Source organism: Lactuca serriola, chromosome 4, assembly GCF_051521515.1.
Source record: "Lactuca serriola cultivar US96UC23 chromosome 4, Lser_US96UC23_V15, whole genome shotgun sequence".
Taxonomy (NCBI): domain Eukaryota; kingdom Viridiplantae; phylum Streptophyta; class Magnoliopsida; order Asterales; family Asteraceae; genus Lactuca; species Lactuca serriola.
The window spans coordinates 71,657,675-71,729,763 of NC_136411.1; the positions used below are offsets into that span (position 1 = coordinate 71,657,675).

General features: G+C 32.9%; 2 protein-coding genes across 8 annotated transcripts; one reads left to right on the plus strand and one right to left on the minus strand.

Annotated features, from left to right (window-relative positions):
- Positions 1-22,340: 22,340 nt before the first annotated feature.
- On the minus strand, positions 22,341-29,352 carry LOC145101851 (P53/DNA damage-regulated protein). Of its 5 annotated transcripts, none has more exons than XM_079039138.1 (6): positions 28,933-29,352; positions 24,429-24,495; positions 24,112-24,202; positions 23,769-24,030; positions 22,888-23,032; positions 22,341-22,621 (listed from the first exon to the last, which is right to left on the minus strand). In XM_079039138.1, the coding sequence occupies exons 3-6, from the start codon at positions 24,193-24,195 to the stop codon at positions 22,618-22,620; spliced, it is 495 nt and encodes a 164-aa protein (XP_078895264.1). In that variant the 5' UTR covers positions 24,196-24,202; positions 24,429-24,495; positions 28,933-29,352; the 3' UTR covers positions 22,341-22,617. The 5 variants fall into 5 exon arrangements, with proteins under 5 accessions (XP_078895264.1, XP_078895263.1, XP_078895262.1 ...); XM_079039137.1 differs by lacking the exon at positions 24,429-24,495 and adding an exon at positions 25,191-25,269; XM_079039136.1 differs by lacking the exon at positions 24,429-24,495 and adding an exon at positions 25,191-25,338.
- A 15,710-nt stretch (positions 29,353-45,062) lies between these two features.
- Positions 45,063-47,947, plus strand: LOC145101852 (malate dehydrogenase, cytoplasmic-like). Of its 3 annotated transcripts, none has more exons than XM_079039140.1 (7): positions 45,063-45,269; positions 45,935-46,093; positions 46,175-46,350; positions 46,524-46,801; positions 47,012-47,147; positions 47,256-47,367; positions 47,710-47,947. In XM_079039140.1, the coding sequence occupies exons 2-7, from the start codon at positions 45,961-45,963 to the stop codon at positions 47,802-47,804; spliced, it is 930 nt and encodes a 309-aa protein (XP_078895266.1). In that variant the 5' UTR covers positions 45,063-45,269; positions 45,935-45,960; the 3' UTR covers positions 47,805-47,947. The 3 variants fall into 3 exon arrangements, with proteins under 3 accessions (XP_078895266.1, XP_078895267.1, XP_078895265.1); XM_079039141.1 differs by having other exon boundaries at positions 45,063-45,249; XM_079039139.1 differs by lacking the exon at positions 45,063-45,269 and adding an exon at positions 45,447-45,700.
- Positions 47,948-72,089: the final 24,142 nt, after the last annotated feature.

The following is a 72,089-nucleotide window of genomic DNA, read 5'->3' on the forward strand; positions in this document are numbered from 1 at the left end:
CTATGTGGTAAGATTGGGCACTTCAAAAGGGACTGCCCAACCGAAGGAAACAGCAAAGACACAGGAGGATTCTAACTCTAATGCTTAAGGAGAAGCATCAAGGAACCCGGTAGATTTTTGGTATGTCTCTCAATCTCAGATAACTAACTGAAAACATTAAAAGACTAATTCTAAATGTAATTACTTCCCCGTTAAGGCGAAAGTCGCAGCACTGTTATAAAATTTAAAATTTCATCAGGTAAAACTATAATGGCTAGATATATACGTTACGGCCATGTATAATTGAGATGGATAGACCTAGAGTGAGTGAATGCCGCCTCATTTCCTGTTCCTTGTTTGGTTGTGGATTTAGGGCGGATTCGCTCAGTCAACAGTCCTCCCCACCTTAATTATACATGACTAGTATACGTTAGGCGATTATAGAAATGCCTCGTGAGAATCCATTCATGAAAAGGTACTCTACTCAGAAACACTTTGGACCCTCTACAGTTCCGCGTCGACTCTATCGGTCCAAGTATCCGCGACAGTGATACACGGGACGAAACCCGAGACGCCTAGAACTTGTGTGCCTGTTCGGCACATGACCCTATCGACCCTCATTCTATGTCATGTCGGAGTATGCCAACTTCGACGCCTCTATCAATCATGGTTCGACATCGTGCAACCATGTGTAAATCCTTAGTGCTGTGTAAAAAGAACTTTCTCCATAGCCATTTCGGCAAATAAAGGTTCTTCCGAACCTAAACAAAATAAAAATAATAAAGACTAATACGATCCGTCAGTTGTCACTCTTATTTCAAAACTTTCGAAGTACCCAGGAGAAGGGTATCACGCGCTTTTAACCAACCCCTCTTAGACAGATAGAAACCGAAGCGAAAGGCACTGCAGGCATTCCAGAAGACGATAACCACCCGAAGCAGACACCGTAGAAACCCAGAAGGACCCTTCGCACCTCGCAATCAGGTTCGTGAATCAAGAGGATAGAACTCATGGGACTGACCACTATAACTGAGTATATGCATAAGGGTGGTATATAATTGAGATCAAAAAGATTTAAGATGTGTGCTTCCTCCCTACTCCCTGTTCCTCGTTGGGTTGTGGGTCGAGGGTGGAGTCGCACAACTAAACGTCCTGCCGACCTCAATTATATACAGCTTGCATACACCAAGTATTAGTGGTTAAGCCGAGTATGAGCTCTACCACGAACCTCATAGTAAAACCCTTCATCCTATCCCACGGAATGGGAGCTAGAGTCTAGAAAACCACGGTGGGTTGAGCTACTATAATGACCACAAATCCGAAGTGTGTTGTCGTCCCGATTAAGCCAACATATTAGCTAACACCCTCAATTGGTAAAGAAATCTGAGTCGTAAGAGTCAAGGAAATTGACCACGACCATCCATTCTCGCTTAATTTCCCCGAATTAAGCATCTCAGCGGATATCCCGGAAATCCAGAAGCTGCGATACGTTAACCCTTGAGAAGAGTGGATGAAGAGATTAAAAGTTCTGAATGATGGAACCCTATACTCACTAGATTTGACCTAGACCGAGAAAACTCAGAACCTTCGGGAGAGTAGTCGCAGATGATGTTCGCACTACTCAGGCACTTCGTCCACCCTGTTACCGACGAGTAGTGCCTAGGACCCTCCGACCTCTCGCATGGAGGAAATTACCGTTGCCCTGTAGACGATAGACTACATTCTCCGAAGTGAACACTAGAATACCAAGAACCACAGGATAACCTCCGCAGCCATGAATACTTGAATAAAGTGCGAGAGTAGGTTGCATTAAGCCTTATAACCCAGATCCCGAAGAGATTATAGACTTGACAACAGTCTAGGTGTTAGTCAATGGGTTATACAAGAGAATGCGCTTTCCGCAACAAAAATAAACCAACGCATTGGAGAATAGAACCTGTCTTAGAGATTCATTGGACTACTAGGTGTTCCACGAATACTATCTCGCACAGAAATAGTAGAACCACCTCCCGAGATAGTCCAACACTCGTCTGGTGAACCCCTATCTCCCCGACCCTAAGGGTTTCCGTTAGAAATATCTCAAGATTCATTAGTGCAGGTTCATTTTGCACAAGATTCAGATAGCCACTCTACAGCAAACAGATGCCCGTAGGCATGTAATCCATCCGATGATCTAGAAAACCTCTGAAAGCCAATTGACAGGAAACATGAATCCAAGGACAACCCGAGCTTTCTAAGAACCAACCAGAAGGACTACACTACCAGTATGAGAGAATGGTTGGAACTTCGGAATGGCGATCACGCCAGTGATGATCTCGCCATAGAAGTACACTATGTCCTAAGTACTGAAAAGCTCTACCCTTCCAGGAGCTTAGGACCATTCGAGATTCTTTACGGAGATTGGTCCAACCCTCGTCAGACCACTACTACTTTCGGATATTCCACAAGTTTCACCACAGATCAACCCACTTCTTAGAATTGATAAGTGTTTGCCCAATGTCACTATTTATATCCCACTCGTCTTGATAGAAACCATTGGGAACCCTAACTTTGTAGACGAACCAGTAGTAATCGCTAACTGCACGAGACGGAATCCGCATTCCGAAAGTGAAGGTTTGTTAGAACGCCAAGCAAAGGCCAGAGTTCACTTGGGAGCGCGATGAACAACCAAATAGGAAGGGCCCTCATACCTCTACCCGATTGTTCATGATTACTTCCTTGCTTAAACCTAAATTTCGGGACGAAATTCCCTCTAACGGGGGGATGATGTGACAACCCGAAATTTATTCCTTCATATTTAACCCCTCCTTCCGTTAATAAGCCTCGCTTTATTAATTGTCCGTTAACCTTTTGGAAGAGGTTAATTAATTTGGGACTTTTTAAATGACTTAGTAAGGGTTGAAACAAATTAGAAACACCAAAATATTCCCTTGAAAAAGTTTTAGTTGCTACCAAGTCAAAATACGACAAATTAATCGGGTGCGACCAAAAGCCCCGTTTAACGTCAGTATTGGGTAGATTTCCACTGAGCCACAAGCTCAACCCCTATATAAGGGGGAGTGGACTCCATTCACACTCTTTCCACTCTCTCTCTACACTCTCTCTCTACAACTTGTTTTCGAGCCAAAAACGCCCGTTTCGAGCCCTAAACTAGTAAGTAATCTATCCTAACTTGTTGTATAGCTTAGTTAACATGCAAATTCATGTTTAAGACATCAAATAGGGGCAAGATTATGTGTTTACGGCCCAAGAACACTCTTGGACCGTGAACACCCTTAAGTGGGGTTTTTAAGCCCCAAAACCCCTCTAAACTACCCCTAGGGCTTAGATATGACTTGTGGACTTACACCTTCGAGCTTAGAACACTAAAACCTTGCATTTTGGAGAGTAAACATGAGTTTACGACCCAAGAACACTCTTGGACCGTAAACCCCTCTTCATAGGATGGGCCCTCATACCTCTACCCGATTGTTCATGATTACTTCCTTGCTTAAACCTAAATTTCGGGACGAAATTCCCTCTAACGGGGGGATGATGTGACAACCCGAAATTTATTCCTTCATATTTAACCCCTCCTTCCGTTAATAAGCCTCCCTTTATTAATTGTTCGTTAACCTTTTGGAAGAGGTTAATTAATTTGGGACTTTTTAAATGACTTAGTAAGGGTTGAAACAAATTAGAAACACCAAAATATTCCCTTGAAAAAGTTTTAGTTGCTACCAAGTCAAAATACGACAAATTAATCGGGTGCGACCAAAAGCCCCGTTTAACGTCAGTATTGGGTAGATTTCCACTGAGCCACAAGCTCAACCCCTATATAAGGGGGAGTGGACTCCATTCACACTCTTTCCACTCTCTCTCTCTCTCTCTCTACACTCTCTCTCTACAACTTGTTTTCGAGCCAAAAACGCCCGTTTCGAGCCCCAAACTAGTAAGTAATCTATCCTAACTTGTTGTATAGCTTAGTTAACATGAAAATTCATGTTTAAGACATCAAATAGGGGCAAGATTATGTGTTTACGGCCCAAGAACACTCTTGGACCTTGAACACCCTTAAGTGGGGTTTTTAAGCCCCAAAACCCCTCTAAACTACCCCTAGGGATTAGATATGACTTATGGACTTACACCTTCGAGCTTAGAACACTAAAACCTTGCATTTTGGAGAGTAAACATGAGTTTACGGCCCAAGAACACTCTTGGACCGTAAACCCCTCTTCATAGGCCGTGAACACCTTTTAAGGTGTTAGAAATGCCCTCAAACACCTCCTATGGACTTGGAAAATGTCTAGAAGCAACCCCCATTGTAGTAAAGGCATTAAACATCAATTAAACCAAGGAAATAGGAGTTTATGGCCGTAAACCCCCCTAGAATATGTCCATGGGCCGTAAACTCCCAAAAGGTGGCCAAATGATGCCCTAACACCCCCATTTGGCTTGGAATAATGCTTAGAACTTTATACTCCATCATTTAAGGATTAGATTTATGAAGGAAATGACCAAGTGAGAGTTTACGGCCGTAAACTCCTTTTTTAGGGTCGTGAACTCCTTAAATGGTCCATTTGTTGCTTTAAACCCATTTGTATGCCTTATATTGGGACCTAGCCTAATTCTATGAGTGAGATAAGACCATTTAGCATCCTAGAACACCCCCACCATGAGTTTACGGCCGTAAACTCATGGGGAGTTGGTCTTAGGGCCGTGAACTCTATAAAGAGTTTACTCTTGAAGAGTAAACTCCCTATCTAGGCCATACATACCCATAGATGTTACCCAGGACACCCCTAACACTTAATCAAAGTGTTTTCCGCACTTTAGGATGCGTATACGTGTTTAATTAGTATTATATTTACTAATTTTATGTAAACATATGTCATCATATGTTAATAGGTCACTAAGTGTGTTCAAGTCTTTACTTGACACCGAGCACCCAACCGGCACCTTCGTTCGATCCACTTACAACAGGTGAGTTCATATCCCTGAATTAACCTTTTAAATGTTTTTACATGTTTTTATGGGGGGGATACAAGTTAAAACATGCCAGTTATCATATCAATCACATGTGATTGATAACCCGCATGCACAAGGAATTATTACACTGTTAACTGTTTTACCAAGTATGATACTGTAAATGGTTTTCTAAAATGTCTTTACTTGTTCAAAGCTTTTCTCAAATTGACTCTCGCACTGTATGTTTTATTTCAAATTTAGTTACAGCAGTATTTTAAACAAAGGATTTCTTTACCTATAATGTTTTATCAAAGTTTCATTTAAAACTTGTTTATGAAAGGTTTTCAAAGGATTTCTAAAGGTTTCAAACTTATTTTACAAAAGAATACCAAGTCGTGATTTTCTTAAGTATAAAGGTTTTTCAAAGTTTTCATCAAAGTTTTCTTCCATGTTTTTATACTCCTACTTGGTTAGATACTACTGCTTCGTTATACTTCTACTTAGTTAATGCTCCTACTTAGTTAAATGCTTCTACTTTGTTAACGCTTTTACTTGTGATACGCTTTTACTTCGTGATACGCTTCTACTTCGCGATACGCTTCTACTTGTTAACGCTTCTACTTAGTGATACGCTTCTACTTGTGAAACGCTTCTACTTTGTTAAACACTTCAACTTCGTTAAATGTTTCTACTTAGTTAAACGTATGCCTGTACTTGTATAGTTATATAAATAACGTTTAAAGGACTTAGGAAGGCTAGTTCGCCCTATTTCCTTTTCCTCGTTTGGATGTGGTCTGGTGGGATCGGATATCCGTCCGAAGGTTGTTTAATCATTAATTATATACCATGTATACATGTATAGACATGAAGGTTTACATCGGTCAGTTTATTTGTGAGTCTCTATCATTAGCCCAGTATTTACATCAGAATTCACTACACGAGATGCATCTTCAGGACACGGCCTTCTCCGTTGTCAAGTTGGTAACCAGAGTCTCATGTAGGGAGAGAGGGCATTGTGTGTATAGATCTATACGAGATTGATACCCCCACACCCTGACTGCTAGCTACAGTCCACGGCCTACCAAGCCAAGGGGTGACAAATGTCACATTCTTTCCGACGCTTGCAGGGCATCAAGTTCTCTAGTGTCTATCAGTATGGTTACGAGTATCTCGGGGTTACCTTATAATTCATGGCCTTAAGGTAACGGGAATTAACACTGTATTTCTGAAACAACACTCTTAAGATCACCCTTTGTTTTAGACCTTGCTAGACGTATCATTGAATTGATACTGTCTGGGGTCTGTGTTCACTGTTTTTAGACCTTGCTAGACGTATCATTCATTTGATACTGTCTGGGGTCTGTGCTCACTGTTTTAGACCTTGCTAGACGTATCATTCATTTGATACCGTCTGGGGTCTATGTTCACTGTTTTTAGACCTTGCTAGACGTATCATTCATTTGATACTGTCTGGGGTCTGTGCTCACTATTTTAGGCCTTGCTAGCTGTATCTTTCATTTGATACCGTCTGGGGTTTGTGTCTCCTTTTGTTAGACTGAGCCAGGCGTGTCGTTCACTCGATACTCTCCTGGGGTCTATGATTTCTTTGCCTTCGTCAGCAGTATCTTCTGCTGAGGCATATGTTATTTTCCCTTGTATTTTACTAGTGATATTCTTCTACTTCCTTTAAAATCAAATACCGTATTTTGGTAATGATAGTATTTCAGGGAAAATTACTCTTTAAAACATAACTCGGTCGGGTCTTGGTAGAAGACTGTTTTGTTTACAAAATATAGGATTTTCTGGAAAAGACTCTAATACACCGTTGATTCTAAACTACTACTTGTATAAAGTTATTTGAATAAATGACACTAAATACTTATGAGCTCACCAGCATTTATAAAAATGCTGATACTCGCTTTCAAATAACTTGTATTCTCATGTCAACAATAGACAGGTACATTCCAGGAGCTTTTGGTGAAGACAGTTTAGTACCAAACTGCACCTATATTATTACTTGTATTACTTTGATGTTTCTATGTAATGTAAGCTATGTAAAACTATTACTATTAATGCAATGATTGTTGTACTTTGATTACTATACTGCATATGTTGTGATACTTGACATGATGTCATCCACCCCAGAACGTTTCCGCCGTTCCGGTTTTGGGGTGTGACATAAATTTTGTGACTTTACGTGTAATATGGACCCTAGGAGGTTAGATCTATCTACTGGATGCATTAAGGCCAACTGAAATCGATTGAATAGTTTTGTACATGGAGGGACTCAGCGAGTCAGTCATACGACTTGGCGAGTCGGGTCGTAGTTTCCCCCAAACCTCTTCTAATAATAGGCAATGCGTTGAGTTGGAAGAACACTCAGCCAGTTGGGTTCATTGTGGACCTGAAGATCATGGAACTCGGCGAGTTCAAGACTAAACCCCAACTGAATGAAGAAGAACTCGATGAGTTCATGGAGAACTCGCCGAGTCTAGGACTAGATGTGCCATCTTGCACAATGCAGGACTCGACGAGTTCAAGGATGAACTCGACGAGTCAGTTGTAGAAGGTCCCGACTTTGTTTGAAGGAGAACTCTGTGAGCTTTTAAAGGACTCGGCGAGTAGGGTCGAAGTTTTTAGCATTCTAAGGATTATGGAACTCAGTGAGTTTTTGGGTCAACTCGGCAAGTTGAGTCAACCAGATGTTGAATTTGACCTAGAGTTGACTTTGACCAAGGTGTTGACCTTGACTTTGACTTTTACCTGAGTTGACCCTTGATATGGTTTAAGAGTATGAAATGGTAATTAAGGAAGATTATTATGTATAGGAATTAAGAGGAGTTGATCCTGGCAGTGAGGACAGTTCAGACACGTCACAACACTGAGGTGAGTTACCTTTTAGTAGAAGTGGGTCTAAGGCACCAACGTCGGCCCACTAGTAAGAGTTGTAATATAGGTAATTGTCTTCGTGATAATTATCTGGTATGTTGCTATCTGTTGTGATTATGTGCTAGCCTGATATGATGTTATGTGATAGTATGTAGTAAAGGGAATAGTCCCCGTGTTACAGTCGTAAGGACCAAAGGGTAGGTCGGGCACCCCAGATATGCTCGACGGTATGTTTATGTTATGTGATTATGTGGTAGTAGTAGGGGTGAAATAGTCCCCGTAGTCGGTTGGGATGAACCGGAGGATAGGTTGGCACCCCAGAAATGCCAGACAGGGTAGGTCGGCACCCCAGAAATGCCAGGATAGGTCGGCACCCCAGAATTGCCAGACAGGGTAGGTCGGGCACCCCAGAATCGTCCGGCAATATGCTAGTTATGCGGTATGTGGTATAATGGGGGAACTTACTAAGCTTTGTGCTTATAGTTTTCAGTTTTGTTCCAGGTACATCTTCAGCGAAGGGGAAGGAGTTAGCGCAGTAGCTACGCATCACACACACACACACACAGGATTTCCGCACTATGATATTCATGGGATTGTACTTTGATTATACTACTGTTTGTATGATATAGTTTTGAGACATGTGATTGTGTTTTTACGAAAGGATGTTAATTGGTGATATTTTTATTTTAAAAGTTTTATAAATAGCCATATATATATATATATATATATATATATATATATATATATATATATATATATATATATATATATATATGTGTGTGTGTGTGTGTGTGTGTGTATATATATATAGGGTTAGGCTCATATGAGACGGCCTAATTTTGTGAGACCGTGAGACGCATTTTTTTATTTTTTTTATTTTTTTAGTTAATTCAAGTTCCAAAAATAATATTTAAAAAATTTTTGGATTTTTTCATTTATTTCGCATTTTAAAATTATTTTTTAGATTATGTACATTGTAATATTCTATTAGAATATTTCACGTATTTTTCAAAAAAAAAAAAAACGGGATTTTTTTTATTTATTTTTTTAGTTAATTCAAGTTCCGAAAATAATATTCAAAAAAGAATTTTTAGACTTTTCCATTTATTTTGCATTTTAAAATTATTTTTTAGACTATGTACAGTTAATATTCTATTAGAGTATTTCACGTATTTTTCAAAAAAAACGGGATTTTTTTTTAATTTTTTTAATTTTGTTTAGTTAATTCAAGTTCCGAAAATAATATTTAAAAAAAGAATTTTTGGATTTTTCCATTTATTTTGCATTCTAAAATTATTTTTTAGAATATGTACAGTGTAATATTCTATTAGAATATTTCACATATTTTTCAAAAAAAATGGAATTTTTTTTATTTATTTTTAGTTAATTCAAGTTCCGAAAATAATATTTAAAAAAAGAATTCTTAGATTTTTTCCATTTATTTTGCATTTTAAAATTATTTTTTAGAATATGTCAGTATAATATTCTATTAGAATATTTCACGTATTTTTCAAAAAAAAAAACGAGATTTTTTTTTAATTTTTTAATTTTTATATTTTTTAGTTAATTCAAGTTCCAAAAATAATATTTTAAATTTTTTTTTTTTTTGGATTTTTCCATTTATTTTGCGTTTTAAAATTATTTTTAGATTTGGTCTTACGGTCTCACAAAATTAGAATGGTCTCAAATGAACCTGAACCCATATATATATATATATATATATATATATATATATATATATATATATATATATATATATATATATATATATATATATATATATATATATGTTCAAGTTCATTTGAGACCATTCTAATTTTGTGAGACCGTGAGACCAAATCTAAAAATAATTTTAAAATGCAAAATAAATAGAAAAATCAAAAAATTCTTTTTTTAAATATCATTTTCGAAACTTGAAATAACTAAAAAAAATTTAAAAAAAAATCTGTTTGTTTTAATACGTGAAATATTCTAATAGAATATTACACTGACATATTCTAAAAAATAATTTTAAAATGCAGAATAAATGAAAAAATATAAAAATTCTTTTTTTAAATATTATTTTCGGAACTTGAATTAACTAGAAAAATAAAAATAAATAAAAATAAATTCCATTTTTTTGAAAAATACATGAAATATTCTAATAGAATATTACACTGTACATATTCTAAAAAATAATTTTAAAATTCAAAATAAATGGAAAAATCCAAAAAAAAATTTTAATATTATTTTCGGAACTTGAATTAAGTAAAAATAAAAAATAAATAAAAAATGCGTCTCACGGTATCATAAAATTAGGCCGTCTCACATGAACCTAACCTCACACACACATATATATATATATATATATATATATATATATATATATATATATATATATATATATATATATATATACCTATACTAATAAAAGAGTAGTTTTTTTGCCATGTGTACCATATTAAACCTCTTAATTAATGTGTTGTCACATGTCAATCAATTAGTTCTTCATTTTAAATTTATTAGACTCCTCATTAATGTGATGCTATTTATCAATGTATTTATTCTCTATTTTAAATTTTATATTATTGTTTTCATTAATTCACAAATAAAAATATAAAATATATATTAAAAATTAATTTTACATATTTATTTGAATCAACGATTACAATTTGACATAACTAATAAAAATATATCTTAAATTATTAATTTATTTAAAATAACTAATTAATAATTTTGAGTTTTTACTATAAAAGTTTAATTAATTTTATAACCGTGGTTCTCACGGGTTATAAACTACTATATATATATATATATATATATATATATATATATATATATATATATATATATATATATATATATATATATATATATATATAACATACTAAACCGAGTTTTTATAAATAGCTATAAAACCGTTAGTTTTTCTAAAAACTAAAATTGAAGACATTGGTTTTAAAATGAAGTATGTCTTTGGTTTTCACTACTTTTTTCGGTTATTGATTTAGTTTCGGTTTTTGTGCACACTCCCATTTACCACTAATATTGTATTTCCTTCGATCACATAAATTATATCGAAGCTGAAGCACTATGATGAGAGTCTATCCCGATAGTATATGACGCTTTGGAAACAATGTGACCATTAATCAAACGTTAAAGTTTTGGTTACAAAACAATATAAGAATACTTGTTTTGTATCGTTATGTTGTAACGGTTATTATGCTAGTTCTTGCATTTGCTAAAATCTTCTCAACTATTTTGAAAATACCTAGAATGAAAAAGTATTATAATTACCTTAGCTAGATTACTCAACAATACTATGGGAGTGTTAAAAGAACTTATGTTTTTTCTTGTAAATTTTTTTATTAGTTTCTCCTTAAAAAATAATAGTATTAAAACATAATAAATTGATAAGTTATTTTTTATTGTGTGTCTTGTACTTGTAATTGTAAATGATCAAAAGGACATCTTTCATATTATTGTTTCTTTAAACTAAAGGTAAAAATGTAATTTAGTTTCCATTCTTAATAGGGAGTTTCTAATAAGTTAAACAACTTATCAAAAATATGTACAACGCCGGAATAAGAAAAAAAAAACCTCAATATTTAAAAATACGGATTATCGTGTCAAACCAAAATTAATTAATACATATTTTAAATAAGAAATCATAAACATGAATTATCATATCAATATTAAAATATCGGTTAATCTTTTTCAAAAAAGTGGGTAAAGTTTAGCCTTACCTAAGTGGTAAAAACGAGTTTGTAATAAGATAAAAGTTTTATTTTAATGCAAATGTATAGAGATTGTCAAAGTGAATTCTTGGTTATACATTAATCCACATCTAATAAAAATTCATAACTCACATTTGTTGAGTTCATTCAAATGATAAAAGTAAATCGGTTGAGCAAGCATGGATCAACAACTGTGTAGATCACATCCCATTCCTATGACATTTTTCTTGGTAATATTTGCAATGAATGGCGTAAGGGGAGCATATGCAATGTCTTTTACAAGTCGAACAAACCCATAAAGTATCTATGTATCACATGCTAGTATTTCTTTTGCATTGTCAACATCCCCCATCTCCATAAGATTGACAAAAGTGACACTAAGGTTTACTTCAATGGTCCATCTTTGATGATTCATTGTACTCATCACACATTCTCAACCCGTAAATTCCCCATCCTTAAACAATAAAGTAATATCGTTGTCAAGATAATATAACTGAATAAGATACTAGGACTTTGATGAGACAATGCGGGCCAATAGGTGTCAAACAAGTTGATCGAATACGTCCTTATATCATGGAGACATCTAGAAACCGTAATAATCCTTGAAAAGGACTTGTGGAAAAATGATTTGACATCTCAAATTTGAAGAAAATAACAACCTAATTTTTTTTACGTAAGTACATGAAATAGTTAGGGATGTGTATGAAGCGGTTGGTTCGGTTATTGATCAAAACCGAACCATAACCATTATGATTTGTTAATGCATTTTGGTAACCATTGGATATGGTTAATATTAGTTATAGTTAATGGTTTTTTCGGTTAACGTTTTGGTTAATGGTTAAAATTGGTTAAACAGAATGTTCATAACAATATAAATGGCGAAAGTATATTAACATAAAAATGAAAAGAGAATACAAAAAATTTCTCGGCACCAATGTTTGTAACCTAGCTTATAGTAATAGAATAAAATGTGTACATTTGATACTCAGAGTGAGATAACATATAATCACATTCAAAATATAAAACATTCAATAAAAATATAAAACATTAAAAAAAATTAACATTAATAATTTCATATATTGATAATTGATATTAACATTAAAATAAAGTCAAACATTCATAGACACTTAATGTGATTAAATTAAAAACTATTAAATAAAATAATCAGACATTGACATATGTGTTATCTGGATTTAAAAAAAATATATATATCACAAAGTAAAGAAGAACTAAAAACTAAACTTACCTAGAAATCTTGTTTATAAAGTCAAAAAAATCCTTCAAAAATGACTATAAAGTCAAAACAATATTTGGTTATGATTAACGGTGTAAGAAGTCTCCAGTTAAGATTATGAGTGTGAAGATTAAACTATTTGTGTATAATGTTTACAAATTATAGAATTATCCTATTAGGAATTACAACATTAATTAATAATCTAACTCAATGTATGATTGGAAGATTGTATGTGTACGTGATCAGCATTTGATGGTTTCATTGCACGTACGTCTCCTGATAAGTGATGATTAATGAATTATATTTTGAAAATTTAATGGATCTTAAATAAGTTTGACTATATTATTTTATATATAATCTATAATTTTTATATATTAAAATATAAAGTTAGTGGTTCGGTTAACCTATAAAATCATAACTGAACCATTAGTTATTGGTTAACAAAAATTAAAAACTGAACCAATGGTTTTTAAAATGATTCGGTTATATTGGTTAATTTGGTTTTGGTTCGGGTTATTATGCTCGAAATACTTAAATTACAAGCATTAAGAACCAATAAATATCTAATATCACATTGAAAAATATAACAGTCAATAAGCTAAATTTACATTTATTCTAATTACATACTTCATCATTTATAATATTAAATCGCTATATTTCCGTATATGTTGCTATCTTAGATTACGTACTTGGAAGTAATGAATATCAATATCATCTCGAACAATCTAACCGACACCTACACCATATGCTAGCAAAACTTCATCTAAACATTGAACGAGTTTATGAGAGTTGTAATATTAATATATAGTTATGTTGTCAATGTCTTTCCAGCCTAATTGGGAAGAGACATAAGTTTTATATTCATATGAGGTTGAAGGTTGAGAGTTCAACTCCTTCAAGTCCTCTTTAAAGTTATATATATATATATATATATATATATATATATATATATATATATATATATTGTGAACTTCAGAAATCATAATAGTTAATGGTCAAACGAAAGGTTGTAGATTTATACATTGGACACACATGCATTAAACTATATCAAAAAACGTATCTCCTTTTTTCGTTTAAATTTTTTATATGTCATGTTTTTTATAGAAAAAGAAAACAAATATACAAAAATTAATAAATTTTTATTATCTTTCCATAGACATCCATATTGATATATAAAAAATAATTTTTTTCCGAAAAAAAAATAAATAAAAAAACACTTTGTTTTGTTTTTTTCAATATTTAGGTTTATTTTTTATACCAAAAATCTAAAAATAACAAAAATCTTAATTTTTTCTTCTCTGTTAATAGAGATCAGCGTCGATAAAAAAATTATTAAAAAAAAAAAACCACCTTTATCTATTAAGATTCACAGTTTGAATTTAAACTGTAAATATTTCAGTTTTAACATCAACAATTTGAATCTACTTAATATTTCAACTATTTGATCATTCATAAATTAAATTAGTGAAATTTACATATGAATTGAAATATATTTCCATTTTATTTTATAATATTTTAACATTTTGATTATTCGTAAATTAGTTTTATAAAATCAACAAATTAATTTATTCAAATTTTAAATCTCAACTTTATATAATTCAACTTTTAGAATTCACAATGTGAATCTAGTTTACTATTATTCAAACTGTGGATCTAAGCTGACTATAATTCAGTTTTCAACAGATTATATTCACAATGTGAATATGAGCAAAATTTTCAAAAAAAAATTCTTTTTTACATCGGTATGAATTTATATTTAAATAGTACCAAAAAAATATGAATTTTGATATATTTGTTATTTTTTCGAGAAAAAAATACACCTTAACTTTTCAAAAACAAATAAAACAAAGTGGTTTTTGGAAACAAAAAATTGTTTTTAATATATCAATATGAATCTCTATTTAAAAATGACAAAAAAAATAATGAACAATAGTATATTCGGGTTTTTTCTGGGAAAAAAGCATGACCTAAAAAATAAAACTAAAAAAGAAATGAGTTTTTGGTATAATCTGTTTCATGCACGTCCAATGTACATATCTACAACTCTTTATTTGGTCGTTGAACACTTATATATATATATATATATATATATATATATATATATATATATATATATATATATATATATATATATATACACACACACACACTAGAGTGTGTGCAAATAAGCGGCGATAAATAATTCTTTTGATGAATATTTTTCATATGGGGAAATAAGTATTAGATTTTATTATTAATTATAAGTAATAAAAACATTTACCACAATTAAATAAAATGTTTATGTTTAGACTTATACCATATTGTCATTTTATATTATTTATGTAAATTAATTAGTGTTGGTGTCTAGTTTAAAATTTTTAATTAGTTTATATACATGATTCAGTATTTCAAAATTGTCATTGCTCAAACTTGAATTTCTTAATAACCATCATTTATTCGTGTTTTTAAATTTTTGGAAAATATTAATGATTTATTTATTCCTGATTGATTTGTACAAAAGGAAAATTTGTAACTAATACCTCTTAAAATTCAATATATATATATATATATATATATATATATATATATATATATATATATATATATATAGGTTCAGGTGTTTAAAATAATTATTGTGTTATTGTATGCATAAATGTGGGCCAATCAAAATTTAAAAAATAAATAATCAAACAAATAAATAAGGGTAATTTAGTAATTTGATTAATAATTTCTACAAATACAATCCTATAATTATAGTAATTGCTTTGACTTACCCTCATCCCTTTTTAAAACAATCAAACAATAATGTATTTTATCCCCTTCGATCCTCCTTAACCCTAGCTCCAAAACAGAAGAAATTCTGTCAATTCGAATTTTTGAAAACCCTAATTCCCAAAATTCAATTGAATCCCCAACGAAAAGCAGTGCATTAGACATAAATGTAATACAGACAAACGGGAACGACATCTGGAAACCACTTAATCTCTTAGCGAGTTTCTTATTGGCAGAGTGACGGTGGTTTTAGTTTGGTTGCTGGGGAAGTATGCCTCGTGTAGTGGCGGAGAATGAAGTGGATAGCATGGAGGCGTTTTACCAAAGAGGACAGGTGGTTGCCTCTCCGTCTCTCGGAGAGTTTCTTAAGTTCGTCGGAGACATAAGGAAGGAGGCCAACGGTGATGAGACTCAGGCGCATCGTGTTTTGGAGATGAGCGAAACCAGGAACGAGCCTAGATCGTTGCCGTTTGTTTTGAAGTTCAATAATATGACTTACAGTGTGAAAGTTCGGAGAAAGATGGCGGTTCCTTCTCTGTTTGATCGTCGGGAGAGGCTTGGTGATTCTTCTATTGGAAACGAGCATCTGTTTTCCAGAAGCAAGGTTCTATCGAATGATATCTACGATGAAGCGAGGGACGGCGAGTTAGTGGCGGTTTTAGGTGTGATTGGATCTGGAAAATCAACTTGGAGACGAACTATGTCTGAAGAAGTAGAAGAATATAAAGAAACCTGAACCTTCAGGCAGAATAGACAAAGCCGTTTGTCAGAGAGCTTCAACGGCGTATGGTGGAGGCGGCCAGAGGTAACCAGAGAGGTTTTCTTGGGTAAAATAAAAAATAAAAAACGAAAAGAAAAAGAAATATATATTTTTCAAACAAAGTCACCAATTTTGTTGTTTTTTATTTGCATACCAACTGTTTGTTTCAATTCATCTTCCAAAATTTCGATAATCATTTCATGTTTAAGAAAAGTGAAGCAGGTATATGTTTCAATTTCACTAATTTGGTAACTGAAAAGCTTCATGCTATATGATCATAGGCAGCTTCTGTGAGAGGGAACCCCCTGCAATCAAGAAAACCAAAACAGGTAAAAAAAAATCTCAACATACTTTTTTTTCGATACAATCAAAGTCATGAAGTTAAACAATTTTGTTGGAATGGAATCATGAATTCTAATTCTATTGGAATGGAATCACGAATTCCAATTCTGTTGGAATGGAATCATGAATTCTAATTATGTGGAATGGAGAGTGGATATTTTCTCACTAATTTATGCATATTCTATAATTCTTGGTTATTGGTTTTGGTGCAATTCACAAGTCCACATATTATTATTACATGATTTGATTCATGGCAGTTAATTTCGTAAAATGTCTAATTTCATTGATGATCAAGGGCTTGAAGATTAGATGATGATTGAACAATTGTCACTGGTCTTCACAAAGGAAAGAATTATTCTTCTGATAGAATAATCTACAATAGAATGATAGGAGTATATGTAATAATATATTCTGCTAGAATATTCAGGTCGAATAATATACATGGTTTTGTTTGTTATTAGTGAGTATTTCATTGTCAAAGATTATTATATAAAGTTTTTACATTTTTAAGAATGTAATGAAAATTTTGAAGTTGTATCCAAAAATTTGTTATTAGTCGGTGTTGGCATTCTAATAGAAATATATATCCTGAAATTCCTAGAGAATATGATTTAACAGAATGGCATTCTAACAGAATAAACTCGGGTTTAATTATAAAAATTACGTTATAATTAAAATTAAAGTAATTAAAAAAAAATTAGAATTTTAAAATCAAGAGAGTTAATTATCCCAAAAAAAATATGGAATTTTCCTTTTTTAAATTTATCTTAATTGTCTAAAATACCCTTAGAATGAAATTAGATGGTATCTTTCAATTATCTTTAATTTAATAATATGTATTAATCACTTTTTTTAAAATAAGTAAAACGATTGGCCCACATTTATGCATACAATAACACAATAATTAGTTTAAATAGAATAACCTAAGCCTATATATATATATATATATATATATATATATATATATATATATATATATATATATATATATCAAAACCCATTTATAAATGTAACACAAGTACAAAGGATGATGATGAAAAATCATTGTCATCAAGCAAGTCTCAATCGTGTAGACAATATACCCTTTGAGTTTTCTGCCTTAACGGTGCTTTATAATACATGTATGTGTTATAGAATAGATTGAATGATTAATATTCAGGGTTAAACTCATATAAATAGGAATACATAAAGGGCCTTTGTCTTAACCTAAACCTTAAGGGCCTTGGGCCTAAATCCTAAATGCTAACATACTAACATCCACCTGTAATTTGATCGGGAGGTGTCGATTAAAATGGAAAAATAAACATAAGAAAAAATTTAAATGAAGACCGGGGCAACGACAGTGTCAAAGCTCTGAGGATGGTGGCTAATAACGACTGCTCATCAGAGAAGGAGAGAAAAGTGACGGCCAATGGTGGTTCCTTTTTATAAAAAGATAGGAAAGCCAACGGCAGAGTAGTCCGAAGAAAAGCATCAAGAAAGAAAGAGGGATTGATTTGTGGAGAACAGAGCCTATTCTGAATGACTTGGAATAAAGAACCGAAGAAGTGGCGCTAAGCAGAAAGCAGAAGGCTCGGAGGCAGGGGACATCCAAGGAGGAGGCATAAGCAAATGAGGCAGTAGAAGAAGTCGAGGAAAGAGCCCTGGTTTGGTGTCGACGAATGTTTTATTATTTAGGAGGATAAAAAGAGGGGAAATATGGAGCATAATGAATGCACCTCCGACGACTATGAGAGAATGTCGTCGGAGGTGGTGGGCGGGGGCTACGGGTTGTGTTCAACAGTAGGTTTTAAACCTAGAGCTCTGATACCATGTAAATATAATGATTGATTGATTATAGTAAGGGTTAAACCTCATATAAATAGGGATACATAAAGGTTCTTTGTCCTAACCTAAAACCCTAAATGCTAACAACAATCAACTCACCAAAGAGTAGCCAATTTACCAAATGGCCCATCATTAAACCCCATCACACGTTAGACCATGAATCTCATGCATGGTCACTCTTATCATAATTAAGTAGGTAGACTACGAGTCATTCAACAGTAGAATATATCTTATATACATCGAACGATGGGGATTTTACAAAGTAAACCACCGTTGAAGAAATGGACCACTTTCCACATCAAACAAATGGCTTACCACATTTTAAAACCCACATTACAATTGAACACATACTCCAACATGATTATAAAACCTATATAATTATTAAATAATCAATTAGCATGTTGAATCATGCCTAAGCTTATGCACGCACTATTGGAATAAGTGTCCAATATCATAACTAAATTGGTCAAAGTCAAAACTTAATTGATATAAATTTACAAAATAAAAGTAAAGTCCTTTTTGGGTTGCCCTCAAAAGCTAGAAATAGCTAGAAATGAATTTAAAAAAGATAAAATGATTTTGATAATATATTATATGATTAATATATTAATTAGAAATAGTTAATAATTAATTTTGAATTTGAATTGATTAGAAATAGTTTGAATTAATTAATTATTAATCAGAATTAATCTATGATTAATTTGGGATTAACTAGAAATACTTAAATGTGCAAGGGGTGAACTGTAATTGTCAAATAGTTGAACAAAAGAATAAATTCTAGAATAGTCCAAGGCATGAACGGTTTTGGAGTGTTATGGAAGGTCTCCAGAAGCCTCATTGTTGTTGATATGGTAAGGATTTGATTAAGATAAAATCCAATTAACTTATTATTAATCAAATCAAGGCTTATCTTAGATGTTCACCAACTATAAATAGGACCCCTTGGCATGCAATTTTCGTTCATATGCCTTCAAGAAAGATGAAATCTGATTTTTCATCTTGTACCCTCTCTCTCTCTCTCTCTCTTCAAATTTTGTATGTGTTTGTATGAACAACTTCTTCAGATAGGAAGATAGATAGAAAGAATGGTAGGGTATGTTTGGTATGGGTGGATATGAATATACAGGTGTATGTGTTTGTGTATTAACGTACAAAAATGGTGGAGGTGGGATGCGTTAGGTATTGCCAGAGGTGGGGCTAGAAGAAGAAGGATGAAGAGGTGATACACACTAGAGAGAGAGAGAGAGAAGTGGGTAATTGGGGGAGGGTGCAGTGGGATGGGTGTGGGTTTGAGTTGGGTGGGACCCATTTCTATTTCTAATTAATTAAAACCCTTTAAAGTATTTAAACAAATAGAAGAAAAATAAATAAATAAAAAGGGCAAACCGATCTTTTTCATGCTTAACAGGGATCATAACCACACAAAAAAAAAAAAAAAAAAAAAAAAAAAAAAAAAAAAAAAAAATCTGATTTTGAACCATCCGTGCAAATTCAAAAGATTTTGGACCTTATCCATATTTTTTTGCTAACCACATAGACCAATTTTGCAGCTTAGTCAATTCCATATGTTGTGATTCTAAAAGATAAAAAATAGATGATAAAGAAAATATGTGTAACACATAAGAGCGTCTCCAATAAGGACTTATTTTAAAACTTTTTATTATTTATTGATAGCTTATTTTCATTTAATATCATTGGAGTGGATTGTTTTTTGTGTATTTATATTGACTACTAAATATATAATGAGTGGTAAATTTACTATAAAGCTTTAGACATCTAACCATTTCAACTTTTATTATATTTTATATTTACCCCCTTGATTATATTCTAATTTTAAATAGTTTCTATTTATTTAACTATTTAATTCTTATCATAGTTTTTAATTTATAAAATGTTTACTAAATTCTAATGATAATGTAATTTAAAATATTCCATGTTAACTTATTTTATGTTTGAAAAAAAAAACTAATTAAATATAGAAATTTTATAAAACATTTTAAATAGATGAGGGTAAATTAGTTATATTTATATGAAAAAAAGTATTTAAATAAGCTTAACAATTGAAGTGATAACTTATTTAGAAGTCAAGATTAATTATATGATTATGCGACATTTATTTTAAGAGATAATATAATACAACCATTACAGATGACGTGTTGTTCATGTCATCCATATCAAAAATTAATTTATTTTATTATTTATTTATTGATATTTATTATTTTATTATTTATCCATTAGTATTTATTTATTTAATTATAAATCCTGGTTTCATTAGAAATTTTATTTAACCTTCATGAAGACAACTTTTGTTATAATTTTGAAAAACAAACATACAAATATAGTTGCTATAAAAATAAGATATAATAACAAGTTTTGAGGTATACATTGGTGTTTGATACCACTTATAGCATCACAGAAACACATATCATGGTGTTGTTCTTTCTCGCATGAATATTTTTTATTCTAATATTTACAAGTTTAGTGACCTAAGAATAAAAAAGTAACCACTACTTGCCATTTATTGGCATGAACCATGATAAAATTCATGTTTTTGTATCCTACATCCACATTAAGATCTAGCACACTAGATAAACACCTTATATTAAGTCCATTACCCCACCATTTATTTCTACGTATCATGGCATATTTCAATATATCTACATACATATATTTCCTTCAAAATATGTTCTAAAAGTAATTTTACAAACGAACTCACAAATAACCACACTTGTTTTTTCTAGATTAAATATACCAAAACCTAAAATCAATAATAACTCATTATAAATGAGTTCTAACATACTACATATATATTTCCTATTCGTTTGTTATGTCAAATAACTACCCATCTACCATAAAATGCAACATTAATACTTAAAATGGGCAAACCCTATAAATAGGATGTTACACTTGATGCCTCGTATCACCTTATAAGGTATATACATAAAGCAAAGCAACTAGTGAGCAAAGATACGTGGCTTTAATACAACAATACTTGCTCTCAAGAAAGACGTTGATCCAACATTCAATTCAATAACCATTTTAAGAATCTACAGTGTCGTAGGTCAACATATCTTGACAAAAGGGCAATACTAATAAACATGAGATGTATCTTTTTGAAGTATCTTGTTAATAGATAACAAATATACGAATAGTATATGAGTATATGAATCCACTTTAAAGGTCTTGTGATTAAAGTTCTTTTGTACAACGAATACATACTATTTTCCCTATCATATGTTATTGTTACAATTCACACCACTCTACAAGAGATTTTTTGTACAAAGAATACATGAAAAAATGTTTGCCATGTAAATGTTCTGGTCAATTTTCCAATTGATATGGAACCTCAAAAAGTTACATGTTTTGTCAACATATGACACTTTAATTATGGAGCCACAAAGATTCCAAGATGTGACATTTCATATGTCTGAGAATTATATGAACCGTTGTCATATGGCTCGTAAGTACATTTAACTGAAACTCATGATCTTAGAACATTATCATGATAACATGTTTATACATAAGTACATCTATGACCCAATATTAGCATACAAACTCTTGCCTTTGGTCTCATTTCATGTCCTTATGTGGAACCAAATGTCTTACTCATTAATAGTACACATATGCCAAGCAATGTGCTTAATTATTAAAGGTATGTTTAGCAAAAATAACTGAATGCTAAAAGCTAGTTATTTACTCTAAATTAGCATTTGCAACACTGGAATAGACTTAGGATAGTAAATCACTAAGCCAATAAATGGTAACAAATAGTAATAACCTCAAATGTATTTGGCTACAGACTTTTTAAATTCTTAAATATCTAGTTATTTTTGTGTGTCTAAAAATAACAATTATTCAAGATGTTTCTAAAAATAGAATATAAACCCAAAAACCATAACAAGAAACATCAATGTTATACTAATTAATGAGTTATACTCGATGGATTATTTGACCCATAACAAGAACCGATTGAATTCAGTTAGCATAGAAATAAACATCACAAATCTTCAATTCTTTTTTCAAGCATGAGCAAAAAAAGTGTTTTTTCATTAATTCATACATAATTCCAATATGTAGAAAAGTATCATAACCATTCTGTTTTGTTACTTCTTTTCACTTGTTTGTTTGTGGTCATTTTCTTTCTTCTGCAAAAGGTTGTTGAATCAACAAATTCACCTGAAAAGTACAAACAACATGAAATTTCATATAAATTTATCACATGTTTGAACCATTTGAATCATAAAAAACATTAATAAAAGTATTTAAAAGAAAAAAGAAAATGAATGTGAAAATCTGAAAACATCTTAAAAGAATTTGTAAAACCATTTGGCAAACTTTTAACCTATGCAAAGAATTCGATAACTACATTAACACCAAAATATAGCAGAAAATCCAAATATAAGGTTTCAAGAAAAGAAATAGAAAACAATTTGAGAACTTACCTTGGTTTATCTTGTAATGTGACTAATGACTTTAATACCCCTGGTCCAATCTTGTCAGCAAGAACACCTTGTTCTGATATGAAGAGCGACTTCTCCTTTACATAACTTTGTAGTTTTTTAACATCAAAATCTAGCTTTGTTTGATCTACATTAACAATTATATTAATTATGAATAACAATAATAATAATCAAATAAATATTGAATACATAAAAACATCTCGGATACCATAAAATTGTACTATAGACAGAAAGCATCGATAAGACTAGTCTTAAATGAATCCAAATTATATTATTGATGATACCTACTAGTCTTGGTGATGTAATTTTTTTTTTGTGGGCCATTTTTCTATATTTGGTAAAGAAAGCGATACATCTAAAATTTAAATTGATGAGGGTAAAAACTAAAAAGAATATAAGTTAAATAAATGGGCCATGACACTCTTCAAGGTGTGTACTAAAGGGAGCACATCTTCTACAAGAACATGCATGCCACTTGTTAAACGATACCTCAAGTCAATATATCTATATTTTTTTTTTTTTAAAAAAAATCATGATGCCACTTAGTATCTATAAACTATCTAATTTATATTACAACATTTCAAACTATAGATGTCACCACATGTTTGTTTATAAAACAAGATACCATGTTTTTCTCAACAATTATTTGAAATCTTTATAACAAAATATATTAAGGATGACAGTTGCAAGGTGAAGATATTAAGAGGAGATTGGGTTGTTAGTTTTAATCTTTATTAAATGATGCAATTTTTACAAATAAGCATAAGTTGTTTTAGAAAAGCAATCCCAAACACCCCCTAATCAAAGAGTAAGGGCAAAATAGGAAAACATTATTTGAAGAAATGCAGTGAAAACCAAATTACCTTTCTCCAAGATAGTATGAGCTGCATGAAATGGGACCCGAGCAAATATATCAGTTCCTGGGAACATCATCCATGTTTTGTCATTAGAGTCATGATTCCCACAAGTTGCACACATCTCTTTAACCAGAGGCTTTGACTGGTCAACTTCCTTCATCAGCAGCTCAAACGGTGAAGGGACACTTGTTTTTGTTGTTCGGGCTCTTTTCCTTAGTGCAGTCAATGCTTCCCTGTTCCCATTTCTCAATCTGTCATTCTCGACTAACTGTCATCGGGAAGGGGTAAAATAGTCATTTTACATAGGGACCAAATTTGTAATTTACCCCAACCAAGATAGTCATTTTACCTGGTGCCTTGCAAGTAAAAGTTCCTCTGCTTCAGTCTCGATCTCAATCAGCTTTCCTTGAAATTTCTTCATTGTATCATCCATTTTTAATCTGTTAAACATAAACCTGATTTTATTGAGGCAATGATAATAATATTGTAATCAAAATGATATCTTAGTGAATAAACCTATTGATTTTCATTTTGGATATTGATTAGATAAAACATATATTACAGAGAACGATTAAATTTGGCGTTTAAAAAGTACTTGAAATAAAACAATGACATTGTAAATTAATTTAAGGAATAAAACTAAAAACTTGTAACATCCACCCATACCATAAACCCTACTTCCTGCAAGAATGCAAGTTCCAGCAGAAAAGAGTGTGTTTTGACGAAAATACCCCTGGCCATTACAAACTAAAAATGATCATTACATGTTTTTGACCAAACGGAAATATCACAAACTGCCAATGAACCAAACAAAGTGCTTCCTCAAGATTGATCAAATTTGTGATTCCTTAAAAGTTTATATATTATTTGCAATGGTGGTTGGAGGTGGCAGACAGGTAGGTTTATGATATTTGCAATTGCCTAAATGAGAAGTGACTTTTTAGTTCTAATGGTCAGGGGTATTTCAGTCAAAACAAGCATTTGGCATGCATACCAAATACCAATTATGTTTCAAGATGTACACATAGAGCCATCTTCATCTTATAACTTTGCACACATAGTTTAGCCTTGTGGCACAAATTCTTAAGAACAACATAAGATTAGAAACTGATTAATTTTATAATGTTTCTTTCATTGCCACACAGTTGTGTATCAATAAACACATTTTCATCATCAGAAACACCAAAAATATAGCACCAATTACGTACATTTATAAGGATGACCAGATTTCCATCAAGTCAAACCTTCGATTCTTAACAATCCAGCAACATGCATTGAAATCCTTACATTTTTATATTCATAACATGAATCCCTTATTCATTACCTCAAGAGAAATACAACATGTATTCACTCGTGTTCCACATACCCAAATCACATAAACCCTAACACCTATATCATCAAAATAAAAAATAAAAAAGGTGTTATTACCTTTGATTGATGTATTTCTCTCAAAGGGTTGTTGAACTTGTTAGATAATTAGCTTGAATCACCAAAACACGCACATTATCTTCAAAATGTGAACTCTCTTCATTAAAACTCAATGGTCAACCAAGTCAACAGGAGCATACAACTTTACCTTCCATGTTTTTAAATTCATGCATTTAGATTTAAATGCATTTCCATTTGTAAAGTCGTCATACAATTACAAACATACTTCAAACTTTTTCACTTGTAGTTTGCACTCGTTTCATAAACCTTAAACACATATAACATTATTCCCAACTGCTAACTCATTATTTACACTTTGAAATAAATAACCACAAACACATTGACAACACTTCTACAACACATCCATGTTTTCACTACTTTAGTATTCCTCAAGATCTAAACATTTCCAATGCATCAAACTACTTTAGTTTAGAAATTAGAAGTACCTCATCATAATACCTCACTTAAATCATCAATTCCATTCATGACTTACTGCTTTCCTATTACCTATTAAGGCATCGTACTTTTGTATCATGTTATATTTACAACATAACCCATCTGCTAATTCCTCTTTAATCCATGAAGCATTACACAATACTTTTATTCATCATGTCACTTTCTAAGGACTTTATATGCCTTGAATCCATTTGATGCACAAGCTACAACCCATCAATGCACAAGGTACAACCCATCAATCCATCATATAACATAGATTATTAGAAATTTTAGCAATCTACATGATTACTATACATAATGGGTGCCACCACAAAATTTTACGACCAATCTTCTTATTTATGTATCTTATTACTATTAGATATATTCACTGTATTGGTGATTAAATCATATACCCTTTTTATTCATGCGTCTAACATCCACTTACCCCATGTCCTTACAGAATTTGGATATTGTTTGTAGTGGTGTTCGTATCTTCAATGGGGATGATAGCTTCTCTCATCATCACTGTTAAGAACCTGATTCGTTTTGTCCTAAATCTACCAATATATATACAAGACTAAATGGTTCAATTGTTATATAAGAACATCCCTTAGAAGAGAACCAACTGAAGTGTGATTATGTGCCCCAAAACTTTAATGCTTCAATTGTTATATGAATATTCATTACCTACAGCTACTATAGCAATTATAATCAATAGATAACGAAACAAACCATGATGATAGGTCAAATACTTGATCATTTTAATTGTAAAGTACAAAATAAAACAGAAATCAAATACAAAATCACAAATCAAAGTCAAAGTCAGAACTAAGAAATCAAATACAAAGCCTGAAATCAGATACAAGGTCCGAAATTCAGAATTCTCATAAACTGAAATACAAAGTCAGAAATCAGAAATTTTCATAAAATTCAACATTTCAACTGCAAAGTCAGAAAGTCAAAACACATTTACAAAATTGGAAATTCATACTCATTTACAGAATCAAAAATTCAGTTATTAAAAAAAAATACTCAAGACTCGGTCACTCAAACAGTTTAATGATCAATTTGGTAAAATAAGGAGTGAATCTGTGTGCCCATACATTCTTACAAAACTAGAAATTCATAATTGTCACACTCATAGATTCTTACAAGTTATAAAGAGTCATGAGTCGACAATTACATGATCAATTTGATAAATGAAAGGAACTATGAATCTAAGATTATGTGAAACTGTGAAAAAATAACAGAAACCAAAAACATGAATACGTAATGAATTTTTTTTAATAATCTTAAACAATGATACCTAGGCTAAATTTCATACTTCACTGGATTTTTTAGTTATCAAGTTTAGATTTTAGAAGCATGTATGTGCAATAACAAATAATTTTTTGAAACTATTCGTTACAGAGATGTTTTGTATCATAGATAAATAGAGACTTATGTGGAAATTTTCATAATCTTCTACTCAAGCACTGAACGAAAACAAACACAGTTAGTTTGAATTATGGGAACTAGACCTACTTCAGATAAACCCATGATTGAACTATTTTCATAAAGATGTCTGTCAATTATAAATCCAACAAACTCCAAATCAAAAAATTTCAAACAAAACCCAAATCCTCTAAACCAGATAAAACTAACAACAAATTGAGTAGCACTGGTAGTCTAGAGCAACAAAAGCCTAAAGCAAGATGGTATAGCATTTTATAACCAAAACAAAATTACAAGCTACCTAGGATTTATCAGCTATAGTTATTTATTAATCCACATATAGAAAGACATTTATAAAAATCACTTAGGTGATGTTTGTTTTTGAAGAGGTAAAATGCATGCAGTCGTGTTCCACATCAGCAGAAGAAGATGTGAACCATAAAATGTTTGTTTTTTAAAGTCTGCAGTCTGCAAAAAGAAAACTGATAAAAAAAACATAAAAAGCGATGGATACATCATACAACCAACAACCCTTTGTATAATCAATTTATCCGTTTGTTCCAATAACCCTTAACTATTATTATGGTTTAAGAATACATACACACAATCAATATTTTATGTTCTCATGTGCTTACAATACATACAGACAGTCAATAATGTATGTTTTGTCAATGCATTGAGGTAGGATCTTGAATGGAATCTGGATAAAAGCTTAGGGTGCGTTTGGTTGTGGAAAATTTTCCAATTTTCTAGAAAAATTTTCCAAGAAAATCGGAAATTTCAAAAACGCGTTTGGTTCGTTCAGTTTTCCAAAGTTTTCTAAGAAAATGAAAATTTTCAGTTTTCCAAATTGTATGTAATTTAGAAAAGTGATTTTTATAGTTTTCCAAATTTCTAAGATGGAAAATGAAAACTCCACCCTTTCCAACCAAACGCGTTTTCATTGAAAATTGAAAATGAAAACTCAACCCTATTTTCTGAAAACATTTTCATAGAAAATGAAAACAGTTTTCCACAACCAAACGCACCCTTAAATTTTGCCAATGCATTATAGGGTGTTACTGTTCATCTTTTCGAATTTTAACATAAGTGTCTATCAGGTGTTTCTCAAACACATAAAATAGAACAACAATTAAAAAGTCAAACATATGACTTGTGAGGTACTGAATTCAAGAGTGGCTCGTTTTTTTTTTCTTCAAGAAACTATAACCATGCTTAATAAGTGAAGTTAAGACCAAAACCTTGGTATAAAAATAAGACTTATATTCTACCCCCACCTTCTTTAAAAGATGTGTAGATGATAAGAATTTCACCAATTGTATGTAAAAGCCTAAAAGGTAAGACTTATATCTATTATTTTACACTAAAGAACACTTGTTTGTAGTGAAGCTTTACCACAGCAGTAGCTTCTGGCTGCAAAAAGTAAAACTAGAAAGGTGTATGACCAAAGGTTGTGATGCCCTTTTTATGAAAAGGGTAACAGAGTAGTCAAAACACCAATTAGAATTCATTAGGATTCATATGAGCTACCAAACAGAATTGATTAGGATTCATGTGTACATGTACATTGAATAACTGTTAGCATAAGTAAACACATTAAACTGAACTGAAGTATAAGTATAACTATGGGATTTATCTAGTGCTTTAAGATTCTCTTGGGCAATTTACCAAACACTTGGCGTGCTCAATGTTGTTGTATAGGAACCCACAACAAATAGTTAATCCCAAGATTTCATTAACAACAAGCCATTTTAAAATTTACTTGCAAAAGCAATCAAGGAAAATCTGAGATTTTTAGATGTTAATCAGTTCAAAAGAGGCACCACTTTTGGAAACAACAAGCAGATATGGGATTTTTGTAGCAATTTCGTACCTGAAGTATGGAGGAGATCGGAGGTCGCAAGGGTGGAGACCGGCGTTGTCGAGGGCGGAAATCAGCGCTGGCGGAGCTTGGCGTCGGATGTCTGCCCTTGGTGGTGGGAGTCGATTTCAGGGAGGTGGGAGTGATATCAGAAAGCGTGGGAAACTTGTGGGTGTGCGAGGTAGACGGTAGGGGCGGCGGTACTGTGCAAAGCCGACGATGGGAGGAGGTGGTCGGCGCTGGAGTTGGTCGGAGGTCGGAGGAGACGGGAGGGATGATGTAGTGAAGGAGGGTGGTGTTTGATGGAGGCGTACGTGTGAGGGGGAAGGACGGAACGGCGCGACTTTTTTTCTTGACCGATAACAAACCAGAGTTTTTGACAAAAAAAAAAGGTGTATTTTAAAAAAATATTTCCCAAATCAATAGCCGATAGCCCTATATTATCTTCCGACGGATCTAATAATGTTGCCTCCTCCTCCTTTTCTTCTTCACGCCTCCTAACACCTTGTTTTGAAGTTCGACTTAAATTATGTGGTATGGGCCAAAATAACGATCTTATTACCGATGTGGATCTACCGAAACGGCGTTATAACGGAAGAACATCCCTCTCCCCTTCTCGTTATATCTCGTTATTGTTGCATCTCGTTGCCGTTATCACCAGATGAAAGTATGAAACGCCCAAAATTTTGAACGTTAGGCCCTCGACCGTTGACAATGATTACTTGATTAAATATTAAAAAAAAATCTAATTATAAATACATTTCATTCTCATACATTTTATACATATATTCATTCTTTCTTTCTATATTTTATAAAATCTACTTCTACTTCAACAACAAAAAATAGAGCAAAATCCAAACACCTCTCTACCTAACCAAACCTCAAACACACAACCACCATCTCCAACACAACCATCCGTTAAAACGCAAACAGGAGGGAGAGGGAAACCTATAGCGGTTGAAATGGAAAATAAGGAAGCTCTACATTGGTGGACACCGGATGAAGGAAATGTTTTGGCACAAGCTTGGTGTGATACTACTTCAAAAGACGAATGTCGTGAAAATAAGATGAAGAAAGGTATTTATTGGGAGGCGGTGTACAAAGAATTTCACACTATATTGAAGAAAAAAACATATCGCAATACGAACATGCCTAGTAGCAAATAGATTCAAATTAGCAAGCGGTGCACAAAATTCAATGATATTTACAATCAGTTTAAGGCGCAACTACAAAGCGGAACCAACGACTTTAATTTGTTCAAAGCTGCAAAAGAACAATATCGGGTCGAGATGGGATATATATTTGAGCTCAAGAAAGTGTGGGAGTTGGTGCGATTTGATCCAATGTGGAATAAAACTCCCACATCGTAGTAAAATGCTATGTATTACGTTTAATAATGTTGTCTTTTACAATTGATGTTGTTTTTATTGTAATCTTAATTTTACTTTTTAAAAATTATTTCTTTTTTTGTTTTTTTAATATTATGTTTTGTAAAAATATATTTTATTTAGATATTATGTTTTATTTAAAATATATTTTTTTAAACAACAAAAATAAATTCGGAAAAGAAATAAAAAATAAATAATAAAATGGAAAAAAGTTGGTGTTATAACATGCTCTTAACATGGTGATCATTTCCCCACTTGGTGTTATAATACTATTGGTGATGTGGCATGTGAGGTGACACCAAAATGTTGTTATAACTAGTTGCACATAAAAAGAAAAGAAAATTGGTGGATGTAGGGAGAAAGTAAAAAAAAAAAAAAATTGGTGTTCCCGAGTTTCATTAAATAAATAAAAATAGAAAGAAGTGGAAGGAAGAAAGCAAGTCCTCTGCTCGGTAAAGGAGCATTCAGGCATCGGGGGAAGAGCTCAAAGCCGAGGAGAGCCCTGTGTCCCGCTGATAGAATGGAAAGGGAAGGGCCAGCATCGATAAACGCTCGAAAACCATCGGCGGAGGGGGTCCCCCTTTTCACCAAGGAAGGGACGAGTCGCATTGACGATGAAGAAAAGGTAACACGAAAATAGAACAACGGGTCTTTCTTTTCGGTCTTTACTGAAACAGATACACGAGCTTCATCTCATGCATGATCTTTTCAGAGCACGGGTCGGGAGGACATTGCAAAAACGCCAGTGGAGGTCTGGTCCCAAAGTCTAGTCTTTCTTCTCCTATCACTGCCTTTGGGAGAACAGCCGGGGTAAAAAGGTCCTACTTCCTTACTCAAGTCATTACTTTGACCGAACCATAGGCCGAAAAGAAAAGATTTTTTAGATACTTGTTACAGCCTGACCAAGAGCGCAAAAGAGCTTTATTTAGAATTAGAGTAAGGGCACGCCATTTGCAATGCCTTTTCTTGATTTCGACAGGACCCCCTTCCAACAGGAGAAAAAAGATTACGCCAATGCCAATTGCTAGGATATAGAGTTTCTAGCGATTACGATTATAAAGGGCAGGAGATGAATTAAAGAATCGTACTACAACTGCTAAAGAGAGATCAGAGCTAGCACTAGAGGAAGCGATAACGGACAAAAGAGCTCGGAGAGTAGTGCAGCTAAGCGGGAAGATTTGTGGTCTATCTGAAAGAGCATATCGCAAAGACAGGTATATTGCACATACTGATTGATTGATTGTATAAATTGAGTCTCAATTAGAGAGTTATGATATATCTATAGTACCCCCGCCGATGAGACTTTCCAGTTCGAGGCTAGAAGCTACCAACAAACGGAAGGATCATTTCCCCTCTAACTTTCCTTCCGATTTGGAAATATTTGATAGAAAGAACAAAATGATTCATTTTCATCTCAATTCTCTCAAACTCAGGAACACAAAATGCATATTTCTTTTCCTTTCTTTTATCTTCTTTTCTCTCCTTACTTTCTTTGTTTTGCTTTTGATAAAACTCGGAAACTAGGCATAAAAGAGCCTTCTTTTTTCTTTCTTCCCTTCGGGTAGGGTTTTTGACTGTAGACACGTATTAATGAATTTAGATTAGGTAAGTATTTTTGTTCTTGTTGTGTTTTTTGTTCATGATTTCCAAGTTATGGGTTTTTAATTTTGATTTTCTTTTTTCATTCAATAGCGCAGATGACCTGATTTAAGGGTTGAAGTTAGATTAGGGTTTTTTTTTTGTTTCTGGTTTTGTTATTGCCCTGTGATTTGCAGGTTTTGTGTGTGGATTGGTGGTGTATGTTTTTCTTTTTATTTGGTTATTGCACTTTAACATGTAACCATATGATTTGATCTAGTAAAACTAACAAAAAAATATTTTTTTGATATATAAAATGTGTTTCATCTTCATCATTTGCAGGTTTTATGTGTTTTATATGTGTGGACTTAAGCATAAACAAATGATCTACATTAATAGCAAAAATATTTATAAAACCGTAATATATATATATATATATATATATATATATATATATATATATATATATATATATATATAGGGAAGGGTTATATGGAAAATAAACAATTAGGGCAACACATGTTGAAACCAATGAAAGCATGACAACACATCATTTTGGAATAACTACATAAATAACTTCCATAGTAGATTGCTTATGAATAAAGAAATGCACATGTGTCACTTGATCATTGGTTCCAGCATATGTTGCCCTAATTGGTCATTTTCCATTGAACCTAACCTTATATATATATATATATATATATATATATATATATATATATATATATATATGTGTGTGTGTGTGTGTGTGTGTGTGTGTATGTTTCAAACTATACCTATCTGAGTATTTGGTAAATGTTTTTAAAACTACGTCTATTTAGTAAATAAAATTTTAAAATATACTTATTTGGTCAAAAACTTATACAACCACTAGAGATGATAAATTTGGACACCTTTTAAATAAAAATAAAAAATATGACTTATCCTGTTTTAATAATCCTCAGGTTTTGAATAATTGAATTTATATATGTATTCACCGAATCAATGAAGATCTAACCCTTTTACAATACTAAAATTTCACAATTTGATGTGTATTGCAACGTAATATTTCTCAAAAAAGATAAAATGTCTATTTAAACAAGATATACATTACTTAATACTCAAAATCCTATACAATAAGAATTATATTTTACTAAGACATCGTGTTGCATCCTTTGATATTATATATATATATATATATATATATATATATATATATATATATATATATATATATATATATATATATATATATATATATATATGGGGGGAGGGGGAGAGGGGGGAAGACCAAGATCAAATCAAAAGAAAAAGTTTGGTAAAAATGTAAGGAATATTTTATATACAACAAACAAACAAAATAAATCATTCAAAAGTAAGATGATTCAAAAAAAAAATCCATAAAAAACCACCTTCATCATTCATTTATAAGGAAATCAATAAATATTCACTATTATGTCAATTTTAATGAATATCAACAAAATCATCGAAAAAACAATCATCAAGATGTTTTTTTCGAATTTTTTTTTATGAATCATGTTATTTTTATTCATTTATTGATTCAATTGTTTTGTTCGCCAAAAATAATTGTGGAGTAAATCGTCAATGATCCATACTCAACCCATTAATAAAAGGGTAAGCAAGTAAACGAATTAAAAATCAAAAGCCAAACCCTTAAAATTATTATGGTTTTGGAGCAAAATATAGTCAAAACCCGCTCCATTGACAAGTCTAAAACCACATCATTTTGACATGTAACGTCATAACAAAACTAATAGGAAATGAAACCATCCCGACTATATTTTTTTAATTAAATAAAACGTAATTATATGAAATAAATAAATAAAAGGAAACTACTTCATTAATTATAAAAAAATACAAAATATAAAGACATAAAAAAAAACATAATCAAAACATAGTAGAATATTACGAGACGCCTAATCATCATTGTTCATAACATCATCATAATCTTCGTCTAAATCATCTATAAACATATCCAATTTTGTCATTTGTATCGTTGAACTACTCGTCGACAACGGAATTCATTTGAGCATTGAAGACATGTGCCACTAAATCATCGAATGTTTGTGGTGTCCAACTCGATCGTATAATTCCTTTTTGTTCGTGATGTGCCCCGACATACCAATACCTACTCCTTTAACGTTTGGTAAATTCTCATTTTCATTGTACCGACAAAACCGTCTTTCTCTCGTCTTTTATAATCATATTATGTAATATGATGCATGAGTATATTTGGATACTTATTCTTTTTCGCTCGAAAGATCGTGCTCGTACTGAGAGTATCTTTCAACATCTCTTTAGAACACCAAATGTCCGTTCGATATCCTTCCTAGCAGATTATTAGGTCGGCTTAAACTTTATTCACTTTTCATCATAAACATGAGAATGATGTCACAAAAGTACCTAACTTAGTATACCGACTTAGTATACCCCATCAGTACGGTAATACTCACGCTTATATGATGTTTCATTTGCTTAAAACGACACATCATACAATTTTTCAAGGTAGATGTAGTTGAATATCGACGATTGGTCTAAAACATTGATGTCGTTGTTGGAACCTAGTGCACTAAAAATGCATTTCATATCCAACGATTAGGGATGAACATATGGACCGGGGAACCGGCCGGAACCGGCACCGGAACCGGAACCCGATGGAACCGGTCGGGCCGGGACCGGGACGTTATTTTTGTGGATTTTTAGAACCGGGAACCGGTAGGAACCGGAACCGATTTAACCGGAACCGGTAGAACCGGCAAAAACCGGAACCGTATAATGCTATTTTTCAAGGAGCGGTTCCAACATTTGAAGACACGACAAGAACCGGTAGGAACCGGTAGAACCGTCGGGCCGGTTCGGTTCTTGATTTTGGCCGAAGCCGGTTCCCCGGTCCGGTCCGGTTCCGGCCGGTTCGGTCCTTTTGCTCATCCCTACCAACGATCGCTTCTAAAATAATTGTCGAATGCGTTTTATCACCTCGTTGTTGGAACCTGGTGCACTAAAAAACTTTTGTTTTTATAAGATCGTGGACATAAAAATATCTACATAACCTATATTTTCAAAAGACAATAAAAATAATTTTTGATTTAAGAAGACATCTTCTATGTTCGAATCTTAATAAACTATTTTAACTTATTTTTCAAATTATGTTTAATTTAAGTTAATAATCATACTATTTAAAAAAAATTAAAGTTTTTTAATGTGATAAGATACAATTTTAGTTTGTAACGATTATTAAATAAATGGTAATTTTTTGTTTGTCAAATTTACATAGGAAGATAATTTAATTAATTGTTTGAATCCTGACAATATATTCAACCTAAAAATAAACGATATTTATTTCAACAACATTTTGCAACATGTGATGTGAAAAAAATAAATTTTCATGTTCTTCGTACTTTGAAATTAGACCCCATTATTTTAAAATCAACTTCTTCTCCTATGACTATTACATCTCTTTTTAATTGGTCATGCATCCTCCCTAATCTAGTGTTTCCTTATAGGTGGAAGCATTGTTCAATATATATATTGTAAAACAATATTTGTCGAATATTACCTAGAAATTGGACAATGTTTACAGGTTCAATTGAGAAAATAAAAAAGGTTGAGAATTGGGGAATTATTTTCAGCCACTCATTTAATCTAAACATAAAAAGACACGGTGGCAAACTTGTAAATATGTTAATAACCTTCAATCTCAAATACGTAACTATAGATAACTCGATAACAGTTCATTCATCATCAAAATTTTTCCTCCAACCTTCAATAATCATCCAGATTTCTTCAACTAAACCGGAATTTCTTTGCTGTTCATGAAATTGGAATCGGAGTTTTGGACTCGCAGTCACAGTCGGCATTGAAGGACTCAGAATCGGTACTCACAGGTTCCCAATCGGATTTTTGGAAATCAAAATCAAAATGAGAAATCGATCAGACATAGGATATCGCATCTGAAGTCGAAATCGGAAGTATATGATGATTTGGAATTGATAACTTGATGTTTTTAACATTTTTAAAATAGTTAACTTGTATGCACTCCAACTGTTTGATGAAATGCATAAACTAAATTACCACGTTATATTCACATATGAATATGTTTTCTCACCTGAATCAGTATATGATTATTAACAAATATGCAAGTCTGTATGTTATTCATATGTGAATAAAATATAAAAATTATATATGTTTGTCAAAATACCTTCAAATATTCATAAGTGAATATATTCACAAGTGAATATATCTTGTAATATTTATATGTGAATATACCGTGTAATATTCATAAGTGAATATATCATCTAATATTCACAAATAAATATAGTATGTAATATTCACATATGATATACCATATAATACTATATAATACTCACATATCAAATATCATTTAATATTCATAAGTGAATATACCATCTAATATTCACAAGTGAATATACTATGTTAATATTCACAAGTGAATGCATCGTCCAATATTAAAATATGAATATAATATGTTTATTATATGCTATATTTATATATGAATGATACTTAAATTGTAAAAAAAAAATCATATTTTTTATTCATAAGTGAATAACGAATGTACTGTAATAAAATCTGATGCATTTTTATTCACTTATGAATAACGATAGCTGAAAATATAAAAAAAAAAGTAAATTTTTTATTTTATCTTAAAACTATATCAATATGGATGTCTATTTGTAGAAAAATAAAAAATCATGAATTTTGGTATATTTAAAATCATTTTTTGATAAAAATAGCTTCTAAAAATTAAAAATAAAAAAATAAAAAAAATAAAAAAATAAAAAAAACTATGTTTTTGTATATATTAAGGTAATGATTAGCATAGTTTAACGAAATATGTTTTGTTGGAAAACACATGTGCATTCCTTTCCCATTTCCGCCGGTGCGTTGGAGGCTTTCGCGGCAAAAATAAATGATTAGCTGAGAATGATTCCCCCATTCTCAACCTTTTTTTTCTCAATTGAACCCTCCTATATATATATATATATATATATATATATATATATATATATATATATATATATATATATATATATATATATATAAAATTCGAGCCAATTTAAAACTTTTTGAATCATTTAAAATCATTCAATTTTTACAATTAGTTTTCATAAGAGTTTATACATCAGAGTTCCCAGAAATCATATTCATCAATCGAGGAAGTGTACGGTCACGCCTTCGCCTTCCCGCGGTCATCTGCTGAACCTGAAACAGTAAACTGAAACTGTAAGCCTGAAAGCTTAGTGAGTTACCCCCAAAATACCAACCTCATAACCATAATCATATCATATCAACAAAACAGAACAACCATGCATCTCGTGTCTATAGTGTGACTGGTCCGCCCGCACCGGGCCTTCAGTCCACCTGGTCCACTCTCTTAGTCTACAGTATGACTGGCCCGCCCGCACCAGGCCTTCAGTCTATCTGGCCCACTCTCCGAGCCTCGGCACGTCTGGACCGCCCTCTCGGGGACTTCAACTTATCCGGACCGCTCGTTGGGCCTTCGGCCTGACTAGATTTGCCCAACCCGAGCCTGCAATCTACCCGGTCCGCCCAGGGTGTCTTGGCCTACTGCACACAGCAGGACCTGCCTCAACCCTTTCCCCAAACCAATAAACATGTGCACATAAATATCATACGCTAGCATGCAATAACAGATAGTCATACAGATCTAACCGATCTCTAACATAACATTATCCTATATACCAGGATACCGACCTAAACCAGGTCACTAACATAGCATCATCCTATATACCAGGATACCGACCTAAACCAGGTTACTAAACATAGCACCATCCTATATACCAGGATACCGATCTAACAGATCAATAAGCATATCAAACAAATACAAGTATACAATCCGAGAAAGGGTCGGCCTTGGTGCCTTAGACCATGTTGATATAGTGAGGATAACTCACCTTGCAATTCCGGACTGAACCACGAAATCACGCTCCCGAAACACTGCCCCAAACTCCAACACCTAACCATCAATGATCCAATTTATAAATACCCGCTTACCAATTATCCTCAAAAGTCAAAACGGTCAACCCTTAGTCAAAGTCAAAGTCAACTATGATAGCGACGATGACGATAAAGGTCAACAGTCCATGTTGACCTCAACTCGTCGAGTACCCTCAACTACTCGCCGAGTTCCTTGCATTACCTGCCAACTCGCCGAGTCACCATGCCACTCGCCGAGCCCAAGGCAATCTTCATCGGACTCGCCGAGTTGTTCAATCAACCCGTCGAGTTCATGACCATCTTCATATGATTCGCCGAGTCTACCATTCGACTCGCCGAGTCCCTTCAGTCCTTCATCCATACAGATGCTTTCTAAGCCATGCTAAGCCTCCATACTGCATATCCAACTTCCCAAGGCATGCTTGTCACGTAAAGTTGCAACCTTTACGTGCATGCAAGGCTCTAATGACCCAAAATGCCAAAACCAAACTTGAAATGGGGTTTTACACTTAAGGAGGGGTTCATACTTGCCAATGCAGATAGCTTTATGGACTTACAAATCAAGGAGAGTTCAGATATGAAGTTACAACATCAGATCTGAGCTCATACCCAATAATAGCTTCATAACCAAGCCAAGAAGCCCTAATTTCATCCAAAGAGATCTAGAAAGCAATGAGGCCAAGATCATGAACTGATACCTCAAATGAAGCTAACTGAGATAGATTTTGCAGATCCACATGAGTCCTTTGCTGCTAACTACTTGACATTTCAAGCTCCCTTCACAAGTTTCACATTCCAAAGCTCAAAAACACACTCAAATGAAGCTCTCCCACGAAATAGGGTTTTCTGGACTCTATAAAGGATGTAAGGGACTAATGGAGGCTAATGGTTCCTTAAATAGGGTGCAAAACCCTGGAATTTAGGGTTTCATTTGTCAGTTCCTACTCGTTGAGTCCCTCCTTGGACTCGGCGAGTAGGTCACTTAAACACGCGGATCTGCCCGCTGCTACTCGGTGAGTCAGGCAACCGACTCGTCGAGTAGACCTTGAAATCATGAGAAATTATCACCACAAATTGATACACGGGAATCGGGGCGTTACAATATATATATATATATATATATATATATATATATATATATATATATATTGTGACAACCCAAGTTGTTCCGTTACATTTCCCCGTTACCGTTAACGGAATATTCCAGTTTATAAAAGTTCCGTTAATTGGAGGTCGTCAATTTAATAAACGTTCCATTTGTTTACATTTAATATGTTAAGTCGTGATATAAGGAAATAAAAACACATGACACATATTTCCACTAAATTGGAAAATGTTAGTTTTTATTATTACGACCACTAAATCGGGTGCGACCAAAAGCCCTGTCTAACGACAGTATCGGGTAGAATATCACTGAGCTCCAACTCCCACCCATATATAAGGGGGAGTAAACTCCATTTGGAGCTTTTCCACCCTCTCTCTCTAACCTCTCTCCTCACCCAAGTTTAAGGTCCAAAAACATAGATTTAAGGCTCCAAATCAAAGAGGTAACATTCCTAACTTGTTATCTAACCTCTTTAGCCTTCAAATTAATGTTTAAATTAAGAATTAGGACCTGGAACAAGTATTTACGGCCAAGGCACATGCATAGGCCGTAAACACATAAAAATGGGGGTTTAGAGCCATTTAACCCTTCCAAATCATTGTTGGGACTTAGATACGACTTTGAGGCTTACAAATCGGGACTTGAAACATTTAAATCATGAATTTTGAGGAGTAAAAAGGAGTTTACGGCCAAGGATCATTCTTGGGCCGTAAACCCCTCAAACATGGGGAGTAAACACCTTTTAACATGTCAAAATGCCTTGAAACTCAACCAATAGCCTTGTGGTAAATCCTAGAACCATCTAAAAATAGTCAGGAGGCCTTAAACATATCAAAATGTATCATACAAGAGTTTACGGCCATGGCACATACCCTTAGGCCGTAAACTCATAAAAGTATGTTAAATGATGCCCTTAAATCATCCCAAGGCTTGGAAAAATTACTAGAATCACATGTGATTGCTTTAAGTGCCTCAAATCAACTATCCTTAACCATAGGAGAGTTTACGGCCGTAAACTCCAAGTTTACAGTCGTGAACTCCCTTTTAAATTGTATAAATTCATTTAGTCAATTCCAAGGCATTTTAGAAATTCATACCAACAATCCCCAAGTCCAAACAAGCCATTAAACACTCAAAATCGCACCAACATGAGTTCACGGCTGTGAACTCATGTATGTATGTTTTATGTGGCTGTAAACTCCCTTGAATGTTTACTCTTGGGGAGTAAACTCAAATCCCAAGTCCCTAGTGCCATTTCACGTCCGTAGATGTCACCCGGGTCACTCCAAACGCTAGTTTTGAGGTGTTTAACCTCGTTGGAGTGTAATGTTCAATATAATTAGTGAATGTATATCTAGTTAATTATATATGGACATTATTACATTTTGCATAGGGACATCACGAGTAATCAAGCCCCAAACACCCAACCGGCACCCTCGTCGGACCTACTCACACCAGGTGAGTTCATACCCCTGAATGAACCTTTTAAATGTTTTTCATGTTTTATAGGGGGGAATACAAGTTAAACATGCCAGTTATCATATCAATCACATGTGATTGATAACCCGCATGCATAAGATTTTACCACACTGTATACTATTTTACCGAGTAGGACACTATAATGGTTTTCAAAAAGGTTTTTCGTTTGTTTCAAGACTCTTATTTATACTGCTTTATTTAAAACTCACTTTAAACTGGTTTATAAAGGTTTTACAAGATTTTAATCAAAGTTCTCTTTCACAATGTATACTTTTACTTGTTAGTTACTGCTGCTTCGCTTATACTTATTTTATACTCCTACTTGGTAATGCTTTCACTTCCTGATACGCTTATACCTGTTATTGTCTCTAATTCACTTATACTTGTAGTCGCTTATACCTGATAGACGCTCTTACTTCACTTATTGTCGTCTCTACTTCATGATACGCTTATACTTGTTCGACATTCCTACTTCACTTGCGACCGCTCCTACTTCACTTGTTCGACACTCCTACTTCACTTGCGACCGCTCCTACTTCACTTGTTAGACACTCCTACTTCACAAGAATCACTTCTACTTGATACAAACTCAGTCGTAGTTAGATGTATGTTTGTGCTTATATAGGTGCATATAAGTAATGATTGAAAGACTTAGGAATGCTCGTCCGCCCTATTTCCTTTTCTTCGTTGAGATGTGGTCTGGTGGGATCGGATGGCTGTCCGAAGGTCGTTTGATTCATTAGTTATATATTATGTATATGAGTATGGACATACAGGAATTCTCTAGTCAGTTCAGTTAAGGGTCTTTACCTCTAGTCTACACTTACATTAGAAACACACTACCCACTATTTGGAAGTCTCTACCTCTAGTTTAACACTTACACACTACCCACTATTTGGAAGTCTCTACCCATTATTTGGGATGCATCTTCAGGACACGACCTTCTCCGTCGTCTAGATGGTAACCAGAATCTCCTGTAGGGAGAGCGGACATTGTGTGTATAGATCTATACGAGATTGACAACCCCGCACCCAGACTGCTAGCTACAGTCCCGGCCTACCAAGTCAACGGGTGACAAATGTCATATTTTAGACGCTTGTAGGGCGTCTGGTACTCTAGTCAGTATGGTTACGAGTATCCCGGGTTACCTTATAATTCATTGGCTTTAAGGTAACGGTATTTCACCGGCAATTTACACTGTATGCTGGTAATTCATTTTCAAAGTCACACTGTTTCGACCTTACAAGACGTATCTTTCATTTGATACTGTCTGGGGTCTGTTTTCTCTGTTTTGACCTTACAAGACGTATCTTTCATTTGATATTGTCTGGGGTCTGTTTTTCACTGTTTTAGACCTTACCAGCTGTACCTTTCATTTGGTACCTTCTGGGGTCCGAGTCTCTATTTGTTAGATTATACCAGGCGTGTCGTTGTTCGATACTCTCCTGGAGTCTATGATTCCTTGCCTTAGTCAGCAGTTCTCGTTGCTGAGGCATATGTTATTCCCGGATGTCGTTTGCTTTCCTCAATAATCAAATTCAGTATTTTAATAATGATAGCAAGTTAGGGAAAATGACTTTTTACCACATAACACTGACCAGTCTTGGTAGAAGGCTGCTTTATTAAAGAAAATGTAGGATTTTTTAGAAAGAACTCTAATACACAGTAAACACTTAAACTACTACTTTATAAAGTTATTTGGATAAATGTCACTAAATACTTATGAACTCACCAGCATTTGTAAAAATGTTGATACTCGCTTTTCAAATAACTTGTATTCTCAGGTCAGAAATTAGACAGGTACATCCCAGGAGCTGTTGATGAAGATAGCTTAGTACCACGCTGTATTTATTCTATTACTTGTATTACTTTAATGTATTGTAAAGTAACCATGTAAAATTATTACTATTAATGCAATGTCTTGTTGTACTTTGATTACTATAATGCATGTGTTGTTATACTTGACATGACGTAATACACCCCAGAACGTTTCCGCCGTTCCGGTTTTGGGGTGTGAAATTGTTAAAGTGTTTACATTTTTATGTAGAGGTTTGATTTTGTGGTAAGTAAGTTGTAGTTGGGTATTAGTGGATCTCTTATAAATATTATTGAACTAGATGTGAAACTCGTGTATTACACGGGTTGATTAAAAAAATTATATACGAAAATATAAACTTTAAATATTTTTTTTTAAAACATTAAATATCAAAGTGTAAACATTAAGTATTTTTTAAAATAAAATTTTAAAATATATATACAAACAAAATGATGAATAAATAAATAATTCAATTTATATTAATAAAACAAACTACAGAAAAATAATTATATTTTGACCATATAATATTATTTTAGTTTGTCAATAAAAAGAAATAAAGTTTGATTATTTTTTTATATAGACGATTTTGTCTAAAATGACAATAAACTTTAAAAGAAATATGTCAATTTTGAATTATATATATTGAAAGAAACATATTAAAATTTGAAAATATAAGGAAACAAATTAATGACACATTAATTACTTTCTATAACCTAAAAATTAGATAGTTAGTTAAGAAAATAAAAAATTACCATAAAATGACAAGTGGAAATTAATTTCTAAAAATTAACCACAAAGTTACATGTGTCCAAATGCATAAGAAAATTGACAAGTGGCAAAAAGTTATTTATTTATTAGGAAGGATATATATATATATATATATATATATATATATATATATATATATATATATATTATATTTTATCAAATAACAACTTACATCTTAACCTAATAAATGAAAATCAATTTTGTCAAATGTCATGTTCTCATTGAATTTGACACATGTCATTTTCTAAGTGTTTTTGAATTATTTCTTTACCACTTGTCATTTTCTTAAATTTTTCATTTTTCTTAAATTTAAAATCCACATTTTAATGAGATTTATATATGTAAAGTAAATCATTCTATTAAATTGCATAATAAATGTTCTACAACCTTTATTACTTGCTTTATTTATTATATTCTTTGTATTTATGTAAAATTATTATTTTAAAAAATATATAATGTTTACAATTTTATATTAAACGTTTTTTATAAACCCGTGTAATACACGGGTCTCACACCTAGTAAATATATAAAAACAAACAACTTAGAGTTTCTATATAGATATTTTCTTACATTTTTACAAAGAGAAGCTATATTACTAGTGAAAAACTACATACCATTTCTTAGTCGACAACAACCCACATAAAAGATTGACTTATAACACATTTCCACGCAAGTTGTTACCAAACTAAGAAATACTTGGTTACTTATTTCAAGATTCGTACACAAATTGCATTTTAATTTAAAAATTAAACATATATACTCAATTTGTTAACACGGCTTATCTACTCTCGTGTCATATATGACAAAGGTTGAAAGAACATATTAGCTTCATATTTATTGAGGGGTTCCAATAATGCATTTGATGTGTATAATATCGGAACTACCTCACGTTTTTGTCTCATTCTTAATTATGCAACTATCGTTTAGAGGCTAAATTTTCTTAATTTGGCAACACAAATGTCCTAAATTTTGGAAAATACGATATTTTATTAGAAAATCCATAGATGCCATTTATTTATTTTTGCTAAAAAGTGTTATTTTCACACAAATGGCATCTACGAAAAATTATATATATATATATATATATATATATATATATATATATATATATATATATATATATATATATATATATATATATATATATATATATATATATATATATATCATTTTCACATGTCATTTGTAAAAATGTTTTTGTTAGACTTTTTTTGGTGAATAATTATATTTTTCATAGACATTATTTATGAAAATAGTTTTCTCACACATTCTATTTCTTTTTAAGAAATGTCTTGTGGCATATGATATTTGCGAAAAATGACTTTTTCTCATAAAAAACGAGCTTAAACTCTAAAAGAAACAAAAAACTAAGGAAAAATTAAATATCCTCCTACTATTTTTTTTACAAATCCTTATACCCAATTAAATAGTGACATGTGGATATCTAATGCTCATTTAATGATATTTTAATACATTAATATGACACATGTTATTATTTAATTGGATAGAAGGATGTGTAGGAACAAAAATAAAAAGATATTTAATATCTTTTAAGATAAACTTCCACTGTCTTAAAACATTGATCTTTGAAACGACCTTACTGTTTAGACATAATGTTTCCGAGGATGTGATTGAGATTGATTTTAAGAAAATTTCAAGTTTATATTTTTTTATAAAATGAAGGAAATTTACGTAAATAAATATTTTAATAATCTACAATAGAAAGCTTATTTTTTTCGCAAATGACATCTAGCGAAAATGACATCTATATATAAAAAGATGTGACATCTAAAAAAAAAGGTCTGTCAGCTAAAAATCACATGGTGATTTTGTAGATGCAGTTGTGATATGTGAGAAAGATCACTATTTAGGTGTGATTTTGATTAAAAAAAATATATTATTACTGTGTTATTTAGAAATTAGTAAATGGATAGACATATCTGTTTTTTTTTTTCTCAATTTTTTTTTCGTCTTCTGATCACAATCAAAATTTAAAGTACCAGTCGATTAAGTTGGCTCCTAAAGGTGAGGATGATGCCGACAGATCTTTTAACGGAGTCCGTTTTCGTTCTTGATAGTTGAAACCCGTGTTATCAACCAACTTTCTCACAACACGTAACCAGCCATCAGTTTCGTGTTTCGAAATTATTATCATCACCATTCAGAAAGTTTATCAGTTTTTTCCAGTTTCAGAATCATGGCCATGAATCCAATTCGGGTAGTGTCACGGGAGCTAAGGTAACTTGCCCATCATCCTACACATACACATATACACTAAATGCACATTATCACATAATGCTTTCCTCTATCTTCAAGTCATCTTTCTCAAGACTCCATTAATCACGTTGCATTGCTTATGGGCTTTGTATTGGTATTCCTCAATTAGGGTTTCTTTGCCTTGCCCACCAGGTGTTTGATAAATTCCTTCTGTCAGAGTTGGGTTGGCCTGTCAATGATTTTTGTATAAATAAATGTTGTTCTCGTAGAAGAACTCTCATTGTATCTTGTTTGTTTTGATTTATTAAACCAAATGGAGAATTTGGAGATTGTTCAGAAAGTTGGAGTTGTTTTGGTTTGTGTGTATTTGTCATGGAGGATCATTAGATACATATGGAGCTTTTTGGATGTTGAAAAAGATCCTCTTATTGTGCTTGTTACTGGAGCTGCAGGCATGTCTTTTGGTCAACTTTTCATTCTTATGAAAAGAAAACTATTCATTTTATAAAACAGTTTTCAAGATTAGAAATTGTCAATTCAAGTTCAGGAATTCATCAATTACTTATACATTGTGCAAACAAATCTGTACATTATCCTGATTTCATCCATTTCTAAAAAGAAGTCCTGGATTTTATTATTATCTAATATTTCTTGATTTATTAATTTCCAATGAACTTATGTCACAGGCCAAATAGCCTATGCCCTATTTCCAATGATCGCAAAAGGGGCAATGTTGGGTCCAGATCAACCAGTAATTCTACACATGCTTGATATTGAGCCTGCTGGTGACATCTTGAAAGGGGTAAAATTGGAACTAATGGATGGAGCATTCCCTCTTCTCAAAGGTTAACTTTCTAAACATATTGATTGTCATGTATAAATTCTTATCTAAAGTTAACTTTTGTTATTTGTTATATATCTTTTAGGTGTTATTACCACGACCGATGTTATTGAAGCTTGTAAAGGTGTCGATATTGCAATCATGCTTGGTGGATTCCCTCGTAGAAAAGGAATGAGTAATAAAGATTTAATATCCAAGAATATTGGCATTTACAAAGCTCAAGCTTCAGCCTTGGAACAACATGCAGATACAAATTGCAAGGTTTGTTTGTCAGACAGACCCTCTGTACCTGATTTATATCTCACATGATACACTATCTGGGATGGGGTGGGCCAGCTCAGCTCAAGGGTTGCTGAAAGAATAAAGATACCTATCTGATTATGGGTTTTGTTTATTAGACCTAAAAATTTTAAGATTGATATTCAATTATGCAGGTTCTTGTGGTTGCTAATCCTGCAAATACGAACGCACTTATCTTGAAAGAATACGCGCCTTCAATCCCCGAAGAGAATATCACATCCCTCACAAGACTTGATCATAATCGCGCATTAAACCAATTATCTGAGAATCTAAATGTACATGTTGGTGATGTAAAAAATGTTATTATGTGGGGAAATCACTCCTCAAATCAATATCCGGACGCTAATCATGCTATGGTCAACATTGGTGTTGGACATAAATCCGTGAAAGAACTTGTTGCCGATGATAATTGGTAGCTCTTCACTTTTTTTTTCTCAAATTTATGTTTAAAGTATTAGCAGTCGCAGTGTGAAAGTTTTAATTCCAATGTGGATTGGCTTCTGGTGGGCCCCTGTGTACCTGATTTACATCCAGGGTTGCTAGAAGAATAATTTTTTTTTTTGCAGAATGACTTTTTATTTTGAAATTTTGATTACTTTTAATGATATTGATTATGATTTAGGTTGAACACGGAGTTCATAACAAATGTGCAACGAAGAGGTGAAGTTATAATAAAATCTAGAAGGTTGTCTAGTGCGTTATCTGCCGCAAGTGCTACGTGTGATCATATGCGCGATTGGATTCTTGGTACTCCTAAGGTTTGATTGCTTCTTCTTTGTTTTCTTGTTTTGCTTTCTTTTATTATTTATCGAATATTTTATTATTATATTATTATTATTATTTGATTTTGCAATTTTGGGATGTAGGGAACATGGGTGTCGATGGGAGTTTATTCTGACGGGTCGTATGGTATCCAACCGGGGCTAATTTACTCGTTCCCTGTCACTTGTGAGAAAGGCGAATGGTCAATTGTTCAAGGTATGTTTCCAATAAACATTATTTTAGCATAAAAAAACTTACACTGTATGCAAAAGATAGCAATGTATTTTTAATATTTGTTAATTATAGCATCCTACTTTCATTTCTTTTTCTATTATGACATTGTACTTGCTTTTTTTTTCTCATAATAAGCATTAAGCAATAAAAATTTACTTAATTATAAAATATCCTTATTGTTTTTAGAGTTCAATTGAGGTTATATTGATATGTGCAAAAAGACCCATGTATGACATTTAGATGGAATTGTGAAATCGTAAAATGTGAATATATTTAGAATTTTTTATTGAGTAATTATTTTGCAAAATTTGCAATGGTGTGTAGGGCTAAAGATTGATAGGTTTGCAAGGGAGAAGATGGATGCTTTAGAAAAAGAGCTCATTGAGGAAAAAAACTTTGCCTACTCATGCCTCCATTGATAATCAATCTTATGTGTAATAGGAAAATGAGTAGTTTTTATATTATCATATCTGTATAAATTCTAAATAAATTATCGAACATGAACCCTTAAAGACTGTTGATGTATCTATATTTATATTATGTCATGTTGCTTTTCCTCGGAGTTGAGTGTCTTGACCACAAATCTAACATCTTTAGAGAGTCTTGATCAGAAATCTAACAACTTAAATTCTCTAAAGAACACCATTTTTAGAATTCACAAGTTAGATGTAGTTTCTTTGTGTAAGTATTACCATTAAGGGCTTCCCTATTCCCTATTGATTATAAAATTTCATCTTAATACGTCTTTAAGAATATAATTCATTTTATACATGTTATAAATAAGTTTTTTCACATAAGATAATAAACTAATAATTGGCTGTATTAACCTTTTATTACAAAAAGTAAGAAATTTACCTACAATAATTGTCTATATAACTTATATACGGGATAATTACGAGTGTACCCACATCTCGATGTTAAGACTATGTTTGGCAAACCTTAATTAACTTATTTTTTCAGCTTTTTAGGTTGTTTTTTTTAGAAAGAGCCAAAGCTCAGCAAACTAGCTTTTTAGATTGTTATGTTTGATACACCATAAATTAGCTTATAATCTAACTTTTTAAAAAATTACTTATACTAATGTTTCGACAAGCTTACCGAGTGTTTTAAAATTCTACAAGATATACCATTTATTATATATATATATATATATATATATATATATAAGTCGATCTACATGCTTTTGTCATTTTACATATTTCAGATAGTTTTGCCAAAACATCGACTAAACTTTTATTTCTAAAACTATGTAAGTGTTTAAATATTGTTTGTCAAACTGAAAGAAAACCTTTAAAGACACATGACTAGGCTTTTGGTTAACCAAATTGGAGTTGGGTTGGATGTTAACCGCTGCTAATAGGTAGTTGTTGTCTTACTCTTACCTTCTCCGCCTTAGTGGGCTTTAGCCCACATAAAGTCACAAGTGCTTTGCTTTGCCTTGTATCTTTTTGTAGTTTTATAGATATCAAATCTTTTAGACCATTTCTATAATTTTACAAATTAAACACAAAGATCGATTCTATGATATTTTCATTTTACTGAAATAGAGATCATTTATGTAATTTTACTATTAAACATAGACTATTTCTATAATTCTACAAATTAAAAACATAGTTATTGTCATATGTACCATTTATGAAATTTTAATATTACATAGGGACCATAGTTGCAAATAAAAAACACCATTGCTTGATGAGTTGATGTAGTTTGGACTTGGCAACAACAAAACACAACATCATAAATGTTAGGCCGCGTTTGATAGTTGCTGACTGAGAAAGGTCTATCTGAGTAAGAAATTCTGACTGAGTAAGAAATCATGCTGTTTGATTGAGAATCTGACTGAATGTGCTGACTGGTGTAAAATGACCATTTTACCCCGATGCTCTACACGTTTCTATACAATATGATGATAATAATAATAATAATAACAACAACAACATTAATAATAACAACAATTACAATAATAATAATAATAGACATTTATAATAATAATAATAATAATAATAGACATTAATAATAATAATAATAATAATAATAATAATAATAGACATTAATAATAATAATAATAATAATAATAATAATAATAATAATAATAATAATAATAACTTCCAACATAATAGACATTAAATATATTATTTTTGAGATAAAATACAAAAAGCCCTTGAGCTTGCTGGTAAGCATCATTCTTTCTACAAAGGAGACTCAAGTTCTATCTTGTAACCTTCAATAACTACGAATTTTTATCCAAGCCACGGGTACTACTGGAAAGCCTTGTTTTCTTTCTCTCAGACCTTGCTTTCCGAGTCAGACGCCAAGATTTTGTTTATCAAACACCTTTCGTCTGACCGAGTCAGCCAAAAATGTCTGACCTGACTCGGTCAGATGAATATCAAACAGGGCCATAATAATCGTCATTATCTCGTTTCAATTTTAAACAAATTTTTAGTTATATTTTTTCGTTTTCTAAATATGTATTGGTTTTCTCAATTACATTTTTCCTGTGGTCTTTAAAATGTTTTGTTTTTAGTTTTATTGTTTCTTCGATGTTGTTTATATTCGTTTTAAAAAAATGTCAAATTTTTTAAATTTGTTTGATTTAATTCTATATGTTTCTATTAACAACATTACAACTGCTCATTAAAACAATTAAGACCTATCTCTAGGATAGTATTTTTAAGTTTCTATACATTATCATCAATATTTGAATTAAATAATTTAATTATATAGAAGGTTGATCGTTTGATAGTTGCTGACTGAGTTATAAGTTTTGATTGAGTTCACATCTGATTGAAACAATGTTATTTGATTATATTTCTAATTGACTCCGGTGAATGATGAAAAATAATCATATTACCTTATATTGTCTCTTGTATATATTAATATCAAAAGTAGACTATAATACCCTTCTAAAGAGAATAAATAAACTTTTATATAAAAAGTTATAAAAATGCAAACTCCAAAGTACACAACATACAATTAAAACCCATCAGCATCAAGTCATCAACAATAACCAACATAAAATTAATAATCAAAGATGGCCAAAAATACCAATGAACTTTGTTGCTATCACCCGTAACATCGACGTACTTTTAACATCCCACCAAAGTCATCATACTTGTTTCGTACCTTCTTGGGGACAGTTAATTGATTATCGAATAAACTAAAAAAAATAAAACAATTAAACAAAGTGACATATTCTAACACAAATAATATAGTAGAATGCCAATCACAGAAAAAATGATTTCGGTGAATACATAAAAACAACCGACTAGAATCCACTAGTGAATCAACTTCACAAAATAAGTTGTCGACAATAAATTGCTTAAAAATCAATAATTTTTAAATCTGATTTAAAAAAAATAGATGAAAATTTACAAAAGTGTCAGCAAGATTGCAAATGGCACTAAAGAATCCTCGATTTCACTATAGAATCCTCGAATTAAACGTGATTGCAGAGACATCAAGGTGTTGATGGAGGTTTTGTAGAGGCATCAACGGCCATGTGATTGATGCAACACCCAGTTTCAGGATGTTTCTTAGTCTTAGTCTGGAATGGCGGACTTTAGTTTAATATGAAAGAAGGTCTTAGGCTTAAAGGGATGAAGTTTGGACCTTAAATGAATGAGGTTATTAGGCTAAAAGTTTAAGACTTTGGATAAAAGGTTGAGTTTTAGGCTGAAAGGCAGTTTGGGCTTAAGCTGAATTGGGCATTGTTGGGTAAGGCTTTTCACGACATGACACATAAAGTGTCATAACGAGAAAGTTGTGCAACCTAAACCCATTTCATTTTTATGGTTTTAGTTCATGTTTAATGATGTTACCTATGTGTTTTGGGTCATTTTGGCAACCTCCATCCTTTGAGATCATTCCTTACCCTAACCCTAGCCTCTTTTAGGGAGTTTGAACATTTTCTTCCATTTTATGAAGATTGACGATGATGGAAGTGTTCTTTGGAGCAAGAATGTGGGGTTCAAGTTTATATCTAGAAGCTTTTCTCATCATTAGACCTTGGTGGGCATAAATCTTTCACCTTTATGTTTTTATCTCATATATCTAAGTTTTGGATGATCTTGTGATCATTTTTGGCCCCAAATCCTTATGTTGTTGGACTTTGTTGAACTTCATATCTCTTTAATGTTGTATTATGCTTATGGACCTTTCATGTTGGGGAAAATGGTCCATGCATGGGTTCTTTTGAGTCCATACACAAATTATGAGCTCTTTAAGAGATTAATGGACTTAGGGTTTAAGATCTTGCTTGATTAAGTCATTGGAATGGATAAAGTTGGAGACTTTATCCATTAAGACCATTGTGTGATTCATATATGAGATTTAGAGGTTTTGGACTTAATGGATTAAGTCCTTAAAGTGGAAGATAGTTAAGCCAGATATCACGGTTGGACCTATTGCGGGCCACAATGTGCTTTTGGAGAATTCCCGACTACTTTGTTGTTTTATGCTCCTCGACACAACTAGTCAAGGGTCACGACCTGAAGGCTGTTTATCGTTGACTTTGACCTTGGCTGTCGAATTTTTGGCTTTTTGACCAGTTTGACTTTTAGGTTAAAGTTATATGTTTTTAGCTATAGATTGAGGCTTAACCTGTGTTTGGTTTAAGTGGTTTGTGTAGTTGATTCTTTAGGACTTTGGGTAGTCAGATTTAGTTCTGGAATTCGTGTGTTTTTTCTTACTATACAATATATTGTAGTATGTATCCTTGTGTGTTAGGATGTGGTTATGTTGTAGTATGTTGTTAGGCTGGTGGACTAGTTAATTAGTTGCCTGTTGTGTTGAGTTTTTCGTTTATCTATAACACACACACACACACACACATAGAGAGAGAGAGAGAGAGAGAGAACTAGGTTCAAATGTTTCAAGCAACTATTGTGTGCATGAATGCACCAATAGGAATTTAGGAAAATAAACAAATAAATAAATAAATCATTTAAGGGTATTATAGTAATCTTTGCATAGTTAATTATGATAGATAATTGATATTCCTGATATCACGTAAGAAACAAATATAAATTTAGAATATTATCCTTAAATCGAACTCCCCATCGTTTCTGGTCCACCAATTATGCTTCTTCTTCTACAAGCGATCATCAAGATTCAAAACTCATTACCAGGTAATTATCCTTCTCCAATCAATTATTAAGCTTTTCTTTCTTTTAATAAACTCATTTTTTGCTTTAATCGATCAATCGATCTCCAGCTTCACATTCACTTCTCATGTTTCTAGTTAATCGATTACCCTATTGTCTGACTTGGTATATTTGTGTCTTTGCGTTGGATGCCGACCTATTCAATCTTATTGTTTGGTGGTACAACGTAGAATTGGTAAAAGTTTTCAAATTCTTATTTGACAAGTTTTTTTTTTCCAATTTTTGATTGCTATAATATAACTATAAATCTTATCGATTTGTTTCTATTTCATCCTTCTTTGACTTCATATATTCCATGGCCAGTTTCTGTCAGATTTGTTGGATATGATTCTGTCATGACCTCTATGTGTTCGATAAAATGCTTCAATGAAAAAATAGTTAATAATTTTTAATGCTTTTACTTATCTTTGTTTCTTATTCTTTTCTGAAATATATAACTTAATTTAGATTGGTTTGGATGCCCTTTTCATAACAACAAGTTGATACTAGTTGATTTGGATTAACTTTGGAATTGCATTCGGTTTCTTCAATCCCATTTCACGCTCTTTTATTGTTGGTATTAAACTAGATGAGATAGATTTTGCATTTCTTGTTCCTACATGATTCAATATTGTTTGATTGAGTTTTGACAAAGTGGATTTTGCTTGCAAATTGCAATGGATTTTGCATATGTGTGTTGTTTACTATTTTACTGGAATAAGAAAATAGTGGTATGTATTCTATGTATTCTGTTAGAATGTATTCTGTCAGAATTTACATGAAAAGGGTTAAGCTATGGATTCTTTTTCATATCAAAATGCAAACACATGTTCATTATATGAGAATATATATATTACATAAAACAAGTGTTGCTAGTAATTCTGACAAAATACATTTATATATGCTTTAGAATGTTTATGCATGTAGAAGAAAAGACTATGATTTAAGTGCATTATGTAATATATTCTCTTGGAATTTATTTATATAAATGCATTATGTTAGAATGTCTTGGAGAATGTTTGGTAATACTAACGAGTAATGTATCTTATTCTTTCAGAATTGTATGGAGAAGGAATTCAATACTGATCATACAAGAGAAATATTTGGAATCAAGTTCAACAAGTATATATGTGAAGATCAAGTTGATTATATGGACCATTGAAGAGGATTAAGTGTATTTGTTCAATAATTGTATATACAATAATGCTATTTTTTAAAGAATTTTATTCATTTTTTGATGATATTCTGGTAGAATATATATATATATATATATATATATATATATATATATATATATTAAAATGTATAAGGATATTAGTTTGTAAGAATTATATGAATTTGTATTTAATTTCAGATGTATATATATATATATATATATATATATATATATATATATATATATATATATATATTAAAATGTATAAGGATATTAGTTTGTAAGAATATTTATGAATTTGTATTTAATTTCAGATGTATATTAAGAATATGATCATAGACCCAGGTTGGATGTATATAAATAATATCTTATTCTTAAACCAGGTCAATTATCAGATATAACTGCATTGGAAATATATTTTGCAAGAATAAAATCGAAAATATGTTTACTAGTTTATGGTTTGCATTCTGTCATTCTGACAGAATAAAATCGGATTTTTAAATTTGAATTAATTTAAAATATTCAAAATTTTAAAAATAAATGAATTAATTATCCCTTAAAATCCGAAAATTTCCTTTTTTTAATATATGTAAATTGACCAAAATACCCTTATGTTGAAAATTGTGTGATTATATGGTGCATGCTAGTCTATTGTAATATTATAGACTCTCAGATCATGACATTTGATTTTATTCCATCCGAGGGTCCAGATCTATGCATTCTGGCACAAAATAGTTAGTAAAACCAAAATAACCTAAGCACATATATATATATATATATATATATATATATATATATATATATATATATATATACACACACATGTGTGTGTGTATCGACATATCTTGTGGTGAGTTGAGGCGTTCTAGCTTTGTGTTAAAACCCAAGATACTCGAACATACCAACTTCATGTTGGAGGTCATGTGTGTACCAATTGCATGTTGAAGGGAAAGGTGTGGACCAAATTTATGTTTAAGGCAAAAGTGTCGGTCTAGCTTCGTGCAGAAGGCCGATGTTTGTATGCTGAAGGAAAAGTTCTTGGCTCTTTAAATTGGTTTTCTTTAATGATTTATTTAGTACAAGTCTTAAAGCTTAAGAACAACTTATTAACAAGTGTTACTAGCAGATTTTGATGGTTCAAATCTTGCTTGGTAGATACATTATAGATAACTTCTACTTAGAATTTTAAAGCCATCTTCAAAAACTTCCTAATTGCCAAAAGGAACCAAATTCTTCAAAGCTTGTTATACTTTCTTCTTCTTTGTTTATGTTTAATATTTATAAGTTATTACAAAATTATCCTTGTGGGATAAAATGGTTTTAGTTTATTGAAAACAACATGCTTTCGTTGCTAATAACGTCAAATTTTAAACTATAATTGTAACGTCCCAAAAATCAGGGGTAAAAATTTCATTTTTAATATAACTAAAACATTGATATCATTTAATTCAAATAATCAAATCATAGTCAATCAAATCGTTTATCCCAAAATCATTCATTGCGGAAATCATAGGTGTGTGCACTGCGATCAACTTGAGCTCTTCCTTTCCAAAACGATGATACCTGAAACCATAAACAAAACTGTAAGCACGAAGCTTAGTGAGTTTCCCAGAGCATACCATTCACACAAACCACATATCACATATCCTGTTAGCTATAAAAGCTACACACGTATCATATATACTGTTAGCTATAAAAGCTATCATATATCACATAAGCCCTGCATACATAAAACCTTAATAGTGCATTGGGCTACCCCACATGGTCTTTACCTAGGACTGCCATGGGCTCCCCCACATGGTCTTACATCCAATTCCATGGGCTACCCCACATGGTCTTTACCTAGGACTGTCATGGGCTACCCCACATGGTCTTACATCCAATGCCACGGGCTTCCCCCGGGGTCTTCCCTGCAAATACCATATATAACCAAATAGCCTATCATGCATCACATAAATATCTACACATAACACGTACATAAACCTGTAAGGATGTCGTGGCTACCCCCATGGTCTTATACCATTATGTCATGGGCTACCCCACATTGTCTTCCATGCAAGTATCACAAAGACATCTAGCATATCACATAATTACCAGCATACCACCTAGCATAAAGCTAACTATCATATCACACAACATAAGATGGGCCGACCTTGGTGCCTTAGACCCATTGGTATGGTGAGAAGACCCACCTGCAACTGTCAGCTAAAGAAATAAGATCACGCTGCCCCAACCACCGACACGACCCCTCCACTGGTCAACACCAAATAACTGAACTCAATAAATACCAATAAATACCAAAATACCCCTAGAAGTCAACTGGTCAACTCTTGGTCAAAGTCAAAGTCCTTGGTCAAAGTCAAACTTCCTGACTGACTCTACTTGCCGAGTCAACCCGCTGACTCGTCGAGTCCAAGAATCTTCGAGTCCCATCCTGCTCAACCCATCGAGTCGTCTCTCGACTCACCGATTCACAACTTAACCAGAAAAGGTTAGGGTTCCATGACCAGACTTGCCGAGTCCAAGAACAGACTCGCTGAGTCCAAGCCAATCTTCAACAGACTCGTCGAGTTGTTCTTCCAACTCGCCGAGTTCATGCACATATTCATACAACTCGCCGAGTACACTCATATGACTCGCCGAGTATCTCCAGTTCTCAATCTATTCAGGGGCTTTTCAAGCCATGCAGGGGCTCCAATCCATAGATCTACCCTTCTACAAGCTATCCTTCACGTAAAGTTGCAAACTTTACGTGATACCAAGGAGATATAAGCCCAAAACACACTAGGGCTTGGGTTTTAGATAAAAGGGCTTTACTAACAACCCAAGAACTAAAGCTTTATGATATTCTAAGCCATCATGAGTCTAGATCTGGAGCAGCAACCCCATATCTAACTCCCAAATCCGAGATAGGTCTAAAAACAAGCTAAGGGACTCCCAAAATAACCACCAAGGATAAACCAAAAAGGAAATAGCTTAAGATAAGGCTCCTTACCTCAGAGATGTGCCCAAAACTGATGTAGATCACCGATCTATACAAGCCCTTGATGCTAACTTCCAATTTCTCAAGCTCCTTCCACCAATTTCCTCTTCTAAGCCCCCAATCTCCTCAACAATGAAGCCTCACACGAATTTTGGGGTTTATGGAACTCAAAGGGAAGGTAAAGAGGCTGAAGGAGGAACATAACATTCTTTATATAGGGCACAACCCTGAGATTAGGGTTTTTCTCTCTTCAGCACCAACTCGTCGAGTCCAACTACCGACTCGATGAGTTGGTCACTTAACTCGCGACCAAAATCCCGCTCCGACTCGGCGAGTCGGCATACCTACTCATCGAGTCCCCTTCTTTTTTACACTTTACCCCCTAAACTCTTGATTCTCTCTCTCTCTCTCTCTCTATATATATATATATATATATATATATATATATATATATATATATATATAGTAATAAGATTATGACTTCATTATGGAATGAAGATAAAGTTTTGTTGGAATGAGGTTCAAGAAAAACAAAATAAAACAATATGCTACAAAATAAGAATACACTACTTTAGAAGTTGTAATCACATATGATTGGATAAATAAATTTATTGAAAAACTATGTTGAGTCCTAGCATCCAAGGATCACAAAGAAATCTTTTGTGAGTTCATGAGTATACTTAATTAAGCTAAGAGACTATAAATCACATCAGAACACCAATCACATTCTCCAAGATATTTAACTATACTTAGAATAAAGCTAAATACGAAGATGATCGTATTCATAAAATTCACACAAACTAAATTTAGTTTGACCCATTAATAAAGTCTTTTCTTAAGCTAATTACGAATGGTTACACTTCAACTATAATACTTTGTTATTTTGAAAATGGGATTTAATTTGGATTTAGTATTTGTATATTAGAGCATCGTGACAACATCTATTACTTATTGTTTTAATATATTTGGATATGATCTTCGCAAAAATACTTGTTATATTATATATTAACACGTTTAATCCACTAATAGTCTTATTATTCTAAAATCTCATAGTCGATCATAATTGTGTGAAAAATTATGAAGTTGTTGAGAACTGTTATCGAGAATTAAGATGTAAAACAATAGATTTGAATGATGAAAGATAAAGAACACACGAAGTAAATATTAATCAGATCTCATTTCATTAAGACTGATTACAGAATAGGCTAAAGAGTGTTTTTGTGTTTCGATCTCTCTTTCTACTTCAAGCCTACGTCCCTATTTATAGGGAACTTACAAAAAGTATACTAAGTCTAATACATTGAAACTTCGCATGCAGTACTTCGCATTTAACATTGACTTAGTAAAATACATATAAAATGCGAATCATTACAAGACACTATTCGACTTTTACAACTTAACATCTACATTCTCCCCCTTTGTAAACAGTCGATACAATTCAACCTAAAAGCATTTGAATTGCAGAGTGAATCGTTCTTCACACTTCTCCATACCAGGAGATCACCTTCTTCAAGTCCTTCTTGTCACCTTTTGTGTTTTTCTTGCAATTATTCATACGTACAATGAAGTGCGTATATTGCGAAGAATTGTATCTTTCGATTTCTGAAGCTTTGAACAAGAACTTCTTTGGTTTGCCCTTAGTGTCTCTTCCCGAAAACACCATGCCAAAAGGTTTAAGGCAAATCTCACCCACTACATACTTCGACAATGTTGATTGTGTCAAAGTATCTTCCCATGGAACCTTCACTTCTCTTCCAAGAACATTTGCCAACTCCTCATCAGTCAGTGCAAGACAATCGAAATAGTTGTCGATGTAAGTCTTCACATGCGCAAACCCGACTTTGAAAACATCAGTCTCTGAGCCTTTAAGCTTGTTCTCTTCCATGTTCTTCAGAATCAAAGCTACTTGAATAAGATCATTGCAGTTCATCAGTGGGAAGTCATCAATAGTGAAGTCATATTGTTTGTTGTCTGCCCTGATGACAAAATATCGAAAGTTCAGAAGCATGTCTTCGAACATAACATCTTTCTTTATCGTGAGCACCTTCTTGATCTTCATCAGGGACCAGACTTCATCAGGATTCTTCGCAAGAACAACATGAAATCTGATTTTCATATGAGTGTAGTCATCTGGATTATCAAATTTCTCACTGATCTTGTACTGTGCAGTGATGAACAGCATTTCATTTATAGGGAAGTCCAGCTGACAGTGATCTGAGTTCGCAATGTCGTAACTTCGTTTTGGCTTTTTCTCGAACTCGTACATCTCCCTTCCTACTACTTTAGACTCTATCGTTTCGTAAGAGTAAAGCTTCGCAGGATCTCCTTTGTTCATTGAGGGAGGATCACTTGCACGTTGTCGCATTATGCTTTGGACCTGTCTCATTCTTTCTAGTTCAGCTTCGGCATCAACTTTTAACTCCTCTTTCGATTTTTCATAAAGGATGCCCTTTCCCTTCCCTGATACATCCTTCTGAGGTTGAGAACTCGAACCTCCTTCATTTCCTCCAATAACAATTCCCTTAGAAATTGTTTTTGTAGTTATTGTTGTTGAAGAAATCGGTTTGGTAGGGATTGGAATAGTTGCAACCAATTGAGTCGAAATGACCTTCCCCACTGTTTTCGCATCAACTTCTTTACTTCGACTCTTCTCTCCCCCTTGCACCCCTGTGAAAACAGGTGGAGCACCCTTCGGAAGTAAAGAACTAAAGTTCGATATCGGAGCTAGAGCCTTCTGAATGGCTTGTTCTAAAGTGTTAATCTTTAGAGACAAGAATTCTGGAGTAATGATTTGCGAAGTAGAAGACTGCGAAACTGCGGATTTGAGCTCCGTGACTAATTTGATCAAGATATCAAACTTCTCCATAGTGGCAACATTTTGATCAGCAGCAACAGGAATGTTGTTGAGTTTGTGGATTTGAGACAAAATTTCCACAACCTGCTTGTGAAGATCTTCCTGTCTTGTGTTTACTGCTTGCAGATCCTTCTCAATGTCAGACTTCAACTCTTGAATTTTGAAGTTGACGTCTTCACGAACTTTCTTTACATCTTGAATAAAAAGAAGATGTCTTTCTTTGTTGGCAGCTTTAAGATCTTTAAGGGTAGTCGTGAAATTATTCCCTTGAGTTTGCACTCGGAGTTCGTTATTTTTGTCAGACTGATCAACTTTCTCCAAAATACGTTTCTCAGCCCCTTTAATCATTATATCCACCTCCATTGCTGAAATCGAAGACATTCTCCCTGAATCAGCTTGTGATTGAATAATTGTCTTCAATTTTTGATTAAGGATTTTGAACTGTTTTCCTGTCATCAGCATATGATCAGGAATTTCTTCTTCCTCAGAATCAAAAGAAATGTCATCAAGGACACCACCAAAAGCACCTCCTTCGACTTCTGGATCTGACATTTGTTGCGAAGGTATAGGATTTTCAGGTGATTGAGATGGGAAAAGAGTGGTGAATGGGTTCTGAAGGGCATGGTCAAATATGGATGAAGTGGTGATGATGGGTAGTGTGGATGCAACACTCGGGATAGGTGCCCCCGTATCAGATACGTTGACAACCGTATCCGAAATAGGTACCTCCTCAGTAATTGATTTGGTAAGATCTATTTCGAGTAGTTGGGTTTGAGAAATAATTAGTGAACTTTGCGAAGGTTGAGAAATAGGTGGTGAAATTTGTGAAGGTTGAGAAATAGGTAGAGGAACAGTTACCATGGTTGTGATAGGTAGAGAAATAGGTGGAGTTTCAGGGACAACTTCGTCATCTGATGATTCATTGTGAATCACCATCTTCCTCTTCTTTCCCAGTGTGCGTTTCATATTCTTCGCAACATCTTCCGCCCTTTGTCTTTTCTGCCCAGGAGAAACTGGTGCAGGAATGCTGCGAATAGTAACTCCCTTACTACTCACCTCCGCCTTGCGAATTTGTTTTAACACTCCAGATTTGGAGGGTAAAACATCTTTTTGCACGTCTTCTTTTTGAACTGTTGGTGAAGGTGAACCCTTCGCAGATTTCTTACTCCCCTTCTTCTTCTTGGATGGAGAAGCAACATCCGGTAAGACACCCGACTTATCAGCCGTGTCAATGGTTCGCAAATATCTCACCAACACTTTGTGAGTAGGAGACACTTTGCGAAGCATCGCATCCGGAATGCGAGCTACCCTGGTGAATATGGCCTCATCATCTTCTACCACTTTTGGAAATTGGTAAAGTGAAAACTCAGCCACTACAACATCTGCTTCAGCCGTAATTGCTTCTTTTTTGTACTCTTTCTCCAAGATCAGACTCCAGTACCTAGCACATGATATCCCCTTCTCCGAATTCGTGTTTTCAAGACTTTTGACGAATTCCTTCCACAGTTGAGTTGCGTAATCTACATTGATGTCATAGTATATACCCATTACCATGGCATACACTTCGACTCTTCCTCTGTCCAGACCAACAGATCTTCCTGTAAGACACCTGAGGAAAATTCCAAATAGAAAATTCCAAATACAGGGTAATCCCGACTTCCGGAAATCACTGATCTTCTCCAACTCCGGTTGATGGCCCATTTCATTAAACATGTGGATAATCTGAGAGTTGACCGGTTTCACAAAAGGTGGGTTGTTGGGAATCTCCAAGAACTCCACGAACAAGTTCTTGGACAGTTTCACCCTCTTGTTGTTAACGAGGTTGAAAGTAATCACATCCGCCGTGTGATTGTAGGAAGCCGTAGATGCAGCATGGGATAACCAGATCATTGGAACTGGGAAGAATCGGAACATGGCAGTGACAACGGTGATCGTTTCAAAGCCACAATTAGCATCTTCAATTCTTCTGGGTAAGCAGATACTTTGGGATCAACCTGATAGTTTGTGCTCTGAATCTTCATTAGGGATTGAGAAAGGACCTCATCAGTGTTTGAGTTTGTGATTGCCATTGTAGGGTTTGAAAGAGATTTGAAGTATAGGATCAAGATGAATGCTTTGAAGATTTGTGAGAATTCTTGTTTGTGTAACCGTACACAGTGTTCTTCATGCCCCTTTTATAGGTTACTCAAACTTTGATTTGAAATTAAAGCGGGATGCATTTAATGTAATCTGATGTGGCACCTTGAATCCCGGATCATGGCTGTAAAAGATCACTATGCAGTAAAAAGTAACTGTCACATCTCCTCAAAAACCGGATAGAATACCAACCAATTTTAGTAGACAGCCTGTCAAGTAACCGTTATAGAATACGAACCGATAAAACCCTTCGCATGGAAGCAGGGCTCTTTCACTTTTGGGATTTAAAGCGAAGTCATATGTCAGTCTTGCGAAATCATCAGTCTGAGTTGGTGTTACTCAGAACCTCAAGGATTTAGTGTGTGCATTGTGCCAATGAAATAAGACAAGAAACAAGAAATATCTGGAATGTAGTGATGTCAAAAATTTATTTTGACATGAATGCAGTAAGACCCCAGGCAAAGGTTGCCTCGTTAATTATCGAGAGAGATAATCAACAGCTTGTGTATTTTCCCGTGAATTACAATCGAATACTTGTAAAGAAGTTTCGAAGAGCTTCTTTTAAAGGTTATTTTGGGTTGGTTTGAAATTTCATTACATATCAGCCTTAACATAAGGTGAGAAATTGTAAATGAAATTACTTGTTTGACCAGTGTAGTCAGTGACAAGTTGGCTTGTGAAAATATTTATCATGACAGGAATTTGCGAATGAAACTTACACTGAAATCATATTCAAGAAAAAGTTGGTTTGGATCTTGTTGGGTAACAAATATTCTTGGTTGTAAATATTTGATCAAGACCACGCATGCGAATTGAATATGATTTGAAGTTTCGAAATTGTTGATACTAAAACAAAGGTGTCGTAAAAATCTGGAACAAAGTTCCCCGTCAATTCCTTAAAGATGTATGATTTTTGGGTTTCACTTCCATCACGGTCTCATGATGTTAGATCTTAAACACAGAGTTTTGAGTTGTCTAGGTTTTGATTGGTTTTATCAAAGACCTCAAGGACAAATCCTTTTCAAAAAAATTTGGATTTGAAGAACATTTTTGTTTAAAAAGATTGGTTAATAATCAAATTGTACCTCTGTTATGATGTGGACAAAACAAAAAACTCTTAACTCATATGAGAAGAGTAAGGTAGCTCTTGTTGATTTATGTGAATACAAGCCTTGTTGGGTAGAAATGTTCATGTGATTATTTCATCAAGGCTTTCATTTTCCACACATAGAATCATTCGAGGCTTGAGGTCTACATACAACAGCATGCTTCTAGGGACATCCTAACTAGTTGTAAAAAAAATTAATACCTTCCCATAGAAACATAAATGTATGACCTCTTCGCATTGTATCCCTGTATCAAATTCTCAACACACAGTTTAAAGAAAAAAATATTTTTGTGATTTTGAAATTTTTCAATAAACGTAAGAACAAAACAAATAAACTCTTTTTGTATTTTTAATTTTTTCAATTTTAAAGAACAAAACAATAAAATCTTTTTGGATTTTTGATTTTTTTTTCATAACTAAAACATTAAGCGTAAACCTTACCATTGTATTTTGGAACCAGATGCGAAAAACTGTGGTTGCGAAGTCATGCGAAGTGTTCTGAATGAACAGTAACCTCTGAATGATTTCGACTCTGAGCTACGTGACAACTTTTACTCTTGTGTTGACAAAATTGAATTCGCATTAATCATCCCCAAACCTGTTAAAATTCGAACAAAGGATTTTTCATCAAGAGGTTTTGTAAAAATATCAGCAAGTTGTTCAGTTGTTTTGACAAAATGAATTTCAATATTTCCATCTTCCACATGATCTTTAATAAAATGATATCTAAGAGCAATGTGTTTTGTCTTTGAGTGTTGTACTGGATTGTGACAGATGTGAATTGCACTTTGCGAATCACAATACAAAGGAATCTTTTTCATGTTGATTGCATAATCACGAAGTTGACTCTGAATCAAGATAATTTGCGAAGTACAAGCGGCTGCTGATATGTATTCTGCCTCAGCGGTTGATATAGCCACACAAGTTTGTTTCTTTGATTGCCAACTCACTAACTTTCCATCCAAAAGTTGACATCCACCAGTTGTACTTTTTCTGTCCAAAGTACATCCTCCTAGATCTGAGTCTGAAAAAGCTTGAATGAAGAATCCTATTTTCGCAGGATACCATAGTCCTAAAGAAACAGTTCCCTTGAGATATCGAAAAATATTTTTCACTGCAATCAAATGAGGCTCTCTTGGATTAGCTTGAAATCTAGCACAACAACAAACCGAAAACATAATATCAGGTCTACTTGCAGTTAAGTACAATAAAGACCCTATCATGCTACGATACAGTGTGAGATCAACAGCAGGAGCATCTAACGAAGGAGTTAGTCTTGTTCCCACTGCCATAGGTACTCTGAGCTTTGTGCTATTGATCATTCCAAACTTTTCAAGCAAGTTCTTCGTATATTTTTCTTGATTAATTAAAATTCCTTCTCTGTTCTGCCTTATATTTAAACCAAGAAAATTATTAATTTTTCCCATCATGCTCATTTCAAACTGACTCTTCATTAAATTTTCAAATTCAATTGACAATGTTGGATCAGTGGAACCAAAGATAATATCATCAACATAAATTTGAACAAGCATTAGATGACACCCAACTTTCTTGCGAAATAATGTGGGGTCAACTGATCCTTGTTTAAATTTAGATTGTTTCAAGAAATTTGTAAGTGTTGCGTACCAGGCCCTTGGTGCTTGTTTTAACCCATATACAGCTTTGTCAAGGACATATACATGATCAGGAAACTCACTGTTTACAAACCCCGGTGGTTGTTCAACATACACTGTTTCTTCGAGTTTTCCATTTAAGAATGCACATTTAACATCCATTTGATAAACATCAAAATCTTTGTGAGCTGCATAGGCTAAAAATATGCGAACTGCTTCAAGTCTTGCAACAGGTGCAAATGTTTCTTTATAGTCAATACCTTCTTGTTGCGAATAACCTTTGACCACTAATCTTGCTTTATTTCGAATAATATTGCCATCTTTGTCGGTTTTGTTTTTAAAAATCCATTTTAAACCAACAATTGAAACATCAGAGGGTTTAGACACTAATCTCCAAACCTTGTTTCGTTCAAATTCTGCCAATTCAGATTGCATAGCAACAACCCAATCTGAGTGTTCCATAGCATTCTTGACAGTTTTTGGTTCTATTTTCGAAATAAAAACATTAAACATGCAAAGTTCTTGGTTCGCATTCAGTACCTCATTTTTCGCACAAAGTTGAGCTCTAGTCAATACTCCTTCTTGTAAATTTCCAATTACCTGTTCTTGTGGATGATTTCTTGTCCATTTCTCGAGTGGTGGATAATTTGGATCAAATTCTAATGGTGCATCTTCAAACATATCTTCATTTTCAGATCCTGCAACAGAAAAATTATCATTAACTTCATGAAATTCGTCATTAATATCAAGATTAATTGTCCCTGTTTCATTACGCTCCCCCTCAACATGATCTATATCTTGATATTCTTGTCGATTTTGTAAATGCTCCCCCTCAACATGATGTTCTTGTTGATTTTGCGAAGGCTCCCCTCAACTTGATGTTCTTGTTGATTTTGCGAAGGCTCCCCCTCAATTTGATGTTCTAGTTCCTTGTGAATATCTGATGTGCTTTCACAAGTTATGATTGATTCATCAGTATGTTTTGAAGATTCTGATGTTTGATTATCAGGAGCATTACTTTCTGCATCAATGGCCCTGTCAGGAATCCCAAAAATCAAGTCATAATCAAAATCATTGATTTCAGAATTATCAATTGGATTATGTGAATCTACAAGTATTGATTTATTCTCAAATTTACTATCAGTCTGTTTTAGATAGTAATCATCAAATGTTAAATTGAACGTTTCTTCAATTTTTCTTGTTCGTTTGTTTAGCACTCTGTATGCAACTGAATTTTGTGAATGTCCTAAAAAGATGCCTTCATCAGCTTTAGCTTGAAACTTGGACAAATTATCTTTTAGATTCATGATAAAGCACCTGCAACCAAAAACATGAAAGAATTTTACATTAGGTTTCCGATTATTGATTATTTCATATGGAGTAATATTAAATCTTCGATGAATGAATGATCGATTTTGAGTAAAACATGCTGTGGACACAGCTTCTGCCCAAAGATATTGAGGTAGATTCGCATATGTCAACATTATTCTGGCAGCTTCGCATAGAGATCGATTTCTTCTTTCAACTACACCATTTTGTTGTGGTGTATATGGTGATGAGAAATTATGCGAAATGCCTTTGCTTGTGAGGAAACTGTCAAGAGTTTGATTTTTGAACTCAGAACCATTATCACTTTTAATTTTTCGCACATTCTTCTTCAGACTAACTTCAATCTTTTTGATAAAATCAATCATCGTCTGAGCAACTTCAGATTTCAACCTGAGAAAAAACACCCATGTGAATATAGAGAAATCATCTACAACAACTAAAATATACCGCTTTTTGTTTATTGTTGCAACAGTTGATGGTCCACATAGATCAATGTGAAGAAGTTCTAATGGCTCAACTATTTTTGAATCTATCACAATCGGATGACCCTTTCGATGTTGTTTTCCTTGTTCGCAAGCTGCACACAAAGTATCATTATCAAATTTCAGTACTGGCAATCCTCGAACTAAATCTTCAGTTACTAGTTTATTTATATTTCGAAAGTTCAAGTGAGACAATCTTCTATGCCAAAGCCAACTAAGATCGTTTGATGCTTTTGATAGTAAACACATAGCTGGTTTTCCCACAATTGGTTTGATGTCCAGTGTAAACATATCACCATATCTTTTGGATTTGAGGAGTATTTCATTCGTCTTGACATTTGAAATGACACTACCTTCTTCATTGAATACAACTTGATTTCCAGTACCCACAACAAGTTGTGATACACTTATCAAATTATGTTGAAGTCCTTCAACATATGCCACTCTGTTGACTGTGAAGTTTCCATTTGTGACTTTCCCATATCCTTTCACTTGACATTTGTGATTATTTCCAAATTTGACAACTCCAGCATTTTCCAAGCTTCTGTAATCTCGCAAATTTTCTTTCCTTCCAGTCATGTGACGAGAGCAACCACTATCAATGTACCATTTCATGTCATATTGCTCGTCACATATCACCTGCATTTATTGAAAAATTTTAGGAACCCAAGACTTTTTGGGTCCATCATTAGTAGAACGAAACAAATTTTTGGAATTTAAGAACCATGTTTTCACTTTGTTTGTAACTGAATCAATAATATCAACATCATCAGTTCTAGATTTTGAAATATAATCATTCAATAATTTTGGATTTCCATTAATTGTAATCTTATCCTTCACAACATTCGCATTTTTGATAACTGGTTTCCATTTTTGAACTGGAACTTGCGAATTATTAGATGAAGTACTCTCAGTTGAAAAATTATTTGTATACTTCTCAAATGCACTTTTGATTTGATCTTCTGAAAATTTGCCATTTTGATATTTCTGTCCTTTTCCTTCAAACCAATGATTGAATGTTCTAACATCAGATTTTCCTTTTGTATATGAAATTTTGTTTGGTTTTGATATTGAAGGATTTGGAAAATTTGGTTGTTTTGGTGAAATTTCTTTTTGTCTTGAGTTGAGTTCTTCAAACTTGATGAATTATTCGTAAATTTGCCAACATTGTGAAACTTTTGATTATTTGCAAATTTTTGCGAATTCTCAAATTTTCGTTTGTTGTCATATTTGCGAACATATGGAACCTTATCAACAGATTTGATTTGTTTATTAAAACTTGATGATGTTTTTGAATTTTGTTCTTTTTCATCTTTTGATTTTTCATTAGACACAACTTGCCAGAATATTGCTTTTCTTGCTTTTCTTTTTGAAACATTATTTTCTGTTGAAAAATTTCCAACCATCAATTTGAATTCATGAGAATTTAATTTTACTTCAACCTTTGATTTTTCATCTTTTTCAAAAACTTTGTTTGAGTTTTCACCTTTACCCACCCATTTTTGTGTTGATTTTTGTTTTTGAAACACATAAGGATTTTTGGTTAAATTGTTTTCTTCTGTGCTTTGATTTGCGAAAAAACCTTCAGTTGTGGACTTTTGATTATCTTTTTCAATCATTTTATTAAAATCAGGATGAACTTTCTCAGCATTTCCAGTAGTGACAAAAATTTGATTTGGGAAAATTTTGTTATCAGTACATACAAAATTTGGATATACCACAGTGTTGGTTTCCAAATAATGTGCGCCTTTATCATTTAAAATATTATCAAATTCTTTTGTATCTTCAAACACTTGATCAACAACAATCCTTTGAGGTGTTTCAGTTGAAACTTTCTTTTCTTGTTTATTTACATCCGTGTCATCAGATTTCCAGCTTTCAACTTTCACATTATCAAACATACAATGTTGCGAAGTTGAAGGTTTATCAATTTCATCCTCTACTATTGAATCAACTATTATTTCTTTACCTTTGATCTTAGATGTGATATTAATGATTGACAATTGAGAACAATCAATCTCTTCTATCTCACTGATTTCACTCATATTATCAAAATTTTCATCAATATCAGCATAATTCAATTGAGAAACAAGCTTTGAATTTTTAGTTTTCTTTATGATTTTCACTTGTTCACTCTTTGTCAAACTTTCATTTACAATGTTGAATAATTCATCAGCATTCAGAAATTCATCAATTTTGACAATACCATATGCATATCTATCATCAGGTATTTTGTCAAATTGAGCAATTGTGCTTTCGCAATCATAAGAAACAACATCAACTTTTTCACGTTCATACTCAAGAAAAGGTAAAAGTTTTCTATGTTGTTCTTTGCTAATTTCAGAAGAGTGATGCAAAGCTGTTAATTTTGCATATAAGCGTTTTGCAGAATTACAATAGATGTTTCTCTGTGCTAGTAATAACCTAACATCATTAGTAAGATTATGCCTATCACAGTCTATGTTTTTGACTTGTAATTCTAATTTTTCAACTCTGCTCTTCTTTATTTCTAACTCTCTTCGTGTCTCACTAAGTTGCACATTTAATTTCTTAGCTTCATTACTAGCAGACACAATAACAGAATCAAAATAAGCCACAGTATCATCAAATGAAACAATTTCAGCATCATAAGCAGATAAAGGAATATTAAAAGATTCAAGAATTGTACGTACCTTGGTTGTCATGGGTGATTTGTCAGTGGATTTTGATACAAAGCATTTCCCTGAAATCTTCCCTTCTCATTCCTCAAAGCTTGCGAACATTGCTCCATGTGTGGGATGCCTCATTTCTTCATCATCAGATCCTGAAGACCAGATCTGATAAGTTTCACTCTCTTCTTCAGTACTTTCTCCTTTTGCAACCAATGACACTCCTTTGGTCTTTGCACGTAACTCTTCAATCTTCTCAGAATAGTATGCCTCATCTTTGACTTTTTCTTTCTTCTCTTCTCTCTTTCGCAACATGCAGTCAACTGCAAAGTGGTTCGCACCATTGCAATAATGACAATAGATTCCCGAATCACCTTTCAATTTTTTCTCTTCATTCGCATTTTTCGATTTTTCCTCAACTTTCTCCATCTTCTTCCTCTCATCCCCTCCAGTCCTTGTGATAACATTCTTCACATCATTCATCTTCCCTTTTGGATTAAAAGGTTTTTTGAAAAACTTTTTAACTCTATTGTTTGAATAGAATGCCACAGCTTCATCATCGGAATTCATCAAAAATCCTTCATCATCTGATCCATCTTTTTCATCATTTTCAGATACCTTTGAAACTAGAGCCAAAGGACCACTAATAACGAGTTTTGATTCTTCAAACATTTCTGAGACCTCAGATTCATGTGTTTTCAGTTGATTGTAGAGATCATTCAATTTGGTTGAATCAAAACTTTGTTGATTCTTAATCATCATGCTTACACTTCGCCACTCCTTGCGAAGTCCCATTATGAAAGTTAAATTGAATTTCATGATAGATCTAGTGATACCGTACCTATTGCAACGAAACACAAGCTCATTCAGACGATCATAATAACTTTCGAGAGATTCTGCATCCTTCTGTCTGAATTCATTCAGTTCAATCAGACATTGCTTCACAGAATTGATCTTCGTCTTTTCGCTACCTTGATACTTCTCTTTTAGAGTATTCCAGATGTCTTTTGCTGTTTTACAACTACGAATGTAATTATAAACCACAGGAGGAAGAGCACCTCTTAGTTCCCTCATGCATCTCTTTTCGTTATCCTTCAGACGTTTTCGTTGATCTTCAACATCTGAAGATCCAGTGGATAGACCAATTTGTTGAACATTTGCAGGAGCTTGAACTGTTCCATCGATACATTTCCAAAGTTCTTCATCAATTCCATTTAAGTAATCTTCCATTCTATCAGCCCACTGATCATAGTATTCTGGAATCAACATCGGAATTTTGGTTGAAGAACCAAGCAAATGAGAGAAAGAAGTCATCGTGTTCATGTTGAAGTTCGCCATTGATGAACAAACAAAAATTTCAGAAAACTTGAGAATTTGATGAAAATCAGAAATAGATCAAGTGAATTGATCACAAATCGCTAATCGAATACTCGATTTAACAATTCAAGTGCAGAATCAATTCAAATCTGAAGATCAAAAGTGATTTTCAAAATCAAAATTGCGCGGAAAATTTTGAGTAAAATTTATAACTCAAAAAGCAATTGATTCTTATATGAAAATAAGATCTAAGCAGTTTGAATCCTGCTCTGATACCAATTGTTGAGAACTGTTATCGAGAATTAAGATGTAAAACAATAGATTTGAATGATGAAAGATAAAGAACACACGAAGTAAATATTAATCAGATCTCATTTCATTAAGACTGATTACAGAATAGGCTAAAGAGTGTTTTTGTGTTTCGATCTCTCTTTCTACTTCAAGCCTACGTCCCTATTTATAGGGAACTTACAAAAAGTATACTAAGTCTAATACATTGAAACTTCGCATGCAGTACTTCGCATTTAACATTGACTTAGTAAAATACATATAAAATGCGAATCATTACAAGACACTATTCGACTTTTACAACTTAACATCTACAGAAGTAAGACTAATATAAATTTGATTGGTTAACATTCACCAAAAAAAAGTAGGCAAGTGGCTGTAACCAAGATTCATAGGTACTTGTCAAAGAACTGATATTAAATGGGCCCACATCAATATCACGTCATGGATCGCTATCATGAGTAATACTTGATAAAAATGTACTATCTTTGTATCAATAATACTTGAAATATATAGTGTGACTTGCGCATAGGTAGCGTCATGCTTTGATATGGTCAAACACTGATCCTTAACTGGGCAGTTATAAAAAGCCATTTTCAGGTGTAGTGTTGACTATTTAAGAAGCTTATGTAGTCAAGATGATATTTTTTCCTCTTATGTGTTGAGAGTTAGACATCTATCGTGCGGTACCCAAAGTTGAACACCAAATAAGATTAATTGTGATCCAGTCTCATGTTCAACATGATGTCTGTAACAAACAGATAACTGATAAATTTACCTTATACATCAATTGTAGCTTTGAGCTTTTGGGAATTAGATGTTGATGAATGACATTCTTCGTCATATGTTATTAGGGGCAGTGAAATGTTGCTAGACGTTCACCATTGTCTATATCAATATATGACGAGTCTTGTGCAAGGGGGAGAATGAAAGATCTTTATGCCCAAAAGTCACTATAGAATGATATTGTTATTGTCATATGATTTTATAGGGTCACACATTATATCAAGTTACCATTAATTAACTATTTATTAGAACAATTTTGATTATTAATAACTACCAATGCTTGTATGTAATTAGAAAAAAACATTATTTTATGAAAATAATATTTTTACCAACATATTATGAATTATTGTTTCTAGAAAATAAAAACAAAGAGAACAAAAACTCATGGATATCTGATCGAGGTCGTTGTCTCGGTCAAAAATAAACCGCACACACACTAGATAGCTAAGGTAAGTAAGGGTCGAATCCATGATGAGATTTGTGGTTAAACTTTGTGTCAAGAAATCAATAAAAAGAAAAGTATTACTAGCAATTGTCACGAAAAAGATTAAAACAAAATTCAAACAAAGCTTGGAAATTTATTAATTAAAAATAAAAATCTCAATGAGAAAACTAGAGTACTCCCGGTTCAGTTACAGACAGTTTAGATTCACACACTTTCTTCCTTTAAATCCTAACTCAATTACTTAGATGCAATTGGGGTTTATTAACTTGTAATACATAGTTTTGGGCACACTAGATATTCATTCAACTAGTTGTCCTACTCATTTATGTCTAAATGGATTAAGAACAATTAGTGAACTAGCAATAAAATGTCTTACAACTACCTATTACCGCATTAAGATTCAATATCATAAGTT

What these genes read in the sequence shown, in the direction of transcription:
- LOC145101851 (XM_079039134.1), bottom strand. Translation starts at nt 24,213, where the DNA reads ATGTTTAACAGATTAAAAATGGATGATACAATGAAGAAATTTCAAGGA. An exon ending in TTTTACTTGCAAGGCACCAG is followed by an intron (nt 24,031 to 24,111) that starts GTAAAATGACTA and finishes TCCCGATGACAG; the next exon opens with TTAGTCGAGAATGACAGATT. An exon ending in TCATACTATCTTGGAGAAAG is followed by an intron (nt 23,033 to 23,768) that starts GTAATTTGGTTT and finishes TTGTTAATGTAG; the next exon opens with ATCAAACAAAGCTAGATTTT.
- LOC145101852 (XM_079039139.1), top strand. Translation starts at nt 45,562, where the DNA reads ATGGAGAATTTGGAGATTGTTCAGAAAGTTGGAGTTGTTTTGGTTTGT. An exon ending in AGCATTCCCTCTTCTCAAAG is followed by an intron (nt 46,094 to 46,174) that starts GTTAACTTTCTA and finishes TATATCTTTTAG; the next exon opens with GTGTTATTACCACGACCGAT. An exon ending in CTTGTTGCCGATGATAATTG is followed by an intron (nt 46,802 to 47,011) that starts GTAGCTCTTCAC and finishes ATTATGATTTAG; the next exon opens with GTTGAACACGGAGTTCATAA.